Below are 67,905 nucleotides of genomic sequence, written 5' to 3'. Positions count from 1 at the left end.
CCATTGTAGTAGACACATTTTTATGTTCAAGTTTTGATATAGCTTTTACATACAGGTCCCGCCTCATTTTAGATATTTAAATTAAGATAAAATTTTCTCATAAGGGATTCCTGTGGATAAATAATATCATCCCAGAAATAATGCACTATGGCTTAACGTTTTAAAAAGACGCCATAAATATTTCCCATTCAATTTTCGGTATGTTAAAGTTCTTACCCCCGTTTTCAACCTGAGTGTTATCGGTAGTTGACATATTGAGGTATTTTTATTTTTATAGTCACATGTTCAACACGAATGGGTAACATCATGAGACTTATTGTTATAATAAAATATAGCAGATTACATCAATATTTGCATTATATTAATGACATACACACATCTAAAAATTAATTTAAAAATATCTACATAATCTAAACACCATGATGAATCAAATGATATCATAATCACACAAGTCCGTGTAGCGGTTTGTAAATCACAGCGACAACAAAACAAGATATTGAGGAAAAATATTTGTATTTGGTCCGAAAAAATAATGTCATCATATTTATTTTTTTAATTTTATACAAGAAATTTCAGAAAAAAATGTTTGGGTTATTCTGCTATTATACCCGAATTTCGCCGATAAATTGACATATATAATAATAATCACTTTTTGTGTACAAGTATACGCCTTGCGGATTATATCAAGACCCTTCCGATAAATCTTAGTATTCTATAAATAGGAATAAATCTTAAAATAAAATAATATTATGAAATATACATTTTAAATTGCGTGTAAATCGCGTAATTCTCGAAAATCATTTGATGCGCATGCGGTTTCCAGGAAGTACTGAAGTTTATCTTCCAATCCATATATATATTTTGCGAAATTTCATTTGACGGCTATGAGTGCCACACGTTACATTGAAGTACCCAAAAAATCGTAAAACGCGAATAATTTCCGAAAACTCCATATGCCATTAACGCGCATCCGATTTCGGTGTGCACCCTAAAAAAATACATAGATCTATACCGATTTTAATGTGGTCCATTAAGAACCATGGATGTGCCAGCTCACACTATTTTTGAGATAAATTGCGTACATCTCTCTTTCGGCTGAAGTTTTTAAAGTTCTCTTTTCGAAAAAGATCAAAATCCGTATGAGGTCATTTATTGAAGCGGAAATGATACACAGAAAACGCAAGTAAATCCGCGATATTTTCAAAAACATTTTTTGCCAAATTTCGTGTTTTTGGAAGGCCAGTTCCCGCCGTTCTAGTAGATGGATTTTCACGAAGAAGATTTTATATCATCCGAAACGTAAAAAACCTTATTGATCGCGGGTACCCATATCATTCAGTTGAAAAATTTAAAAATTTAGCCAGAAAAATAGGTTTTTTAGAAATTTGATCGCACAAAATTCTCAACTTCGGATGAGTATTACTCTGAAGCTGTGCATACTACATACACAAAATACATATCAAATTACGCAGATTCGCGACTACAATAATCTTATAATCGATTTTTATAAATTCCTGTTTGCGTATTAAAGCTAGAAGTAAAAATAACAAAAACACTCAAATTCGAGCTTCAAAATGTCAGCATCATTTAAAGGTAGATGCAGTTCAAATGTTGAAAAATGATACATAAGGGGCGTAGTACCCATTTTGTTGGCTTCTAGTTTTATTTTGACACGAAGACCGTGCAATGAGTGGATTAGTCAGAAATCGATAGAGAACATAAAAAACTGGTTCGCCTCAACCTGTTTTTACACATTTTTTTACATTAAAATAGACACAGCTTCCACCAAAATAAAGTTTGGAGGTCAATATCATGAACAGTTTGCAACGACAGATCAATTAACCCAAAACTATTCACTTTTTTTTCATATACTTAAGTAGTTCCCGAGTTATAAAGGGGTGAACCTCCGCTTCAGCTATGTTAAAAAATTGGCAATATTGCCCATATACATGTGGGAGTTATATGGAAATCTGAATCGATTTTTCCGAAACTTACCACACATCATTCTAGACTTAATTCAATACGCTAAATTTTGTGCAAATCGAAAGTTATATAGGGACTTTGGTGCACCATTTACATTTCTTAACAATCTTAACACTCATCGTTCTAGACTTAATTCAATACAGAACAGAACAGATTTTTACGAAACTTAAAACACATCACTCTAGACTGAATTTAGTACGATATGCCAAATTTCGTGTAATTCGAAAGATATATAGGTACTTTGGTGGACCATTTACCTTAAATCGGACGAAATTATATATGGGAGCTATATCTAAATCTAAACCTATTTTCTGAACCTATTCCAATTTCCATAGGGTTCGTCCTTGAGCCAAATAAGTGAATTATGCCAAATTTCATCCAAATCGGATCATAAATGCGACCTGTACTTTGTTCACAAAAATACATGGACGGACAGACGGGCATCCATAAATCGGCTCAGAAAGTGATTCTTTGCATATTCTCAAAAGGAACTATGGGTCTATCTCGATTCCTTTTGCCTGTTACAAACATATGCACAAAGTCATAATGCGGTACCACAGTGTGGTGAAGGGTACGTTGAGATTGTGACGAATCACAACATCTATCGCACATTTGTGCTTAAATACTCATTGTATTTGTATGCTCCAGGAAAAAACGCATTTTAAGGTTTGCGTCACAACTGCTTAAATCTTAAGAGTCGTAGAACACATATAAAAGCATAATGAGAATACATAATATTATACCATCACCATACACCCAATTAGATTAAACCGGACGGAAAATTGCAGAACAATTTGCATGAAATCGGTCGAAAATATATATGGGAGCTATATTCAAATATGAAACGATTTCAACAGAACTTTACGTTATTTGAGACAAATTTTTTACCCCTTTCCGACCCAGCTTAATCAATTGAGAAGGTAGTGTATGTGCCTGTTAATTAATTTTCATTGGTTAGTATAGCTTTGTTATCCCTTTCGTTCTTGGGCCAAATAAATGTCCTGTGCCCAGACGGAATGCAACGGAGCGGGTCTTAACCGTATGACTATCTTCCAAATCAAGTTTGTGGAGAGCGTAAAATGTTACTTTCATTCCCAAGTCTGGGAAAAATAGATACATGTTATATGTATATAGACCTCGGATTTTTGCATATTTTTTATGCCTTATCCGATTGGACTCAAATTTTGTATTTAAGCGTTTCATGCTCCATATTTGGAGTCATGTTAAAAATATGCAAAAAAATATGAAAAATATATGCAAAAAATATGCAAATTATATGTAAAAAATATGCAAAATATGCAAAAAATATGCAAAAAAATGCACGGTATGCTAGGTCGATTTGCGATAAAGTATACTAGCAACAACAACAAAGTCGTTGTGTGTATTTGTCGCGATGTGACAACACACAACAGTGGGAAAGGTGTGGTATTGTTTGTAAATGCCTTGTTAACCTCGAAGTGAGGCTCCAGCGTAATTCTCATACAGTTTATGTCGTTGGTCAGCTAAGTACTTCGCTTTGTTACAAGAGACATTTGGGTATGAAAGGTTTTTTGTAAAGAAGCAATAGCTTCTGGGGAGAATATCCCAACAAAAAACTAAGGGAACTGATGAGGATCAGTGGCGTGATCCGAAACTATAGTCTTTCGTGCCTTACCCCTCGGCAAACAATGCCATACATTCCCTACTAATAAATAGTTGTTTTTTATAAAAACAACAAACTGGGATTCAGCCTGACTATTTTGCAAAAACAAAATACAAATTGTATCCCAAATAAACCGCTAACACTACTGAATTTTTTGCATATTTTGCATATTTTTTGCATATTTTGCATATGTTTTGCATATCTCGTGCATATGCATTATATGCAAAAAAATTAAAAAATATGAACCCTCCAAATAATTCTAAATCCTTTGAAACGAATTTGTGTCCAATCAGAATTTCGATATCTTCATTATTAAAAAATATGCAAAATCCGAGGTCTAGTTGTATATAGTACACAATGTAATGGAATTGCTCCGTCGTTAAATCGCTAAACCGGAGTTCTACTACATATTTTTTTACATATTCAAATTCCCTGCAGCCGCTACTTTTCAAATGAAACACACTTTTCAATTAATATTTTCATTTTGAATTTATTTTCTAATAATTTCTTTTTCATTATTTTCGAATTTGTTTATTATTAATTTTTTAATTTTCTTTATTTTATTCTCTTTTTTTTTTCATCATTTCAGTGTATGTTGTTGTTGATGTTTTGTTGTTATTTTGGTGAGAGATTATTATTAATTATCCCAACATATTTTTGTTTTTTAATATTTATAATAATTATGTTGTTGTTGTTGCATCTGTTAAGATTCTCCTTTTTGTTTTGTTTGTTTGTTTTATACCGATAAATTGTTTATGTGGTAGGTAAGTGTAATTATTTTCTTTTCTTTTTGTTGGTTTATTTAATAATTTATATAATATAAATAATATTATTTTTATTTCAATTATGTATATTCATTGATTCATTTTATTATAATGCTCTTGTTGATGTGTTGTGAATACAAAAAAAAATAAAACGGAATTATTAAAAAAAAAAAAAAAAAAAAAAAAAAACACTATGGTGGAAACGTACCACCCCACTACTGCTGGCTATGTGTGCAACGTGAAACATGAATTGAAAGGCTTCGGTTGTACTACATATTGATTAAATGTTAAATCTAAAGCATACTTTTAAAAAATTAACAAAAAATACTTGGTTTTGAAATTTGGATTAAATTTATTTTTGAAACAACTTCTCTATTGGTTGTTAAACTAAAATTTTAATTTAAACTTGAACAAACAAAAGTTTTGAAACGGCCCAAAACCGAAGTTATGCCTCAAACACCATATGTATATTAATTTTACATTCAGGCAATTGCAATAAGTTTGTCAATTTCACGTCCGGGGACGACCAGAGTTCCATATCATCCAAGGACTTTTCATTGCAATCATGTGAGATTTATACAATACAACCAAATAGTTTATCTTACTTGACATATTTTCACATAATTCTATGAAATGTTTTAATTCTAATATATCCCACAATTTTAATTTCAATCAAATAATAGCTTCCCAACTAAATTCACCAAGTTTAAAAAATTCAATGGAATATAGAATAGGTTAAGGAATCCGTTTTAAGAATAAATAAGTCTGAATTGGGATGTGCTTTCAGAAAATCGAATTTAAGTTCTACTAGAAACAAATAAATAAAAACATATTTCATTTGAAAACAACCCGATGTGTTTTAAAATAGAAATAATTATTATTATCTTTTTTTTTTTTTGTAAAAATTAACAAAAAATGTTTTATTGAAAATTGTTTATTTATTTTATGTTTAATAGAAGTCATAAATCCTAAATCATCAGTTTTAGCTGATTCTGCTACTTAGGTAGTAGGTAAAAAAGAATTATTAATTATAATAAAAAATAATGATTATAACCTAAAAAATTACAGTTCTTAAAAAACAAATGAAATCAATTATTATTATTATCTTCCTTATGTTTAGTTTAGAGTTATAAGAAGGGGGAAGGATATTTATTATTAAATATAATTACAAAAAACACAGTTTTATTTAAATTTGTTATTACTTCTTGTTGTTGTGTTTTAAATAGTTTTATGTTTTGAATTGTTTTTTTTTTTTTTTATTTTAAATATGTATATATAAAAAATCGAAGGAAACAATTTTTTTATTTTGTTTTGTTTAGAAAATAATGAATTTGTTTTAATATTAGAAATAATAAAATTATATTAAGCTAATATTTTTATTTTTTATTTTAATATATAGATATTTTTGAAATATTTTTGTTGTTTTTGTAATTATTTTTTTCATTAATTAATTATTTATAAACTAAATAACTATTCAGAATTTTTACACATTGTTCTTATATCTTTGACAGATTTTTATATTTATTGTTTGTTTATTTTTTTTTTTTTTAATTTTTTCTTGTTTGTTTTGTTTTTAAGCTTAGAACTTAAGGCAAAATTACAAACTAAATTTCTTGTTGTTATTTATTATTTTCATTAGATTTTAGTTTTTACTGTTACTCAAATAAGTAAAGTTTAAACGAACTTAAAAAAAAACATGATTTTGTAATGCAAAGATCATCTTTTGTATTGTTGTGTTTGTTAAAGTGTTTTAATATTAAATATCTATAGATTTCTTTTTGTATAAGGGTATTTTGTAATTAAATTATGTATAGATATATTTATAGTTTTATTATTATTATTTTTTATATATATACTTGTTTCATTAAATCTTATCATATTGACTTAAAATGAAAGAAAACATTTTATTTATTTATTTTGTTTTTCAATTTGTATATGCAGCATAAAATTTTGTTTGTTGTTGTTTTTACTGAATTTTACAGTGTGTAGTATTTTTTCGTATATATGTATATTTGTTGTTTTACAAATTTATATTTCTTTTACATATATAATGTTAAGAATATTATTTATATATATATTTGTTTTACTTTTATAATTATGAAAAACTATATAATTATTATGTATAGTATATATTTATTGTATGTTTTGTTTTTGTTATTATAATATTGTACATTATTTAAGAGTGTCGGTTTTTGTTTTCATTACTTGCATTATTTTTGTTTTCATGTTCCTTTAAAGGGGGGTAATGCATTAGTCTTAGCAGTTTTGTTATTTTTCATTTGTTTTTCTTTCATGTATGTTATATATGCTTTAATATTTATATTGATTTCCCATATATAAGTGTGTAATTTATTTTCATTGTAATTAGGTAGTGTTTGTTAAAATGTTGCTTTCATTTTTTAATGAATTGATGGCATCATTTCGCTATCATTTTTCTATACAGAAAAAAGTTTCTTGGTCAACCATCCAAACGATTTTTAGAGTGAAATAATGATTTTTTTTTGTTATTTGACATAAAACATTACATCCATCCACATACATTCTAATTTATAAATATTTTTTTTTTTCAAACAGCCAACATTTTTAAAACATTTAATTTCATTTTTTTCCTTTCCATTAATGGCATAAATTTAATACAAAACAAAAATAACTCTGTGTGTAGGTTATCTTCAAAACGAGAGAAAGTGAGTATAATAAATAAAACTGAAAAAATCCACACAAATAAAATTGTTATGAACAAAAATTATATAATTTATTTTCCCAAATCCTATGGCATATTTAAGTTAACACTATGTGTTAAATTTTTTAACAAGAAAATTTTTATTCACTTTAATATGGAAATATAAAATTTAAAATAGAATTCCAATAGTAGAAAGCATGTAGTTCTGAAGAATTGTTCAAAATAATCACCACTTTGGAAGCCATATAAAATAATTCAGACAAATAACATAAAAAAAAAATAATTTTAGGAAATAATTCATTAAGAACAAAGTCTTTCGACTGAAAAAAGAACATCGAATAATTCACAAATAATGAAGGAACGAATAAAAACCTTTTCTTTCCTGAAGATGTATGGCCATATGACCATTAGGTAACAAAAAATAATATTGAAATCTATATGTTCATATACAATTAAACCATAACAAAAATATTTAAATTTCGTTACTTTTATTATTATTTTTAATTGTATTTGAAAAACCAAAACGTATGCAATTCAATTTTAAGAATTTTTGTTTTTTGCCCTTGAATTATCATTCAGACCATTAAAGGCTTTTATGACACGAACACAAAACGACAGGTGACTATGTGGTTTCTTATACCGTCGATTACGACGACAAATTCACACAATTGCCAAATGAATTACCGTCTGATACATTGTGTATATAGAAATTTTATTTTGAGTTTTCTTTTAATAAATATTTATATTTAAATATAATTTAAAATCATAGATTTTTTTCCTCTCCTTACTGTTACTTTCATAACTGTTTCAATTATATATAAGAACTGATTTGTGGTTTCTATGTTTAAACGAAAATTAAAAATCAATGAAAAGTTATTATAATAATAAGAAATATACATTTGGGCATTTTTGTTTGGGAATAAGCGTTTTCTTTAGAATCTTGTCAGTAAATAGTATTGAGTCAATCATCGTAGATCATTGTTGTTGTTGTTTCTTCAAAAGTAAAAAAAAAAACTAAATATTTTCCAATTTCTTATTCGAATCATAAATAAGAATTTCAAATTGTGCTTACCGCGCTTGGATTTTCTTGTTTTGCTTTAAGAATTTATATATAGATTTTGTTGTTTTTTTTAAATATAAATACAGTAAATGGATAGTAGTTTCCAACACATTTTTCCAATTTATCATGTTTTGTGGTTGTTGTTTTTTATTTTTCTTAAAAATAACGATTGTTGTTATTGTTTGCATTGAGGTTGTTGTTATTTTTAAGGTTACCATTAAATGAGAGTTGTTGTTGTTGTGGTTGCAGTGGCGGCAATGATTGTTGCATATTGTGAGAATAATGTTGCTGTTGTTGTTGTTGGTGTTGAATTTGGGATGGATGCTGTTCAATTGTTAGATCGTGAGTTTTATACACAGTACGTTGTTGCTGCTGATAGTATTGTTGTTGTGGATTCGATGTGGTCTGTGGATGTAAATGTTGTGTTGCCGGTTGATAATGTTGTGGTTGCTGTTGCATCTGAGGCTGCTTGTGACTACGTATACGATTGTGTTGTTGTTGCTGTTGCTGTTCATCATTACTACTAAATCTACTATTGTTAGATGCTGCTCCACCCACAGTAACCGTATGATGATAGTGCTGATGTTGTTGCTGTTGTTGTTTAGAATGATGCGTCTGCTGATTTGGATGATGATATCTTACATTGGCGACAGCAGACGCCTGAAGTCACAACTAATCTTCATCGCTCAGCGCTTCGTACTGAGCCACGAGCAAAGGTTTTGGTTCATTGGGTGCACCGCCTTGTCCACCACTGCCTCCGCCACCACCAGCACCACCGCCGCCAGACGTTGTGCTTACCACCGAATTGGGACTAGCATCATGCACACCACCGCCACTACCGTGTATAATGTGCGTTGGTTGCTTGTGGGCCGATGCTGCCGAGCTGCTTTGCATTTGATGAGCCGCGCTCAAGCTCATCTGGGGCGGAGGTGGCAAACCACCGGCAGAACTTGGTACATTCAATGCACTATAGGGATAAGCGTAGGTTGTTGCTGCGAATGTTGTCACAGGCGTTGGCTGATATGAAACACCGCCCCCACCACCACCTACACCGCCACCCATACTTGAGGGATGTGTCGAATCACTGCTGGCCGAACGTCTGCCACCATCTCTGTCATCATATTGATTTGGCGTTTTACGTGGTTCATGACTATCCTTAAGTCGGTGATCGTTCTGATGATGGTGATCGTGGTCATTGGCAACTGGTCCACCACCACTGCCGGCGGCCCGATGATCATCTTCGGTTCGCATTACCTCGACTATTCGATTCTGAACATATTTCATTGTATCGAATGTGTGATTTTGTACAACTTGAGGTGGTGGCGCCGACGACGACGAACTGCCCGATGAACTACCAGGGCCTGAATCATATGGTGACTGTCGCATCAGTGACGAACCATGAGTGGCACCTGGTGGTGGTGCGCCATGTTGCTGCTGTTGATAATGATAATCGTGTGCTTGCATCATAAACTCCGGCATATATTTACGGGGGCTAACGGCCTGAGGCATTCGTATGATGTTGCGATCATCGCCAGGAGTAGTGGAACGGCCTCCGCTATTTGTTGGTGTACCGGGACCAGAACTAGAATTCACACTTGATTGTGAATTTGGAGGACCACCTCCCGCCTTTGATGCAGCCGCAGCAGCTTCCGCATCCTTCTGCACCCGTCTATTCATTTTCCATCTATCTGGTGTCACTATGCCCTGAGCATCTTGCATATAGGGCATATAGTTTGTTGGATGCGGGGCTGCCCTCAAATGCATGGGATTTGGGCCATAGTCATTCGTAATAATAGTTTCGGCCAATTCACCGAAAGTGATATTTTTCGTTCGCATTTGCGACGACTGTGACGGAGGTGGAGCTTGTGACGTGGGTGGTGGTGGCCCACTATTGCGGGCATTGCGACTTTGTCCGGATTCATGTTGAGGATTGCCACCCGGGGCACCGCTAGATGAAGACGATCCCACACTGGCTCGGTCGTTGTCCAAATCAATGTTTATAACATTTGGTGAAGAGGATTTGCCATTGTTTTCAGACGCCTGCAATGATGATATTACATTGGAAGCATGTCGGGGTGGAGGGGCTCCAATGTCACGGGAATTGTACTGGAAATGAGAAAACAAATTGACATTAGTATCACCGCACTGCACCGTTTCGGGCTAAATAGGAAGCTAGACAATACAATAACACTTCATTTGAGACTTACAAATCCACTTCTGGGCAAATCACGATTGACACTCAGACTGCCAGGTTCGGTACTGCTTTGGCTTATTTGATGTTTAATTATCGCATCTATTAGGTTCTGGGCGGAAAAAGTTCCATCAGTTGGGGGCTGGCCCGGATGTCTTAGGTCTCTGTGGTATCTAAAAATTCGAAGAGATATGAAATAATTACGATTTCAAAATTTTGCCCCGCCCTATTTCTAATACTTACGGATCTCTTTCACGATCTGGTATCGATCTTGGTGGCCCTGAATCGGGTGGTCCTCGAATGTAATGGAGTCCAGCGCCACCTGTAGCCGCCGCAACAGCCGCTGCGGTTGCTGCATTACCAGCATAGATGCGTTCCATCCGCCTGCCATCGCGTTCTCGCTCTTCGGCAGCTCGTTCCTGTTCTCTTCGCTCACGATCTCTTTCTCGATCGCGCTCCCTTTCTCTTTCACGATCTCGTTGCTCACGTTCACGATCTAGTCGTTCGGCATGCATTCGTTCTATGCGATCGCGTTCTTGCCTCTTCTGTTGCATGTCACGATCTCGTTCCCGTTTCGCTTGTTCCATGCGCCGTTGCATATCGGCCTGTTGCTGACGGTACTGGTGTTGGGCGGCAGCCTGTTGCTGTTGGGCCGCAGCTGCAGCCATGGCGGCCTGCTGGTGATGCAACACGGCCATGTGTTCACGATTCATTTGATAGCGAATTGCATCGTGATGCGTAGGCGGCGGCTGCTGTGACTGGGCTGACGATTGAGGAGGTGGCGGCGGGCCCGAAGACACCGCCGATGACGATGAAGGGGACTTGTCGTCCTTCTGTGAGGGCACTGGCAATTGTGGCTGCTGTACGGCCAGATCAACGAATGACGAGAATGCATCGTGACCGGCTAAAGAAATAAAAGGATCCAAATGAACTTTCCGGCCACCTGATTCTCTTTCTATTTGTTCAGCGGTCTTACCTGGCGGGTAATTGTGCGACATCACAACAGGCATCCGACCTTGGGGTGGTGCTGCAGGTGATGGTGGTTTGGAACCGCCAGTGTTGTGGCGTTGGATAACACCTTGTCTAGCCGGTGGTGGAGTACGGTGTGGACTGGGAGTACTTGAAATAAAAAAATACAAATATAATAATTACAAAATATTCAGCTGAGCGGTTCTCTTGGCTTACCTGTTGCTGTGTTCTGCGGGCGAAGCTCTGCTCGAGTACTCTGTACGGCCTCTATCCTTATCGTAATACACTAAGCCACTTCCGCTGTTTCGTGGCGATGGTGATTCCTTTCCTGAACCGGGGGCTCCTGTTGAATTAGCACTGCCACTTCTGGGCACACTGCGTTGCTGCAGTCCTTGCATCTGTTGCGACGTTTTGTAGTCGTGCATTACGATTTGCCTGGTGCTCAGTACCGGAGATTGCTCCACGGTGTAGGGTGCTCTCGAGTAACTGCCAACGGCGTAGGCATTTTGTGGTGGGGCCTGTGGCGATGATTGCTGTTGCGACTGTGGCGGCGGTGGTGGGTGATGTTGCTGAGCTGGACTTTGGCGCTGTGACGGTTTGTAAGCATATTCGTAGGCTCTCTTATTGTCCAAATGGGCTGGCAAATGAATGGGAGTTCCCTGGGTAATGGAACCAAGTTTGTTGTTCTCAGTCGGCCCACCAGCCCCAGATGGAGGTGTTTGCCGTAGCAGGTTGTCGAACTTGGGGCTTAAAGTAGCACCGGCGGTAGCCGAGTGAACAATAATCTGCTGGGCCGCATTACTGACGGGTGTGCCATGGGTAATGGAACCCTTTGGACCGACAAGCAATTGCTGTTGTTGCAGTTGCGACGGTGAAGGTGCCTGCCCATGGGAACTGGGCGGGTGTATCAGTTGTGGACTCAATTTGGGTGGCATTTTGTTCACCCCTCCTACGCCTCCTTTACTGTGTTGGCTCGACAACTGCATGTGTGTTGGAGGAGGCTGTGAAGGCGGCACTTGAGATGGACCACCTCGTCCCGAACCACTACTAACTGGTACGCCAGGTGCCGGTTGGGTTATAGGCATGGGGACAGGTACTTGTGACACATAAAGAGATCCCGGCGGTGGAACTTTACCCACACCGACACTCGCTGGGTGAGGATGATAAAGGTACGCGTGATTGGGCGGAGCTCCGATTAAGGGTGTGGGATCGGAACCACGATACATGCTGGGAGCATTGCCAACATGTTTGACTGCCAAACTAGGCGGAGGCTGCTGATGCCGTGAGACGCCACTCTCACTGCCACCGCCCACGCCTGAAGAGGATGTTGACGACGACGAATTATGGGGCGAGGGACCATCACGAGATGGTTTCTTTATGGACAAATCTAATGTTTGTGGTTCGGGTTCGTTGTTGCGCGATGTGGCGTAAATTATGGTATCCGGAGGTGGACCAGGTACCACGTGTGGCGGCGTCGATGTTTTCCCTGACTTTAGTACTGGTGTAATTGTAGCCTTAATGTCGTGCTGTTGGTGGTGAATTAAACCTCCGGGGCCGCCTGGAGGCATCAAATGTTGACCCTGTATATAGGAGTTGACCACTGACAATGTGGCCAAATTCTCTGGATGCCCGGGTGCACTTGAACCAGCCTGTGGCGGCTGAGGAGCACCTTGCTGTTGTGATTGTCGCACATTCAAATTTTGTACGGAATTCACAGCACTACCGCCGCTTGCCACAATGGGTTGTCCATGGGCCTGAGGTTGATGTTTGATGGACCCATCATTCCGGTATTCTCTAACTAGCATTACATCATTGTTGGAATTGGAATTGTTGTTGACATTGCTGTTTCCAATGCTACTGTTGTTACTAGAATTGTTGTTGCTATTAGCCGAGCTTCCACCCATGATGTCGTTGCGAATTCTATTGTTGGGCGACGAATCGACAGACAAGCGCATAGGCGGTTGTTGCTGCTGCTGCTGTTGTTGCTGCTGAGCTTTAGCCATTGCAGAATTGGGAAGCTGATTTGATGTAGCCTGATTGGATGGTTTAGATGGAGGTGGGCCCTTCTGCTTGAGCGACCGCTCAATAACCGTGTACAGAAAGTCTTGTAAGTCGGCGGCAGTAGCCGATGACTGCATGGGTCCATTTACGGCTGCACTTGGTGGTGGACCCAGGCCTGTGGCCGTGGATACTACAACGGAATTACTGCTGCTACTACTACTATTCGTGTTATTCAATATCACTTTGGGACTTTGACGATTGGCTGGAGAATTTTCATTCTCTTCATCGGCGGTTTCTGTGGCCGAGGAGTCATATTCCTCGGAAGTCTTTTGTTTCTTGGGTGCATGGCCCAATGGTGGCAGCAAACGTTCATCGGACTTGACGATACTTACAGATTGGGAGCCAACTACATTACCACTAACTGTACCACTACCACCACCACTACTCGAAGGCGTGGTGGTATCGGGAGTGCTAGAACTGTTTGCGCCACCACCACCACCGACAGCAGAGTTTGCTATGCCGCCCACAACTGTGGTAACTTGTTGTTGCATATTGGCGACCATTTGTGCGGACGATGGCTTCTGCACTAGATCCTTGGCAATCGAATTATGACGCTGAGGATTTTCTGGACTCTCTACAGAGGCAGTATCACTGCCGCCGGGTTCGCGTTCATCACACGACGATGTACTAACATCCGATTCATCGCCATCTGTACGCCGTTCTTCATCCGTTAGATTAATGTGCGGATCCAATTTGCGCCGAATACGCATCAGACAAGCCGAACAGCAACGCGTTGCTTGGGCAGGTATTTGGAATTCTTGCATAATGGGATCGCGTACATCCAGTGCCAGTTCATAGAGGCGGGCTGGTATATTATGCAAACGTTTGGCACGATCTTTGGGATTGGGACAGGTCGGCAGAGGACAATTAGGATAACGGGTGCGTACCGATTTGCATTGACATGTATTACAGACACGTGCTCCAACTGGTATAGTATCATCGGATATGCCATACTGTTGACCACGACCTTTCTTGAGCGGACGAGTGCGGGGACAATTTTCAGCTTTACAAACAAAGCAGGTGGCAAGTTTATCTGAAAAGATAGAAAGAAGAAGAAAGGATGCAATTAGTTAAATGCAAAAAATTGAAAAATGCATACAGTATATAAATGACGGGGAATTTAGAACAACTACTATAGTTTCGAATCAATTTTTGATGTTTATGAGAAGAAGAATGAAATACTGCGAACTGGAGAGTCTGTCGACAAGCGGAATAGTGTTAAAAGCAATAAATAGAAACAAACATATACATTATGTTCGGAATTAACTCACTGACTTCAACAATTCGATTCGATTGCGATTACAAAAGCAAATGATGCCCTTTGGAGTCGATTCAATTCTTTGATTAAATAATAATATCTTGAAATTATTTGTTGAGGGAGGGAGGGGAGAACGAAAGCAAATGGGACAGAGCAGCAAACATAAAATAAATCACGTTAATTAAAATATAAAATCAAAATACATTTTCAAAGTATATTTGTATTGGAATGTCTATAACATTTCCTTTTTAAATACAACGCCACCGCCTCTTCTCTGCCATTTGTCCATTTATTGTTGTCCTTTGTTACTTGTCCAATGAATGTTTAACGGTTAAAACAGTAAGTGGTGTTTTGAGAATGGTCACACAACCATCCCATCATCATCCTTAGCATTATCTTTATCATCAACGTCATAACCACACACCACCGCCACCAATCCATTCGAAATGAAAATTGCAAATAATTGTAAGTGGTTTATTAAAAATTAAACAATTTTACATTTCTCTGTTATTTCGTTCAATTTGTTTTTTGTTTTTGTTTTCGTTTTTTTTTTTTTTTTTTTTGGGTGCTGGTTTTTCTGAACGAAACCAAGCCGACTCAGACGAGAGAATACTATTTTGATATATGAACGAGTATGTGTGCACATCAACATCATGGACGAGATTTACCGGAGATGAAGTAATGCCACCTTTTTGTATTTTAAATATTGGACCTGAATGAATAATCAAATGACCAAAGCAATTGGCAAAAAAAAAAAAAAAAAAAAACAATAACAATAAATGAAATCAGAAGGGCAAGGGGTCGGCGGTTGTGAGGGATGAAATTTGAATTGAAATTTTTGAAGTAAAATTTGTTTAAATAAAAGGAAAAGGGATTTACAATACCGAATTAAATGTGTCGGTACATAAGAAGTAAAATGAAATTTGTCATTCAATTTGCAACACATTGAAATAATTGTTCGTCTGTTGAAATCAAGATAGAGGATCACAATATTTAACTAAGAGATCTGACATTTTTAAATAAATAATGTTAGTACTTCGAGGAATATCAGTCTACGTCAAGTTCTTTGCTCAAGAAATTCTAATTTTAGAATAAATTTCAATTCTAAGTTTAGCTTTTATGACAATAACTAGAAATGAGCTAAATATAATCTATTAATTTTTATTATTTTACTAAGACCTTCTGCCGGCTAAAAGTTTTCGCATTACGAAAAAGAAAAACATTTCACGAAAAAGCTAATTTAAATACCCTTTTGTTAAGTGTATTTACATTTTTCTGCCATGCATTTATCTTAATTGCGTTACTTGTTTCCCTTTCCCAGCCCACATCGTCATCATGCGGCAGAGATAACTCCCTTTGCTCTCTTAATGTTGTTTTACATGTGCGGAGCAGCAGCAGCAACATTATTACTCCTCATTCATCCTCGTTGCTTATTAGTAATTCATCATTATTTTTAATTTCTTACCATTATCACTTAACTTGTATTTGTTTTACGTTTTTTTTTATTCTTTTTTATCTGTTCACCTCCCCCTGATGTTCAGCAAACAAAGTTTGGTCTGTGTGTCCATTTACATTTTTTCCGTTCTGCTCGGCTCTGTGTTGTGTATTTATTTGAATATCATTAAAATTTTAATAAAAGCCCAAATAAATACACAAACTGGAGATTTCAATACAAATTAAAAATAAAAATGAACGAAATATAAAAAAGTAACCACCAAATCTGTCATTACCGTAAATCGTATAATTATGGAAAAGGGAGGTTGGAGAGATGATGATGATTGTGAGGGGTATCTTTGGATTTTGATATATTTTTAATAAATTGTTAAAGGTTGTTCATGTGCAAATTTCTCAAGTGGCAAGAAGAAACATTGGAATTGCATTTAAAAATATTTATTCCCAAAAAACAGAAAACCCGCATTGTCGTCGATATTTTAATTAACTTTTAATAACACATTTAATTCAATAATTATTATATACTCAACTCATATAGGTAATTCAATTTGTGAAATATACACGAACCAAATTCTAGAAGTGCCAACCAAGCTAGCAGTAAGTTATTAATAACCGATTACTTTGCGATGATAAGAAATTCAATTGTAATATTAACACCCCTAATCAAGGCTTTGAAATGTTATAGGGTTATGGTGTGACCACTGATCCAACAATCTGATGACCAGGTTTTTTGATGGATGATAAAAATCTCTGTTTGACAAATGGGTAAATAAACAAATTGAATTGACATTAACATGACACAAATAAACAAATAATCGACATGTTTATAAATATCGGGGGTCATATGGTGGGGTAATGTTTAAACATTTGCTTGCATGTCAGTATGTTCTCTCTCGCTCTGTGTGTGTGTGGGTGACACAATATTACATTTTGTTATAAAGTTTTATTTACACCTGAAATGTTTACTATGTATGTATATTGTGTATAAAAACCTTTCTCTTTACTTCACTTTGATAAAACGCCATAGATTTTTTTCAACTTCTCTTCAAAATGTTCTCCCCCTTTTGCCCCAACCATTCATCCCACCCACCACATATTATATATTTACACACAACTGTCAAAAGTAGTGATGATGATGTTGTGATGGTTGTTGATGACGACGACGAGAAGGCAGAGAGACAGAGAACAATATGAAAATTGATTAACTCAAAAAGAATAAAAAATCAAACAAAACAAACAAAAAAAAACGCGACAGGTAAATCACAAAGTGAGGTCGTTGAGCAGCAGCAGATTGGCAACGACCAATGGCCAATCAGACAAACTGCCGGCCGGGGGGAGTAATTGTAATTAATTACTATTTATGTATGTATGATGATAAAATGTATTCTTACTTAAACTGAAAAAACCCACGAAACAACATCAAAATATATATTTTTTAATTATTTTCATTACTCTGCTGCTTTGCCGAAGAGAAAATGGCTCAGTGGAGTTTTGCTTTCTTTTTTTGTTGTTTTTGTGCTGCGGTTGTCACTTTAAATATCATTTAATTAACACGATTTTCCATTAATTCAAGTTATTTACACATGAACGATTTTTCTCTGCACGATTGTGTGTGTCATTATTTTTTTCCTCTCTGCTCTCCCCCGCGCTCATCTATATCTGTGACATAAAACAATTCTACCAGTGACATTTATATGGCTCAGCAGCTTCAATACTTGATGGACTTCTTTGTTGTGGTGAGTAGTAGTGCGTAGCAATGTGTGTGTGTGTGTGTGTATCATCACTACTACAGACAAAATACTGTTGCTCCTGTCGATGATGATGATGTTGAATGATATTGACGATGATTGTAATGCGCCATTGGTCTGTCTGTGGGTTGGATGCAGCTAGCAATACAATCAATATAACTGAATATTGACAATATCAGCAATTTATGTCATCAAACATGAAAGCAGAGAGAGAAGACAGAGGAGAGAATGATAGATAGGCATTATAGCTAAGGTATTGGTCGACTTTTGTGTTCTCTTAAAAGAGATTTTATTTCATTAATGAGAAATATAAACACTTGGATTCAGTTTAACAATTTTTTGTGTAGGATTTTGTTAAAAATTAAAAAAAAAAAACAAATGAATTCTGAATAGACTTCCTTACTGATCATCGAGTGGACGGAGCATTAACGTCAATACACCCGAAAAAGTCGAAAAATCACACTTTTATGGTATTATACGATCAAAGAAGTGAGGCGTGGGTTCTCCATTGTGTATTAAAAATCCAAACAAGGTATTTTTGCCTTGCAAAGTTTCTAGAATTTTCAAATTTTAGTTGTCAAATTTCAAAATGTTCAATCTTACCAATTATAGAGTACATTTATCCAAATCAAAGTGTTGACACTAAAAACCAACAATGGACAAAGCACAAACTGCATGAGGCCATAAGTTTAAATAAAAAGGATTTATCGATAGAGCAAACGACAGCTGGATGGGCTCCTGTACGCACGCACAACAAACACCCAACAGCAGAGCAGTTCAATCAAAACAATAAAAATTGTCAATTCAATGGATGGATGGGAAGGATGAATGTCTGGTTTCAATTTTTTTGTTTCTGTTTTTCGTTTGCAAATGCATTTGTTGTTTGTCTAAGTGACACAAAAGTTTGCTTTTAATATTTTTATACAAATCCATTAGTATTTGAATGGGTAAAAAATGTAGTTATTGTTTTTCCAAAATTCTTTATAAAAAATATTAGAAATTCATCAGCGCAACAATGTGGGACGGACAAAAAAAAAACAACATTATTGCATTTGTAAAGATAGATATTTGTGCATTGTAAACAAAACTACTAAAAATGGAAATTTTATTTTCATAAAAATATCCTTTGAATTTGTTGTTTTTTATGCGTATTGACTTATATAATCAAAGTAAGAGAAAGAGAAAAAATAAAAGCGATGGGATTATCCATTTATGATCCCATGAATGTGGTAATTAATTAAATTTTATTACCAAACAATGCTACAGACAAACAAACATATTAATGGCCATAAACTGAAATTGACCTACAACAACATACCGCAACTGTTTGGTTATAGTTGCTTCATTTTTGTTTTGTTTTTGGTACGAATGTACATTTTTTCATTCGTTGTCATTTCACAATTCAGTACGTCCATCCATCGATACAGCCCAGCACCGAGTTTTCTGAATGTGTAATATTTATGTCAACATCATCAACGTCATTGCTGGCTGGCTGTTCTGTTCAGTTCTGTTGTGATCTGCTGACTCCGTGTATTGTAACCGGAAAATGAAATGGGAAGCATGAAGGAGATTTACTGGTCGTTCCATAAACATACACACACACATACATACATTCAGTCGAAAAGGTAATTCATTCGATAAACATCATCTCATAACGTTTAATTCAATTTCATATCTCAATCTGCTGATTACATTGTATTGTTATTTGTTTTATTGATGAATTACATTTTAATGTGATATTAAGCCTCAGCACACAGGGTGAGGAGTAATTCATGCAGCAACGCGCCAGCCACCATATTTTTTCCATCGATTTCAATTTTCATTAGAAATGGTAAAGGTGAGGGGGCAAAAAAATGAAAAATAAATGTACATTAGGTTCACACATGCACTATTCCAAATGGTCGAATAAAATCATTGTTAATAGACCTTGTAAAGCCCTATTAATTTTTTTTACATACATTGCTACTAATCTTAGGATGTTTGGATTTATCGTATCCGTCCTCGTTTTGATATAGCCCCCATGCGAACCAAATTGGCTGTAATTTGATATGTTGGATTCGCATTTGATATGTTTAATTCGCATCTTTTTATGAAAGTTATTCTATTTTTTAGAGTAGCCCCTTATAGGTCTAAATTCCAAATTTTGGAAAATTTTTGAACCAAATTAGGTGTGAGTCCATTTTGATCTTAAATTTTATTTGGTTTGAAAGACATTTTTTTTTCAAAATATATTTCAATACACTTTTTTATACTCCTATATTTGTGCCTTCTCCACCTAATGTTCCTACATCCAGTTCAGTTTGAATTTTAATTGCAATTAAAATAGATAATTATAAAAATTGCCAAGGTAGGCAATAATAACTCCACAAATTGTTTACATTTGTATTTATAGATTATTTCCAATTTAATAATCAAAATGATTTTATAATTTAATTAGATTTTTAGTAAATGTATGAAAAAGTATTTAATCCCAGAGTTACACACATTGTTCGTTGTAAAATATAATGTAAATATGTAATAGATAAAGTAAATGTTTGACCTTCGTTTCTTGTTATTTATTTAAAATTAATTGTAAATGTAAAAAATGTCATATTAATAATACTAATAATAAACATAATTATTTAAATTGAATTCTTACAACTTCAAAGTACGAAATTTGACCAACCTTGACAACATTTTTTTATATTTGAAATGGCTTTTTTAGATTTCAAACATTTAAATGATTTTTTTCCTTATCGCCATAACGTTTGTTGCTCTTGTCAATGCGAAAATATCAATTTCCTTTTATTAATAATTCAATCAAGAAAATTTGTTTGATTTCAGTTTCTTTCGATGGCAAAAAAAAGATGAAAAAAATTCAGCGGCGAACCACAACCAAAGACAAATTTGGGAATATTTTTTTCTTTATTTAACTTTGAGGTTTTTTTTTTTTTTGTTTTTGGAGGTTTTTTGTGAGTACTTTAAGGACATTGGTACAACCTATAACAAAATTTGAAGCTCAAAACTAAAGTGACTGAGAAGTTATATTTTTTTTCTCTCTCTCTCTCAGGGAGGCACATCAATAGCTAATAAAAATATCCCTAAGAAAAATAAAATGTTTTGGGCGACCACCTAAAATCGAAATGTTCTTCAGAGGACTGGAACAGACACAGCTGCTGTTATTCGCTATTATGTTTGAAGGAAACAATATTAAATAATTCCATTAGCTATAAATTTCTTTTGCAAGAACAAAGAGAGCAAATAAAAGTCGGGGAAAAACAACATTGAAAAATATATTTTTCTAATAATATTGAAAGCCCAAACAACCAATTGAGCAAAATCTGTAGTAAAACTACTTAACCTAAGATGAGTTTCTATGGAGATATATTTTTGAAAGTATAAGAGAGTGTACACATACTCATATATATATGGAGGTATATTAAAGAATTAAATTTTAAATATTGTTTTCCATCAATTTCTGTTGCAATAATATTTTGAGATTTAACTCTCACCCATCCCTGTCAGAAGAAGAGAAGAGATCAAATATCATCACATTGATATTGTTTAAGAGTGTGTGAGACGATGGAGAGCAAGAAAGAATGTCAAAGTATCTATATATGCTGTTGGTTAGTTACCATTCCTTTTGTACATTGTTATGAAGGAAAAAAGCGAAACCCGTCAAAGAACCCCGTTCGAGCTAGGGCTGTTCTTCTACGCCTTACTATGGGTTTGTGAAAAGTAATAGAAATACCAAACACACACCCACCCACCCACATTTTTGATGGAGGTCCAACCACAAGTCACAGACGTAATAAACCTCCCAATAGAACCACACGAAGTAAGTGCTTGGAGATTTTTATTTAATTTACAAAATGGTGTTGATTTTTCATCAAATGTTTTTTAACAGCGTTGCTTGATTAAAATATAAGAAACATCATCATCAGCAGCTACTGGCATCTTCAGGCGTGGGGGGTACCACTGCGAGCTAGCTGGCTAATTCAACAAATTTATAACCTTCCCTGCAATCACAATTTCAAATTGTTTGAAGAGAGCAAGGGAGAAATGCTGGGAGACCCAGGGATTTAACAAGAAATCATATTTCATTAGCCATGTGAAAAACTAAACACACACACACACATTCGAGCGCAAAAAAGCTAATAGTTATTATCATAATTGCCTTCATCATCTTCTTGCTGCTTTTACTCTAAAACACACATTGTTACTGTTTGGATGCGATGCTTGCTTGCTTGGCTCCCACAATTTGTCTTGTTTTGCGGAATTTCAATGCATGGATGAATGAGAATGGAGGATGAAAGCTGTTTGTTGTGCTTGTTCTTGTTGCTTTTGCGATAATCAAAAGAGTGTGCAATTTTAATTGGTAACAATTTAATTACAAATGTAAGCAAAACTTTGCAGCAGCAGCATCACCTACACTCTCACTGTCCTTCCTCCTCTCTAGCTCCTCCTCTCTAGTGTGTAAAACGACTATTACAAGTTGTTTTTCTAACATAGACAGCATTTTAGCTGGCAAACAGCAGACAGTCAAAACTTGCAGTACATGCTCTTCCCCCCACTCCCACTCCCACACACTCCACACCAATAAAAGCTACAATAGGACAAACGGTATTATCACAGCATTTAGCAATGAAAAGTCAACAACAGAGAGATAGATAGAGAGAGAGAGAGTGAAAGACCTAAATGAAACATCATAACATGATTATAACCCTTTTTATGAAAGAGAGTGTGTGTGATACTTAATGTTACTAATACCATCTGTCAGTTGTATGGGTTTGGCGAGGGAGAGTGAGAGAGAATGTGGAGCCATAAAATAGATTTTGTAAATGTCCAATAGAATAGACGACATGATTAGAGCAATGTAGGGATTGCAGTTTTTGAATTGAATGGGAGAAATTTAGAAAATTCCGATTGGAATTTTTCTGTTTTCATTATGAGGAGAGAAATGTAGAACATATTTAATAGGCATAGAATCCTGGTGAAGAGTGTTTATAATTAATGGGATAATGTTTTTAAACCCAATTATTTATAAAGAAAATTTGAACCAAATATTTTTAATCTTATTTTGGAATAATTATCGAATTCATAAAAATATATTCGTTTTTATATCTTGAAATAATCGTTTTTTTCTCTCCAAATGACATCTCTACATAATTGCTTTTTCAAAATTAGTGATAATTGCTAACAAGAGTAACAAAAGTTACAAAGCTAAGCATTATTATTATTATTGTTTACCCATTATGATGATGCCCCACCATGCAACAGTACTCCTCATGACAGACTAAAAAATATATATTATTTAGGAATGGGTGAAATACTACTTTCTGTGGGTTACAAAAACCAATTTTATAATTAGTTAAATGTTTTGCCACTCATAAGTATGTTTGTTATTTTATCACCTCCTACCCACCCGTCATGATCATCGTTAACCATGAGGAAGAAGACAGCTTTACAAATTCTACGGAAGCAAACAATCATTAACTAAGTTTTACAAGAAATTCTTGTGTAGTAATTTTGTAAATAATATTTAGAGAAAGATTATAAAGTAATTCATGAAAATGTGTGTGTTTGGGAAGTATGTAGAATTTATTTCTTTAAATAAATAAAATGTTATTAAAAAATATCTTGAGATTTGAGGATAATCTAAAGAATTACTGCAAATTATATTGAGCGTAACTAATTTGGAAACTTTATTCTGAGAAACAATATTACTCTTCCTCGAACTCTCTACTTCTATATATTTGAGGTATTTTTGCAAAGGCATGTCATTATTTTGTTGGCTTTTTAGACATTCTGGAATATTTTCGCCTTAACCCGTTCAGTGTCAAAAAAATTGTCAAAAATAAAAATCTAAAATTTTGTATTTAAAATCGTATAAAGGCACAGAGTTTGAAAAAAATAGCCATTTTTCATTTTAACCCTCGGCCAGTGTTGTCTGTCTTTCAGCAAAAACAAAAACATCAATAGTAACGGTACATAGGATAACCGAAAAATCGCAAAGAAAGAGAGTACTTTTAAATGTCGAATATATTCGACAAAAACACTGAAAGCGTTAAGAAATATTTGCTCCACATTGTTGAATTTACAAAATTTGAATTTTCCCTTCAACTCCATATCTTTTTTTCAATGATGACTTCATTTTATTCATCAATCGTTTTTAATTACTTCATCAATTTGCTATTTACAATTTGGGGATTTGGTAGTGCTGTTGCTGCTGACCAACCATCAAACAGCTCCAATCCCCTGAACATTCAAATAAATTCTTATCACAAAACGTCAGCTAATCGAACAATATTGAAAATAATATAATTGAAAGATTGTGGTCCAACAAAATGGCTATTGGCCATTGGCAGCAAATGAGAAATGCCATTTTAATTTTCATAATAAAACTAATTGAATTCAAAACCCAACAACAAAACAAAAAAACACATCAGTACTACAATATGAATAGAGGAGTAATTTCCACAGAGACATATTTTAGTTTCACCCAAACCAAAAAAAAAAAAAGAATGGCAAATTTGTATTGGCAGTGGTGGGAGGAGGAGAAGCTCGGTCGAACATTCATTCGGTTAGCCACTATATGATTGTATTTTTCCATTAAAAGGATTTTTTAAACAAAATTGTGTTACCCACGCAATACCAGCCAGCCTTGCATGCTGTGGGTACCGAGGAGATGAGGTTGCTTCGTCGCCATTCATCATCCATTACGTTGGAATTTGCCACCATCATCAAGAGGGGCTCTATGCATCCACGCATTTATACTCCATCCATCTCCACCCTCAGCCGAAATTAGCAGCATACAGGTATCGCATCTCCACTACTAAAACAATTCATACTGAGAAAGTACAATGAAGCTGCTGGGGCACACACACAGACGGCAGTTGTTTTGGTGGCAACAATTAGCGTAATTTGAATTGTGTTAAAAATTTTATGAAATTACCCAACCAACAGAAATGGATGGTAAATGTTTACTGCAATGCGTTATTTGGGCACAGTGGGAAGACATTACAAATGCACACTTTTCGAAGTAACTGAGAATACCACATAGAGCGTTATTACTAAACAAAGCAGTCGGTCGATCAGTGCTGAATTAAGCTGCACCAGAGAGTTTCGGTGAGTAGGTCATAAGTCCTTACTACGACATAGTGATCCAGGTCCCATTGCTAGGAACATCAATAAAAAAAAAACTTTGAAATGCACTAAGTGATATACGTACTATTCCATATACGTACTATTCTAAGGAGCTTCTGCCAAAGAGAGATTTCTATATAACTCCTCTCAATTCCCAGATTTATTTGAATTTCTCTGAGCCGACTTTAATTTTTTACCTTGGAGTCTAACGGTCAAAACGGCACGTATTCTCTCCCTTTGATCAACCGTGTCACTGTTGGAACAAAACATTTTGTACTACAGCCACCGCTGCCAACGTTTGTGGCGGATTTTCGCGAATACTTTGCAACAAACATTTAAGAGGGCACATTCAAAATTGGCTGGATGGACGGACATACAAAAAGGGGATATGCACTGTTCTATGTTGGCTTGTATGATTGTTTTTGGTATTGTTACACTAATTCCATTGATATTTCAATCACTTAACACACAACACAAGTTAGCAGCAGCAATATTCCAGGATTTTTGTTGGTGTCAGCAGTTCTACAACACCCATATCTCCCTCCTTCTCTCCCCTACCGCATCCACCTTTTGAGAAGTGATGACAATAAAAACAACAACAACAAAAGCCACGCTTTTAACGTATTTACCAACGATTCTAGGGATTTTGTTGTTGTAGCGGTGGTCTTTGTTGTTGTTGCTGCCGCTGCTGTTTCATTACTTTTGGCGTTGATTGTTTGTAATTTTGTCTAATTGCTTCGGTAAGAAAAATTCATTGCCAAAAAAAAAGAGTAGCACCCATCTGCTTGGTTGGCTGTATGTGGACAATATTTTTTTTGGAGGGGGAGGAAGGGGAGCGGTTGCATGGAGTTGTGGCCAATTGAGGAGATTCTACTACGACAATTACAGAGCCATTGCCACTCACAGATCAAAAGGAATTGTTAAATATACAATAACAATTTCATTTTAATTGATATTTTGTTACAAAAAAAAACCTGAAACATCAGTGGCTACTAGAAACGAAAATCAAAGCTTTATTGGATATTTGGTCAAGCTGTAATTTCTTTGAAGTTTTTTTGTCATGATCAACAATTTGGATAGTAACGTGTGATACTTGCTAATGGATATTTTTTTACAATCAATAAATTAAGAATAATAAAAAAAAGAAATTTCCACATATTTTTTTCATTTTTTGGTAAGTTAAATTACATACCAATATATAATTATTAATTAATGTACCTCAACAACTATAAACTGACCACACGCGCACGCACACATTCACAAAATCCACATATGCATACACGTACGTTTTAATCCTTTCTTCATACACAATTCAGGATTACAACAAGTGAATACTTGTGTCGCTTATTTAAGTGGTCAGCGAGAAGGATTTATGAAATGAAACAACAACAACAGCTTTGAACAATGCATAAAGAAGGATTCCCTCCATTCCAGGATAATGCATACTTTTCACTCTTTGTAAAAAAGTATTATTGTTGGACTGTTTATATTTTTAATTAAGAGATTGTTAAGAATACAAAGTCAAGGTATTATTAAAATGATGTGAACTCTACAACAGCTGACAAATCTGAATTCTAAAAATTAAAAAAATTTCTTCATCTATTTCCAAAATATCTCCACAATTTATTCTAATTTCAAATAACCTCATTTTAATTGGTTTTAATTCCCCTATAGGTAGAAAATCCTTTTGATAGATTTTATTAAATTTAATCGTCTGCCCCATGATTGCAACATCTCTCCCAATAACGGCATTTATTTATTGTGACACACAATTAACAAATCAAAGTTACAATACCGACAAATTCCCCCAAGGAGAGCACATCTTTATTTTATTTTCTTTTGTTGTTAACACACGCGACAAACAATCAAAGCCATAGTACCCAAACACACACACCCAAACTCGCACACAGATAGATACATAAACAAACAAAAAATCAAAAAGGGAAAATTTAATGTTTTAATAATAATGTCTTTTTTATAATCATTTCAATAAAAAGAAGAAAAAAAAAGAGTCAAGTATCTTGTGACAGCCACAAATAGAGTCCGCAAAAAAACTCCATCATGCTCTCTACCACCCACGCACAAGAGAATGTAAACAAAAAATGCACACACACAAACGACCGCCACAACAATAACTCATAAATTGGGGCTATTTGTTGAGCAACGAATGACAATGTTATTGAGACGAACAGGCAGTGGTGAGGCTAATTTGCAATCAAACGAGAGAGAGAGAGAGAGAGTGGAATATAAAGAGTGCCTTGTATGGGGGGTTTTATTATGATGGGTGGTTTGAATGTAAAAGACGTGCACGTGCTTTCTCATATGTAAACAATGATACTGTACAGTGAGCAATTTTAAAAGAGAGAAGAGCGTAAGTTATTGGATAATAATCGTTTTAATACGGAAAAAATTAAAGGTAGAAATAAACTGATTACACTGAATATAAAAATTAATTATTTTAATGAAATTAATTTAAAAAATAGCGATTTTGAAATAGCGGTTAATGAAATTAATTTTAAAAAATAGCGGTTTTGAATCAAAACAATTGGTTAAAATGTTTAACTTCTTATAATAACAGCGCTATCCTAAGCTATTTTGAAGGCGCGTTAGCAGACCTTGTTTAATAAACTTAAATACCAATTACGTATAGAAAGAGTTGTTTTTACTATATACTTATTCATATTTTTTAAAGTAATTATTTTCATAAAGCTATGTAGTGTGACACGAGCAGTAAAATAACCTTTAACATCATTTGATAAGGAAATATTTCCAACCCTAACTGCACAATATTCTCTTTTGAACACAACACTATGGAAGAAGAGATTAAAAACCGCATTGAATAAAGAGAAAATATGAAGAGAGTAAATGGGCTCCCTTTCATAAAGCCAATTGTCGTCCTTTTTTACAATTAGCTATGCACATTACAACCGCCAAAACCAAAGGAACCGCATACACACACAAACACGCATACAAACCCACACAAGTAAAATACGCAAAACAAGTGAAATGAATTGAACTGCAAGAAAGTCCTGTGACATGTGTATAAATAGGCAGGTTAAATGATGGACGGTTAACAGTTTTAAACGAATTATCAACGCGAAAGGACATAAATGTAACCAATCAGAAAAAAAGACACGAAAAATAAATTAAATTATTTCAATCAATGGAATAGATAATGCACATATCACAACAACAAAAAGATATAAATGAATTTAAAAAATAATTAAAATAAGAAAAAAATAAATAAAAAAATCATGTTTACAAATTGGTTAACTGGCACAACGGGTAATTCCTCCTCCGTACCAACAAACACATCCTCCTCCGGTCCAATAGCAAATCGCTTACATGAATCCGCGGTACAAATACCCAATGGATTGTCGTCATTGGCCAGTGGTTTAAGTGCTACCCTGAATCCAAATATGTTATCAACTCCACCGGATGTTATTTTAGAAGTAGGACCCAGTCCTACAACAATGCGTTTTATGGCCCACAGCATAATGTTGGGCATGCACAGCGGTTATTTACGTTCGGCAATACGATTAGACGAACGTGGCGGCAGTGGCTCGCAACATAGTGGAGATTTTATAGTGTATTTAACCAATGTTACCCCTGAACAATTTGCACCGCTGTTGACCTACATGTATACGGGATATTTGGATTTAAATGTGGAAAATATATTCGGTGTCTTATTGGCAACACATGTTTTGCATATGCCAAGGGCTTTGGAGATTTGTAGGTGGGTTAAGAAACCATGACCAAATTATGTGTTATAAATTGATCAAAAACGCTGATGTTTTTTATAATGACGTGTTTTTATAAAAAAATGAAATATATATATATAAAATATACAAATAATTTTATGATAATTTCAGATCGTATTTAGCTCGGGCCCAAGCTGATGGTTATTTCGGTAACAGCAGTAGCTCGTCCGCACTTTCAAATCCCCTTAATAACAACAACAGCACTGCCAATAATCTCCTTCAGCAACCAGCCCCCAAAATTATACGACCAATTGCCAGTAAACCACAATTGGCAAATTTTGGATTTTTACCCATAGGACATCCTATGGCCGTAACTCCATCGTCCTCCTTAAACTGTCGAACTTCAACGATAACATCGGCGGCGACATGCAGTGCAAATAGTGCCACCACAGTAACACCTATGGGAAAAATCCATGAAATGGAAACGAATAAAGATGATGAAGATGACATTGAAGTTGATGAATTAGATCGGCACTCGATGACATCTCATGAACGTAACTACGGTCCAATGACAAACAATGCAAATCCTAATGCCGCCGCCGTTGTTGATGATGACGACGAAGATGTTGAAGTTTTTATTGATACAACATCAGAGGATGCCGAGGTGATTGTCGAAACATGTGAAACACCACAAAAAATATCCTCTAAAAATCAAAAAACGACCAAAGAGTCCTTGGCTTCTCATCATCCCACAACACATGGCAGTAATAGAAAACATGATAAGTCACACAGAAAAACCCACAAATCTGATAAACGACGAAAATCTGGCAACAACAACCACTCGACGTCATCGACGGGCCTACAAGTGGCCAAGGCACCCATACCAGCCTCTCAATTGGATACTTCCGAGGCCAATAAGGTTATTATAGATGTGGCCAGTTGTGATGGACCGGTGCGTTTTAAACGTATACTCAATACAGCCTATGGTCACAAACCCGAAACATGTCCAGCAAGCGCCGGTGGCCACCATCATATGAATGCAACACCTGGCCAAGAACGTTCTCTGCAAAGTGTTTCGTTGTCTTTTCATCAACAAATGGCAAAAACCATTAGCCAACAGCAACATCTGAACAATGCCGAAGAATCAGAAAATAGTGAAACTTCAAATGGTAGTATTGGTACAGGGGGTGGCGTTGGAGGTGGGGGTAATGGCCCTAAACATGGACGTAAAATACAAAATGAAATTTTCGTATGTGTCTATTGTAAACACACATTCAAATCTCAATATTGTTATCAGAAACATGCTAAGCGTCATTTGAATCCATTAACTCTGCAAGCTACTTGTGTTCCACCGCATGAGAAAAGGACAATCGCCGGCAGCACAGATGATCAGTGTAACTCAACAGCGACGACAACGACGAATCTATCATCGATTATGACGACAGCAGGCGAACAACAATCATCGAGTTTACAAAAAATACGGCCATTTGTTTTAAGAAATTCCAACTTGAGTGGCCATCAAACAAGCAGTAGTGGTAGTACCGCCGAATTTCTAAGACGTGAGGTGCGTCCTTTAGACATGAATGTTCAATATTATCCTTGCAAGACGTGTGGCTGTAAATTTCCAAGTTATTATTTTGTACATAAACATCGTAAAATGTGTCATGCCGAAGAAGAAGCTGCCGCTGCAGCGGGCCAACAAAATACCAACAATACCGGTGGTGGTACAACAATAGAAGAATCGCTGAAGACACCTCCCACTGATGACTTGGATGAAGAAGAAAAGGAGAAAAATTAATGATAGTAAAGATTGAAGACTCTTCCGAAAGTCTCTAAAAATATTTTTGTTTCAACATTTTCACAATCATATTAATAAAATAATACTTAAACACACATATCGAGCTTTAGCATTTAATGTTGAAAAAAAGAAAACCATATCTAAGCTATTTCTATGAAACGCACGAATTTAGTTGAAAAATCTATAATGAAAATAGAAAACAAATTAATTTCAATAAAAAATTAAACAAAATAAAAAAACATATTTTGTAAAAAAAATGTGCTATAATAAAATCCAAAAAAAGTAATCAAATTCAATGTTGAAAATTAATTAATTAGCTTTTATTAAAGTTGTGAAGATTTTAGGTTATTTTACTGAATGGGGCAAATTTGAGGTTATATGTAAATATTGTGCTCAGAAAAATGTTAAAAAAGAAAACTAAATCAGATGGAGTAATTTGGTGGTCTTGTATGATAAGGACAATATAACTCATGGTCGATATTAATATGTTATATTCTGAGGAGTGGAAAAGTATAATCATGATTCTGTAAGACGTCGAACTATACTCTATATTGAGGACTAAAATTTGTTATTTCTACATGTGAATTTCTCGCGAAACGTCCCCTCCTCGTTATCCTAATTTTTCAAGGAAATTACAGTTTAAGATAAGTCGATGTGGATTTACATATATCTGTGCAAAAATATAACCGCTTTAAATAAAACACACAAAATTACAATTTTACACCACCACAATAATTAAATATATGAATTTATATACAAATATACATATGTGTGAATATCTGTACTGTATTGGCAATTGTAATTATGTGATATAATTTTAATTATAATATAAAAATGCTGTGTAATATTCTGCTGGTAGTATACACGAGCATCAGGAAAAAATCTATGTAATTTAATTAATCAAAAAATAATAACAATGATTTAATCGAATATGCATATTATATTAATTAAATTCCCCTTGAAAATAACAAAAAAAAAATGAAGGTGTAGGCGGACGGGAGGTGTGTGGAGTATGAAAAAGTTGACACACTAGGACAAACAATGTCCAACAGCAGCAGCAGCGGCATAATAAACAATCATCAGCATTAATGTGATAAGTAAATTTAATAAATGTTACTTTTAACAATTCACGCAATCGCCCCCACCTTAGGCAACCAATCGCCCTCGAGCCCAAAACTGTATTCTATTGGTCATTATTGTTTGTCTCGCTTCATTCTTCCCTTACTCCCCCTTCCATGTTAATATAATGTTAAGTGTTTATTTTTCATAAATTAAAATATTAAAAAAAATCAAAACAACATTACCACCAGCAGCAGCAGTTCCATGCATGATAACCAAACAACGGACCAACCGACCGTCCGTCCAACCACCTTTTCCTCAATTCCACTGGGATCATATAAAAAAGGGTACACATACAAAAAAAGTGTAAAAAATAACATCAACTAAATGACAGCCATCTACCGGAGGTAAGCGCGCACACACACGTACATACACCAACAAACAGGAGTTTATCACAAAAAATATTTAATTTAATTGAGTTTAATTAACTCACTGGGGAGACAAATGAACGGACAGTTGAAAAATGTGCAACAAAAAAAAAAAAAACGGAACATAACATTTCAAATCAGAACAACAAAACTCAAATCAACGCAATGCAGCAGCATTTGATGTTGCTGTTGTTGTTGGGTTCGAGCCATCAGAAACCAAAATCCCCTTTTTCACACTACCAATAATTTAACCATAAACGAAAACATTTTAAATTACAATAACAAGAAGACAAAAGAAACGCAGCACCCTCAACAAAAACACCAAAAGTATAAAAATAAAAACAAACAATTGCTACAGCAAACCAACCAGGAGGAAAGCATAGCGTCAAGGGGTAGATAGAAGGGCTGGTGGTAGTGGCATCACAGGCAAGGCGGGAAAGCATATTTTTGTGATGATTGTTTTTCATAGCCATCAATTATTCATTGAGACATTCAAAAGATGACAGCATGGCACAAGCAAAAAAGAGGCGGTTGGTCACAGGCTGGCTGGCGGGCAACCAACCAACGACCAACATCTCTCATCACAACATGGGGGAACTTTTGATTTCGTGTTTTTTTTTTTCATTCTTTTTGTTATAAATATATTTTTTGGTAAATGTATAAATTACATTAAATATAAATTGTTGGTTGCATTCTTTTACTAGCTGAGTATGTATGCTCTCCTTACCCACCCTCCTTGCATTGGAGCTCCCAAAAATATGCACTGATATTTAATTTTTAAAGTGAAACATGAGGTCCGTTGCCACTGCTGTTTGCTTCTTGTTGGCCCTCTATATCCCCCTCACTCACTTATCTCTCTGAGTTGGTTGGCTTGGTTTGCCATCCATGGATATCAATAGCCAGCCCCAAAAAGCAAAAGCATTGCCCCACCAAGGGCCACCAAATGTAAGCAAAAGAGATCTCTTGCATAATTTAAGGCATTTTAACGTGCATTTTGTTGTACTCCTTTTTTTAATGAAATTTTCATTTATTAAGATAATTGCCTGGCTTGGCGTTTTTGGCCTCACCATGGTCCCCCCACCACCACACGCTCGCTCACTCACTCACTCGGTCTGTTCTACAAACAGTTTTTATTGGGGTTTAAGTGTTTCCGCATGATGAATTTGTCAAGAGGGCATTTAAAAACAAAAAACAGGTTTCTCAGCGAATTAGTGATTTAAACAAAAATATTAAAAACAAAACAAATGCGGCGACGACAACAGTTTCCATGGATAAAAATACGGAAAATCGATTATGGAATGGACAATTTTAAATGTAAATAAAAAAGTCAGATTTTTGTGCGATTGTAGGGCGCAATGGACTTTCCATTGGATTTATGGTATATCAAGACAAAGCTGTGCACCGCATTCCCTATATCCCAGGAGTTGATATGAACAAGAGGAACTAGATGAAAGAAGGAATACAGGCCTATATGTAGTCCCCAGATTTCATCAGGGTTAGCAACATTTAAAATCTGGGCATCGCAACAAGATTACGTCTTACTTTCAAGCACACCATACCTACATCGACGAAGGAACTCGACTCTTAATACTGGGAGCCTTTTTTCAAACTCCAGTTGTAACTTGTGGAATTTTTTTTTTTTTTTTTTTTTTTTTTTTTTGATGGAAAGGGAATTGAAATCGCCATGGGCTAAAAAGGTTAATTGGGAAACTTTAAAAACAGGCCACCACAGTCCGTTTCCACGACTGAGGGGTCGATCATCGGAAATGACCCGAGTCTTACTCGACCAACGTCTGTTATATCATACATATATTTACTATATGTAGGATGTATATACGCCACTTCCCAGAATAAGTCGCTATTCCAATAGTCATCTGATAAAAAACTATATTTTTTTCTTACTCCATATTATCTATATTTATGAGCTATCGATTGGAAAATCTAATTTTACCAATATGAGTAAAACGATTTCGTCTTAATAAAACCTCCTATGTTGTAAGTCATATTGGGTCGTCTTAAATGATCTCTAAAAATATGAACAATTCTCAACATAATATATATCTAGATCATATATAAAAACAGAACTTACCTTTGCCATCGATAACATTTACATCGCCGCCCACCAATGATATTGTGGTCGATACACCAGCAGCATTTGATATCGATGATAATGTTGTGGCTGTGTTTGCGGTGGTGGAATTTGATGTTACGACGGAATGTGTCAACGATGTACCGCCATGAATTGGCGTCGTGACATTCGATTTGGTTGATGATGCCGCAGCAGCAGCTGCCGCCGCCGCTGATCCTAGAAGATTTACGGCTCCAGAACTCAAGGTGATATCGTTTGCATTGTTATTTTTATTATTGGCATTGCTATTGTTGTTGTTGGCAGGATTGCTACTTGTTGTTGCTGAATTATTATTAGAATTAGACAGAGGTTGCTGTTGTTGTTGATTAATGATGATGGAGGTGGTGGTTGTGGTAGCATTGTTTTGTGTTTTCGATAAACTTGTTGTAGAAGAACCGTCCAAGTCAAGACGTTTCTTTTTGGGATCACTGCAAAGGAAAAACAACAAAACAACATTAGAAAAATATAATGACGAAAATAAAGATCCCCCCGCCAACTTACCTAACATCTGAGTTGCAGTCATTATTTGTTGCTGTGGCACTAGCAGCACCAGTACCCATAAGACTTTCGACCTGTGCTACTTTTAGCTTTTGGCCCAAGAAATTGCCAGCCGTTGTTGAGGTAGTCGGTGTAGTAACATTATTGGATGTACTTGTTGTTTTATTGCTGGCTACAGCAGCAGCAGCATCCAATGGCGTTCCAGTTGCAGCAGTATTTTTAACACCACTGCCGCCTGCCGTCTTGTCATTACCAATTGTGGACGACGATGTCGTCGACATATCTTCGTTGTCAATACCTGTGGACGCTGCTCCAGCTGCTGTTGCATTCGTGGAAGATGGCATTGTTGGTGTGCTTGGGCTAGCGCTAGCAATTTGAGCTGCCATAGCAGCCACATATGAAGCTTTAATGCCATTGGGCGTTGATAAGGGCGGATGATTTGAATTTGTATTTGTTGTAACAGCAGTCGATGATGTTGTCGATTGTGATGTGCTGGCAGCAGCTGGTGCTACTGCATTATCATCAGTTTTCGCATTGTTGCTATTCTTTGTCGCAGCAGCAACCTGCTGATCACTACCAGACGTCGTTACGGTCGACGACGATGCCGTCGTATCATTAGATTTCTTATCCTCTTTGGAGGCCTCGGCTGCTTTTGTTCCTTCCACATTGCTATCAGCATTCGCATCAGCAGTTGTTGCTTTCGATTTAGCTGCAGTTCCAGAAGATGCGGTATCCGTTGTCACGGTTTCGTTTGCTGATTTGTCAGCTGAAGCCGCCGCCGCTTTATTTCCACTCGACGACGATCCTGAATTGGATCCTTTGTTCTTCGTCCTTTCCGATGTGGAGGTGCTGCTGGTGTTGTCGGATGTACTGGAGGAGACTGTTTCTACATTAGATGCTGCATCATTTTTGGCTGCTGCAGCAGCAGCCGCTGCTTTGGCTGCCGCTTTGGCCGCTTCTGCTGCAGCCTTTTCAGCCGCCTTTTCCCGTTCAGCTCTCTCGCGCTCTCTTTCGGCTGCAGCCGATCGACCACCGGTCTTCTGCTGTTGCTCCCTTTGCAATCTCGTTGTTACACCCGTCGTCAGCGAATCTATGATGCACTGAGTCTGTTGCTGTTGCGATTTCTGCAGCGTCTTGGAGGCTCTTGTTCTCTGTCGCGATTTTCGCAACAACTGCTTATAGTTCTCGGTCTTCTTGCTGAGGTAGTAGTAACGCACACAGTCCTGGGCCGATTTTCGGTCTAGGCTGGCTGCTATCGCTCCAAAGTTTTTGGGGTGTTGCAGGAATTTCTCCTTGAAAATCTCCTTCTCGCCGGTTGTCCAGACGTTCAAGGCGCCTCGTTCCTTGTGCACAGCCACCATATCTTCGACGAGACCATTCTCATTGTGATAGACACATTTGCGCTGGTGAGCGTCGTACATGATCGGTGGTATAATGGCGTACGACCTCATTTTCCTCACTTCCATGGCCTGCTCTTGCAGGCCGTCCATAATTTCCTCGTAGTCGGCTTCGGACTTAATGCGTGAACCCACACGATTGAATCGTTCCTTGTCCTCGCGCTGCTTGCGCAACTCCGTAAAGACCTTCTCGAAAAATTCCCGGTTTTTAGCTTCTCGAGCTTTGCGCTTGGCGCTCGCTTCCGATTTGTCAACACGCTTCTGCCACTCGGCAGACATTTGGGCGTATGTATCCACCAACTTGGTGCGGTGCAGATAGCGATCGTGTTTTATTTTGCGTATGTGCTCCAACAGTGGTGCCTTAATCGTCGTCTGGTGGCGTTGTAGCAGAGTCGTCAGATGTTCTACATCCATGGGCTGGTTGTACAACGGCAACAGATAACGTTCGCCACAGTTGTCGAGTATGGAATGTTGAGCGGCGGCCGTTTTACGGTTCGCCATGTAGATTTTTTGGGCCAATGTTTGGGAGCGCCACGAATTGGCAGCATCGTCTTCGGCATCGGCCAGAGCTTTTCTTCTCGCCGCTTCGGCTTTCTCTTTTTGTTGTTTGGCAGCGGCAACTACGTCCAGCAAACTCTTCTCCTTCTTCCGCAACGATTCCAGGGAGCTATCAGCTCCGGTAATCTCCGTGTCCACCTTTTGGATTTGCATTAATAGATCTTCTTTGGCAGTGCGTCCTCGTTCCTCGGCATTGTCGGCTGGCAGCGTCGGTGATATCGCTTCCACTTGGGGATGGTAGGCTTCTGTTGAGGATGATGTTATCGGAGCATTATTTGTCGTTGCGTTCACACTCCCCGCAGCTGGCAAGGATGGCGAGGCGCTGACATTGGGGCCGACAGCTGCAACAGAAGAATTTGACGAGGATGATTTGCTTCCAAGGGGAGTTGTGGAATTTGTTATGACATTCAGAGCTGTATTTATCGCCAGGGAAGTTGGGGTTCCCCGGTTCATTGGAGGCGTGGGTACTGTCGCAGGTGGAGGCAGTTGTTGGGTCTCCACTTTCAACTGTTGCATGGCCAGTGACGAGGGCTGTGGTACAGGCGCTTGCGGTTGAAGTGATGTTTGCTGCTGCTGAGACGGAACCTGCTGTGAAGGTTGCGGGGGTAGGTGAGTCGGTGGCAACACCGATAAATGCGTATGTGGAGGCAGCGATGGATGACCAACGTGGTCAGTAGAAGAGGATCGCATTGCATTCGCAGCAACTGCAGCAGCCTGAGCTGCTGAAAGACCCACAGCCGGTGAGGGTTGACGTTGTTGTGGCGGCGGTGGCGCTTGTTGCTGTGCATGCTGATGTTGTTGCTGCTGCGATTGTTGTTGTTGACTAGGCGGAGGTGGTTGTTGTTGTGGTTGGACATTCTGTACTTGATGTGTTGTAGGTGGCAGGTGATTTGAAGAATTAGTGATGCTATTTGCGGCATCACTCAGTCTCAGCTTCTTGTAGGGCTGTTGTCCGCCCGGATCTGGTGGAGGTGCCTGAGGCTGTCCACCATGCCCTCTATTGGCCGTCATGGCATTTGCATTGGCTGCAGCCACCGCAACGGCCACAGCAGCTGCCGATGACATCGACACAGCACTGCCCAAAAGATAATCAGCATTGGAATATTGTGGTTGCTGGCGATGAGGAGTGGGCAACATCATGCGTTTGCCACCGCTAGTGATTATGTTGCCGCCACTACCACTGACCGGTGGTGGTTGTTGTGGCTGTCCCGCCGCTGACACATTATTGGCATTGTGTGGTGAACTACTGGGACCGGGCAGTCCGCTGTTCGCTCCTGTCGCCGAGCTGGGCGGTGCACTGCTAAGCAATTGCGTTGACCCAGTCGAGACACTTTGATGAGTCGCAGGTGGATGGGCAAAATGCAATGTATCCAGGCCATGAGATGCACTAATGCTGACAGTAGGTGGTGGAGGACCTTGAACCACTCCAGCCAAGGCAGCTGCCATGCGATAGTCCTGATGCACAGCTTGCATTGTTGGTATTCTGGTGTAGGGACTATCGCGATACTGAGCTCCCGGCCCGAGGCCATAGGGACTCTGTAGAATGAAGCGGTTGGGGGCTTCGCGAACAGCATTGACATCAGTGTATTTGGCATAGGCATTAGCAGCAGCTTGTGAACCGGGTCCAGGCCGTGGTGGCGACAATGGACTAGCTGCCGATCGTGAGGATTGCTGTTGTTGCTGCTGCTGTTGTTGTTGCTGCTGTTGGTGATGATGTTGTTGTTGCTGTTGTTGATGCTGTTGTTGTTGCTGCTGCTGATGTTGTTGCTGCTGCTGTTGTTGATGCTGCTGCTGTTGTTGATGCTGTTGTTGCTGCTGCTGTTGTTGTTGATGTTGTTGCTGCTGCTGCTGTTGGTGATGCAACTGTTGCTGAATATGTTGATGCAACTGCTGTTGATGATGATGTTGTTGCATTTTCTGTGCATGTAACTGTTGCTGCTGTTGTTGTATACTTTGGTGATGTGGTGGCCCCAGGCCTCCACTAATCCCCTTGGTATACGATGATGTTGAGGTATCGGCAATTGGCCTGTAAAATCAAAAGAGGAGGAATAATAGCCGATTATTAGATTTATTTGTATTGGAAGTGATTGCAAGCCGTATATGAATGTTTGTATAAAGGATTATAAAAAAATTGGTTTGAAATAAATATTTTTTCGGTAATAAAATTCTCCTATTAAGAAGATTTTATTTTTTGAAATTTCGATATTATTTAAAGTGTTTTCTGTAGTAGGCCTGGCCTCGTCATGCAAAGTACAAAGTTGACATGATTTTATTTAAACTTTCGAAATAATCTGTGATCTATATAGTCATATTAATTGTATTTTTATTCATATTTTGCAGTTAATAGGCAAAGTACAATGTCTAAGGAATAAACTTTTTGAAAGCGTATTAATATTTCTTATTTATGTATTTGTATTATCTATTTCTTTAGAACATAAACATACCTCCAATTAAGTGACATGTTTATAATAGAATTTTTTGAACGTGACAAAAAAATTTAAAGGTTTATACTTCTTTATATAAAAGTTTATACTTCTTCTGTCCTCCTCAGTATCCATTGTCTCCATTTATTATTTAAATAATAAATAAACAAAAATATTTTTATTTAAACCAAAATATTTGTGCACATTACTATCACTACGTTTTCCTGAAAGATATTTTGGTTTTAATGCTATTCTGGTTGGTATTTCGCGATTTGAATGTTGGCAGCAAGCGAAGACTAAGACACAGATTTGCCACCCGGTAGACTTTATTAAATAGGCCATGGTACAATCCATGAAAATCTTTCAATCGAATTGACTTCAGGTTTTTATAGATGAGTCAATTATAAACAATGTACTTAATGTCCATATCCAAAAAATATATTCATAAAAACAATATTTTTTCAGATTAAATATACATATAAATTTTATTTTATAAAAAGAACATATTTTTAGAATACATTAAGAACTAGTATTATAACATTAAAAAGAATCTTAATAAGCCAAATGAAAATAAAAATGATATTTTCAAAGCTATTAAGGCATAAACATTAAATTTTTATTCTAGGCATAGACTTCTATAAAATGTGGATGAAAATGTAGTTCCATCATTTACAAAAAATAAACATAATATAATTTATAGACATTTTCAATTTAAACAATGTAAAGATTTCAAATGAAAAATCATCCATGGAATACAAATTATTGTGGCACTTGTAGTCGTGGACGTTTAGCGGCCACTGGTGTTACTCCAGGTTGTTGATTTAAATTTTTGGCTTGAGCTTCGGCCAGCATTGCAACGGTCCGTCTCAGATCATTGATTTCCTCTTGCATTTTATCATAGGTAGGCCTTTACAGAAAAATTAAAATTTTAATATAATTTTTTGCATTTCAAAAAAATGGTACTATGCGTGAATGTGTGCAGAATGTATTTAGATTCAAACAATATATATTCATCATAATTAGGAAATAATTAAATCAATAAATGACTATCGTTTACAGATATGCAAATTCTTTGGGCTTGTAAACGAAACATTTTTATAACGAAAACTTTTTTGTTATGTTAGAAAGTACAATAGCTAAAATTTGACTGCATATAAGCGCGAAGTACTGAAACGTATTATTCCCTTATTCAGAGAGAAGTTTGAACAATACTAATTGTCCTAGCCACAAAAAAAAATGAAGTACTAAATTATTTCAATCCGTTTTATGTATATATAAAATTTCTAATAATAGTACATTTGACGTGTCGGATTTAAAAACTCTACCCTAAATAATGCCCTCTAGATAAAACAAAATATAAATTTATTTGACTGTTATTTTTCTAAAGACGTGTAGTTATACAAATATATGATACTCCATCTGCAAATAATCGAGTATTGCGCGTTTGTATATTACAATATATATTTTTGTCTGACTGATTTTGCAGATAGGACCCCTTACAAAATTGTTGCCCGGACATGCTGTTATTGGATAAAACCATTATTCTATAATCTCAGTATTGTTCTATAACATTTCTCGAATATTTATCATAATAAATAATATCCAAAATAGTCCACAGTTGGACAAATCTATCTAAATCTAAAGTGTGTTGGTCATATACACTTGGCACCATACACCAAATCTAATACGAATTCAACTTTTTTTACTATTTATCAGACCTACTTACTGGTCTTTCATGCAACAACCAGAATTAAGCTCTAAAACGATTCGTCTTTTATCCTTCAACTATGCCAACTTCTTTTTCTTATGCAGAAACATATCAATGACATTCCTGCACACACTCACATACATATGCACGCAAAGTAAATGATTAGAGCATACTTGTCTGGGACGTTCATAGCAGGGCTAGGGACAGTTTTTGCTTGCAATTTTAATGTGGCGGGTGGTGGTTTAGTTAATTGTTGTGGAACGGCACCGGTGGCTACCGAGGTGGCAGCCGCTACTGCCGAGGGAGTTTGTAGATTTGCCAATGGCACAGGTTGTATAAAGGGAGGTGAGGGATGAGCGGCAATAGTATTTGTGCTTCCCACACTATCTGCACTTGCTACCGCGGTAATTTTCAAATTTGGATGCATACGAACTGGTAAATTAATTGAAGCATTTGGCAACATTTTACCAGCTTGATTAGGAACTGTTGTTGAGGCTGGTGTTGCTGCTGCTGTCGCCATTGAAATGGACAAACTGGAGGGAGGCTTGACAATGGGTGAAAAAGAATTGGGATTATTATCCACCATTGACCTGTTTTGTGGTGGATTTATTGTTGACACCACTGTAGTGGAGGCAGCTGTTGCCGTTGTTCCTTGACCATTCATAATTTTCCTTAGCATTTGATCGGCACTATCTTTTTGTGTGGTCAATAGTTTTTGCATTGTTGCAGGATCATTATTGGTGATCTTTTTCAAATAGGCTTCATCGGTATCTACGACAACATAATTGACAACATGGACATGTGAATTGGGTACAACACGATATATTGATTTGACATTTGGATCTCCATTGGGATTTTTAATATCCATCAATTTGGCCGATTGCCCCTCAACTTGAAAGACGGCAGTGAAACCATTAACCAACATCGGTTTCTCCATAACCTTTGGTTCCGATATGAATTGGGTGGTTTTACGTTTTGGTACCATGGAAATTAATTTATTGACATTGCAATCGGGATTCTCACAACGTCTTTCCGATGTTTGTGTTTGAGATGCGGATCCAGATGCAGATGCCGATGAAGGGGGATTGATTGTGGCGGCGCTGCCAGTTACTCCAGTAACACTTGCAATTCCAAGATTTGGTGTTGTTGATGTGTGGGCTTCGGGTGAGGACATCATTGTTGTTGTTTCTAAACTGAAAAATGGGAATTCGTAAACAAAATGTACTTTTTCTGAATTTTGCGGGTTATGATAACAAACCAATTGATTTCAAACTGTAATTGTTTATATATTTCCTGCTGCTTCTTCTTCTTCTACTTTATATACGGTATGGTGTATTTCTTTTGTGTACAACACTGTGTGTGGTGAATAATAGTTTGAAAATCACTGTATTTTCATACACAGCAATTGAGGGCAGTTCAGGCACGAAGAACAAGAGCAATTGCCCACAATTTATGTTTTCAGTTTGTCCCAATATCAGCAGACTTCCCCATACACAATTGTTTTCAAATTGTCTCCTCCATATTGATGATGAACAGCATTAGCAGGGGAACAGACCACACAATGGCAGGGAGTTGACACAAATTCCTTTTCTCCTGCTTCTCTGTTTTTTTTTTAAACCCAGTCACAATATAGAACATATAAATAATCACGTTTCTCTCTGCCGCTTCATCTACTCTCCAATCTCCTTTTGTTTTCGTTTCTTATTTATTGCCAAAAACAATTAAAAATATTTATTTTTTTGCCGTTTATCAGTTTTTGCAACTGATTGCGTCTTGTTTTTCCTTACGAATGCCGCACCAAAGTATAAATGTCAAAAAATGTGGTGAGTTCGCCGAAAACAAATGAGCGGGACAACTCTATGGGAATTGTCAATACGAACAAAATACAACTTTGCTTAACCGTTTCATTAAAAATCCATGATGGCCGACCCAACCGACACAACACATTCGTACAAACCGCTTAAAAGGAAATAGCACAGCTATACAAGTCACGTATAGTCATCCTACTCGATTTCGTGTATGGAAATTTATAATGGCCGTCTATTGAAACGGTTCAAACTTGTGCATGCAACTACGACATGTTGTGTGTTTTGTTTTCATAGTGGTGAGTTGCTGTTGCTACTGTTGAGTTGCAATCAGGCCGGGTTTTTTTTCTCTCATGTTTGCGACAATCATGTTGCAGTTGAAAACACTGCTGTGTTGGTTTGTGATTTGTTTCATGTTGTTTTGTTGCGGATGCCATAAAATATGTTTGTGTTTGCTCTGTTCTTGGCATGTTTGATGTTTGACCATATTAAAGCAGCAAGTTTTTTTCGTTTTCTTGCTGTGTTGGTGGTAGGCAATTTGCAGAATTTTTTAGTTTTCTTAAATTTTCTATTGCTTGATTATTTCAATTAAAAAAAAAAAAACAACACTTTTCTTAACTCAAACATTATAACAATTTCCACTTCATCATATTTATTTATTATTCAACTGTTTCAATATACATATGTATATTTTTTATATTATAAAATAATGTGGGAAGGAAAATTGTATTCTGGTAATGAGCCAGTAAAAATCATGTTTCTAAGAAGAATAAAAAGGTTTGTTAAGGGCAAGATTTGTTCATAAGGTTAACAGAGAGATGAATTCGTAGTCTTCATTGACTGTCAGATTTATTGTTTGAAGAAGAAATAAACAAAAAATATTTTTATTCGAACCAAAATATTTGTGCACATTACTATCATTACGTTTTCCTGAAAGATGTTTTGAGATTTTATCCTGTTCTGGTTGGTATTTCGCGATTAAAATGTTGACAGGATGAGAAGACTAAGGCATGAATTCGCCTGCCTGTTAAACTTATGAATAAAGGGTTTCAGAGTTCACAGGGTGCAATATTAGGAACATCAGGGCAGTTATGGCTTCTTCGCCATGACTCTCATGGAGCCAATCGTAGCAGAAAATCAGCAAATACTTTGCATCAGTATTACCTGCTCATTTTTCTCTATTCGGGATTCTAGAATCATGAATGAAAAACAATTTAATAGAGATAGTGGTCAAAAAAATTAAAAATCCCCTATTAAGAATTTTTGTGGGCACAATGGTTTTACACTACATAAGTTTTGTTACTAAGCCCCCCTGGTAAGATAAGGAATATGAATATGGCCATATCTGTTCCAGCCACTTTACTGTTTGGCTCAATATGTAAAATTATAAATTATGAAATAATTTTGTACCACACTTTCGTAGATCCCATGACAATTTTCATATTTGAATATATGAATTTTCAAAATTAGGTTGATTCGAGTCGGAAACCATGTTGCCTGAATAAGATAGCCATTTATAATTGTTTACATTTTATTTTCCAAAATTTTATTTCTTGTTATGTTCGTGAGTGTTCTTAAATAGTTTCTGGCAAATAATCTGCAGTAGATGAGGGAATTATAATCTATCAGAAGATTAGTGTGGATTTCGAATATTATTTCTCAGACTGAATACAATTGAAAAACCAACGCCAAATCCGACAGGTCCATAGACATAAAATCTTATCTATGTAGGTGCGGTTCTTATTATTTCTCAAAAGCATTGCTTAACCGAGTATTAATTTTATACCCAAGAGGAAAAAACTTAGGCAACTAGAATTACAAACTATTTAAAAGGCCTGTAACTTTTTTAAAAATAAATTTATAAACTTTATAAACACAGCACTGCTACGAGGCATTGAATCTATAAAACACTCAATTTTATCATTGGATATACCTACATGCTAGGATTAAAACTAAAATTATTAAAAAAGTTAGTTTTCCTGATCCATTGGACCCAAGAAGACTCAAAAGTATATACATAATCCAAGAGTTAGTAAGTTAGCTACTAAGTATCGCCAATACTTTATAATTTCCAACATCTTTAAATTTTCCCTAACATTTTTCCTCAATTTAATTTTTATCTCTTTAAATTTTCAGATACACATAAAATCAAAACAACAACAACAAAGCTCTATGGGAAAAAAAACGCCCAAAAATTTACGACCCTGGACGGCAGCACAGGCATTTATAAAAAAGTTTCTTCAGAACAAAAACAACTACGATAAAACGCATACTCCAATAATCTCTAAGGCAACAACACCAACAACAAAAAAAGAAAGAAGAAAACTTATAGCTGCTAAAGTCCCCGAGAAAAAGAAATGAGAACATTAAAAACCTAACAACAAATACGACGAAGAAGAAGAAGCAAATTGCGACATTAGGCAAAAAAGAAAGACAAAAATTAAACAAAAAAACTTTCATGGCAATAACAACACCAAACAGGACACACCAAATCCTCGGAGAAGCACATAAAAGTAATATGAGAATAGAAGAGTAGAGTAGAGGAGTATGGACCAAACATCCAACCACCCACCCATAAGTAGAAAATTGAGACATAGTGTAACAAAAGGAAAGAGGGAAGGGTGGGAGTGATGAAATTTTTTGTAGAATAAGGGAAAACCATCAGTAAAAATTAGAACAAAAAAATGAAATGAAAATAATACGACTACGTGATAGAGAGGAGATGGCTGCCTCTAATAGTTCTGAAGAAGTTCTGTGTTGCAGCAGCAGCAAATAACTAAAATGGGTTAAGACAAGCAATCCATTTAAGGACAACAAAAAAAATATTTTTTCAATACACTTTTTGCCATACTGACACATCCGCCAAATAAATAGTAACACTCCACACCATCATGCATTACAATTGATGGGGTGGTGGGTGAATGGTTGGCGTAAACAAATCGAGAACAACAACAACATCAGAACATCAGAAAAAAGATATCCAGCCATGAAGCCGAACACAAAATATGACGAAAAACAAACAGAAATCCATTAAAATCACAAATGGAAACTTTTTAAATTATTAAGGAATGAACATTGAAATAGACTTTCCAGTCGTTCTTCTTGTATGCAGAAGAAGAACAACAACAACAATAAAAAAGGAAACCAAACAACAAGAACAAAGAAGAAAAACAAAGTTCTACACAATCTTGAAAAGTATAGCCGAGAAGTAGATACAAAAAAGAAAAGCGACCTCCATTAAACTGAGAAAAAAAATATTTTTTTTTTCTATTTTGTAGAAGAAATGCGTGCGTAATGGCAGTGGTGATGGCGCTGATGGTGGTTTGGGTAAATGTTTAAGTTTGATGATGAAAGGAAACTCATTAAAATAAAAGAAAAATAACACACAGCAAGAGAAAAAACCCAGCAACAACAAGAAATCCATGTACTTTCAAAACAATTCCAAACACTCACTCATACATCTAACACACATACAACATTCACACAAGTGAAAATATCGATTTTTCTGTTTGCAAGTCCATCTTGGTTGTTGTTGTTGTTTTTGTCGAGGTTCTTGTTTCCTTTGAAGGAAGAAAAAACATTTTTTTCAAGGAGGCCACAGAAACAAAAAGAACAACAGCCTCTAGAAGCAGCCAGCCAGCCAGCAATATGGGACAGAGTTGCCAATGATATTGACAAGGATGTACCCAAAATAGCATAATGAGGGACTTTGTGATTAAAAGAATTCTTACGAAAGTGGTTCAAGTAGAACCCTGCCCATATAGGGAGAGTGTTGCCCAATTACAATTGCAATTCACCTGCTGATTAGTTTCGAAAATCCAGAACCAGGGTTATTACAGTAATAGAGCTGCTAGACAAGTGCCGACTTTGGCGGCTCCTGCTCTCTGGGGTGTAAAGCTCAATCACGCCCAGTGGCCATGAAGAGGATGGGGTCCTCAGATGACCAGAATAGCTAGTTATGAAAAGGACAACGATGTCAGCTGCCCTTACAAACACTGCTTCCTCAGATCATTTTTACATAAATCGCAAATTCCATGGACAGTTGTATCTGCGACTCGATGGCAAACCATTTCTATTTGTCTAAGAATGATTTGCTGCGTAAAATCATTCTCTCTTAGGAGGTGATATTTGGCAATTAGACTTTGTAAAGGAGTATCATGAATTTATTGACAGGAGCCAAGGATGGTTCTCGAAGAATTTCGATCTAATAAAAATAACCATTTATTGCAATGGTTCGGTCATAGAGAGATCCTGCGTTCCATCATTCTGTAAAATAGATAGGTTTCATAAAGAGATTTCCGGATCTTTGAAATGATTCCTAAATCGGTGTTAATTTGAAAGATTTACACCTTTACCGAATTTATGCAATTTCACTTCCCTAGAAAAGGTAAAGGAGAATGTGGATAAAGTTGTAGCGGATACAAAAATGTGGTTGATATGTTCAGGAGTCCTGGGTGGAAAACGATTACGGTGAAGCAAAAACTAGACTATTAAGATGTTGGTTCCGTAAATCGATATCGAATCGATATCGCGATTCATACAGAAATTCATAAGTCCGATTTTTGTTATTTTTTGCGATGTTAATAATCCTAGTTCTCCCAGAGCCAGACATGTACTTTTTTAGAATACCGTTGGAATTCTTGGTTTCAGATGTTCCTGGGATCGGAAATCATGCCATCGAAATGAAGGACTTTAATTACAAAAACAGCAATCCTTTGATATTTGGGAGAGGCTGAACAGATATTCCGTGGATATAGCTGAATTTTTTAAATTAACTGCCAGAATGCCGCGCTGAGGACTGCAAAAGGGTGTCTCCTCATGACTCAACACAACAAGATATTGTCGATGCAATATCTGCTTGGGTGTTACTGAAGCAGCTATCTAAACCATCACCATCTAGGTATATCAGAAAGAATCCTCATGATCTGTAGAGAGAGGTCAAAAGGTACAAAACAGGTCTATCAAGCAGGATTGATTTGTATTACCGCAGATGAGTGATCTCCACAGTCCTCGCAGATCACCCACCTCTTCAATTACTAGCAAGTTTTCTACAATTCCCAGGAACCCGAACTGTTCTTTTCGAAACATTTGAAAGTTGTGGTTGTTTTTTAAGGGATTCAAAATAAGAAATATGAATTTGGTGTGGAGTTGGTATTTGGTTACCAAATTATATTGAACGTAACAATAAATCGGACAGAAGTTCGTAAGGGAAGAGGAGGATTGCTTTGTTTTAAGACCTATTAACCTATGCCAAGGTATGAAATCATGTAGCTTTCTTCTGAAATTGAATTTAAGTTCCCTTAAAAATTTTAATTTAAAAAACTTTATAGTTAACCGCTTTCAAGAAGCTTGTTTTTCTATGTCAACAAAAGTTCGATATAGAGCCCATATTACGGTTCATGATGTTATTTCCAATATCAATAGTGTATTAGAATTAATTTTACATTATTCCAACATTCATGTATTGACCCTTTCTAGTCGAAGAAGGCTTCCACACATCTTTTTTCCCGTTATTTTAAAGTCATAAAGTTTACCTAATTCTGCTATTTCATGCATATATATATTGGCGGCAATCCTTAATTTAGTATTTTTTTTTGCAAAGCAATTCAAACAAAAAACAACTCACAACACAACAACAAAATAGAAATAAAATCGAAAGAAAAGACTTTTTTGTTTTGTTTTATTTTATTTTTTTTTTTTTTTGCCAATAGTTTTTCATGTAATTTATATGCGAAACAGAAAAACTTTTACGCCGCACGTACTATAAAGTACAACAACACCGACCGAACGACCAAACATCCATCCATTTGACATACAAACAGCAACAACAACACAACAAATCGTAATGTATGTACACGAATGAATGTGGATGGATATATAGCGGCAACAACAACAACACTTATTTACACAATACAACACCCACATTAAGCAAAAAAAAAACGAAAGAAAAAAATACAACAGAAACAGAACCCATAGAGAGAGCTAAAAAAAACACAAACAAATAAACTGCGACGACGACGACGTCAACGTTGTCTTCTTTTGCTTTGCGACCATCAACATAAAACCAAAAAAACAGAACAGCAGCAACAGAGCATTGACAGCAGCAGTCTCTGACAGAAGACGAAAGAAAAAAAAAACACACCAGCAACAAAAACAAATGTTAAATTCATGTGGAAATGTGGCAACAGCGCTCGTATAATGAATGACTTCAAGTTTTTTTGTTGCCGTTTCGTCGAGAGTGACGATCTATGTGAGTGTGTGCGTTTTAGTATTGTTATTGTTGCTAAAGTCGTCCCGTGCCGTACACCGCACAGCAGAGAAAAATAAACATACATTCACACACACATTTCAAGCATATTGAGAACACCATACATTTGGCGTAACAGCCAGCATGTTTACGTGGGTGGTTTGATAATTGTTTGAAAATTTATTACAAGTTATTAATTTATTTCAAAACAATTTTTAATTGTGTGAAAAATTGGCCAACAAATGCAGGAACAATGAAAGAGTAATTTAAAGTAGAAATAAACTGAATTTATGAAATTTGTAACGGAAATTAAGGTATTAAAAATAGGCAAATATTGAAATTAGCATTTTCGAATATTCTTGAAATTTTCTAGCATGATTTTCGATAACCGATTGAAACAAAAAAACGAAATATAAATCAAATGACAATCAGATCATTAAGACCCAGTAAAATAATTGTCACAAAACAGTTTCAATTCCGCTTATATAAATAGTACACGTAAAAAACACGTAAAAAATATAATTGATTTGCTTAAAAAAAAATAAAAACTTTTTTTAGCAATGATTGTCCATTGATTTTTTAAAAATAAATAAATATTTCATTTCCTTTACACGTGGCTATAACTAATTTTTGTTTAATATTGTATTTTTATTGGCATTTATTATTTTGAGCGATTCAGAAATAATGTTTAGAAAATATCAGAAATTCGGAGGACCTCTCGACTGAGAATCTTACGAACAAAATTAAATAGTGACAAACATAGTTGAAATAACTAAAATCGAACTGTATCCGCATATAAAGTGTATACTAAAACGTATGCGGCACAGAAAACGTGGTCAATATGTTTGTTTTCTGTGTCCGAAAACGGAATTTTATGTTATTTTAGAACCTCCAAGAATCCAAAGATACAAGAAGATTATTGTTGACACTAAGGGACTTTGAGACCTAGAAAGATAATAGAGCCTTCATTGTAACGAGATAATTACGGCGGTATATATGGTTAAGGATTTTTTCTCAAAGTTGTACGACCCATGCTACTCGGACTTTTAGCCAAAATTACCCTGTATGATTGTAATTTCATGAACCTGAAAAAATTTCCGAAAGAATGTAATCAGCTTCGCAGACCGGAAGTATCAGCACATTACTCGTTAATAATGGGCCCACGTGGTTATTTTTGAACATAACACAATACCTTTAGGTTGATCTTTGGAACCTGAAATACCATTCACATTTCAGGTCCGGGGACATGATTTTTTTTTATCACTAAGTTAACAAGGTTTTAAACGTCACCTTTAAAAAATCCGTTCGAAGCTAATGAGACTGACAAAAGGTATACACTTTTCAGAAGCCTATTATAATTGTCCCAAATGACAATAATAAAAAGAGGAAATAGGCCTAATCGGTTCAGCGGCAAGGACAAGATATTTGTGTGTTATATGTACATATATATTCAGGGGTCTCGAAAATCGGTATCTTTACATTATTTCAGCTTTTAGAAAGCGAAATTTTCATAATTTTACTGCACAGAGTGTCTCCCTAAGATTATTCTTGGGCATAACAAAACAGATATATGTGAACTTCTACAATATGCGATTCAGTGGACAGACACCCAATTCCACGATTTCCTAATAAAAATCGAAAAAGCCTATGAACGCAAATGAGATTAACTTTTAAGAGGTGGTTTTCAGGGCCGTAAATTTTTTTGGTCATTATCATGGTTATGATAAGTGACGGATCCCAAACATTCCCTCTTCCAGCTAATAGATCGAAACAATCGCTTTGGAATTATACGCAGTTTTTTCAAGGTCCTATCCAATTCAATGTGAAATGTCTTTAAATATAACATTTGCGTCATGTCGTTACAATAGTGTAGATTCGGGATTATAATATATTGCAATTCCGTCAGGCCACATCACATTTAAAAAAATGTTCACCACGTATTATTTCAATGGCGAATGTTAGGTTATAAAGAGTATTTTCTGGTTCAAATAACTCTGATAGCACTTTGCACCCAAAAGCCACCAAAAATAACAACTGAGATTGAGACACCTTCTGTAGGACAACGCCTTCCAACCCAAAGATGAGGAAATTTTATATGCAAATGATTCCTTTTGCCAGTAGTAAAGAAAGAATTCGAACATTTTATATATTTTTAGTCAGTATCATAAAATTTTTGTTAAAAAATTCCTTTAATATTATAATATAATCATATATTGGCGTTGGGATCTTTAAAAATATCACTCACAATCATACAAATTCTCAACCAATGTATGGTAAAGAAAAAAACATGTATGGTGTTGTGTGGTATGATTGACAACGAAAATCCATTTGAACCTCGAACAACATGTTTTAAGCAGAAGTCCTACCCATTTTAACCTTTTTCAGATATTTCTTGGAATTTTTGCAAAAGAAAAAAATCACCATATTTTATTAATACATATTACTTGACATAGTGATTGACATTTTTAATCAAATTCCAAAGAAACTAAAGGGAAAAGATTAAATAAAAAAAAAATCAGATGAAAAAACGTTCAAACAACCCAACAAGTCAACTGTCAAATTGGTATGCTGAGGTCGTTGTGTCGTAAAGAGGGGAGGAGTTACCCTTTTTTTGGAATAGCAAAAACGCAAAAAAATGTAAACTTACATGACAGCATTCGTCGTAAAATTTATTAAATTTGTAAGCACAGCAACTCAGCAAATTTATGATCATTTGTCATATTTTCACAGACGAGGGGGGAAAACAACATCAATCACTTGAGAGATGGATTTTTAAAAATTCTTATTTTTTCTTTCTTTCTTCTTTAAGATGGTTTTAATTATCAATTTTTTAAATCTTTAATATTTTAGGCATTTGTACTGTTATCCTTCAGTAAAATGGGAGTAAACAAAATGAACACATTTAATAAATTTTTGAAATAAAAAAAATAATTTAAATCACAACACTTGAATTTCATTTTCAAATGATTTTCATTTTATTTGCACATTTTTTAATTTTTATATAACAGAATTAAGTATATTGATAAATTATTTTTTTTTCAGATCGAAATTTCTTTGTTTTATTTTATTCACATCACAAAACACATTTTGAAGAGACGCTTTCGAATGCAAAATTTTAAAGGATTTTTCTTCGAAAGATGGCTATTGAATTTTCATTTATTTCACTTTTATTTGTAATATTTAATAATGCATTTAATTATTCAAATTATTTCATCTCTTTAATTGTAGGTATTTTGAAATAAATACGTCGTGCAATACTAAAATAACGTAATGAAATTTTATTACAAATTAAGAATTTATTTCCACTTCGATTATTTCACATACACACACAATTGTTTAACATCTCAGTTGAAATTATTTTTTTATTATTACTTAATTTTTTCTAGAACTGTAGATGAAAACAAATATTAATCCATTCACCCCTTTTTATGTTATTTAATTTCTTCGTAAAATATTTGTATTCCATTTCATTTCAATTTTTCTAATTTAATATATTTCTGCTTCTGGAACAATACTAATTTCATAAAACATTTTTCTTTCTAGAATCATTTTAGATGAGGAAAATTTAACTTTATTTAATCTGCCTTTTATTTTGATTCACACATGACGTTGGCAGTATACACATTTTTTAAATATATTTTTAAAGGCATTTATTACACTTTAATATAATTTTATTAATTTTTTATTCTGTAAAACATAAATAATTTAATATTTTGTTGCAAATTCAATCATAAATCTCCTTTTCTTGTTTTTTTTTTCACAAAATCACATCATTTTTTGACAGCTCCTCAGAGAAACACGGGGAAACGCCACTCAATTATACTCCTCCATTAATTAGACCACAAGAAGAAGAAGAACAAGCACTGAGAACAACAACACATTAAATAGCCTTATTTTTATTATTTTATTTTAATCATCATTTGAATAATTGCACACACTCATTTATTGCCGATTCTATAGATTCTTTTCTTCTGTTTTTTACGTAAAAATCAAAAGGAATATTGAAAAAAAAATATATTAACAAAAATACTACGAACATTTCAACAGCACGGAGAGAGAGAGTGGCTGTTCGGGGTTCAGACAGCGACGTACTGCTTACAAAGCATCGAAAAAAACAACACGAATGTGTGTTTGCCGCTGTCAGCTGTGCATAGAGTTGCCAAGGTGTGTTTGTATTTTTAATACAATGGGTAACATTTATTAACTGGTATTTTTAACATTTGGCTTTTAAAGAGTGTAATGGCAAACGATATTAAAATACGATTTTAAGGATGTCCATGTATAATGGGAATGTGTGAGAACAGGCATGTGGATGTTCAAGGGCGAAAATGATGTATTAAAAATATATTAAATAGTGAAGGGAATTAAAAGCATTTTCCAACAAGAGGTTTTATTTGATTTATAGAGAATTAATCACTGCATTTGACTTAAAGTCATTACGTAGATTTTTATAACGTTCAAGCTAAGACGTAGAGTTTTAAGAATTATTTTATAATGTCAAACCCAAAGCGTAGATTTTTTTAAAGTAATTTTTGAATGCTTTACCCAATGTGTAGATTTTTAAAAAAATTATAATGTCTAACACGTGGCGTAGATTTTTTACAAATATTTTTTATGTCCCACTCAAGGCGTAGATTTTTTAAAAAAAAAATTTTTAATAGTGTAGGCGGTTTATTTTGGATACCATTTGTTTTTGCAAAATAGTCAGGCTGAATCCCATTTTGATGTTTTTTATAAAAAACAACTATTTATTAGTGGGGAATGTATCGCATTGTTTGCCGAGGGGTAAGGCAGGGAAAAGTATAGTTTTGGATCTCGCCACCGATCCTCATCAGTTTCCTTAGTTTTTTGTTGAGATATTCTCCCCAGAAGCTATTGCTTCTATACAAAAAACCTTTCATACCCAATGTCTCTTGTAACAAAGCGAAGTACTTAGCTGACCAACGAAATAAACTGTATGAGAATTTCGCTGGTGTCTCACTTCGAGGTTAACAAGGCATTTACAAACAACAATAAAATAGTTGTTTTTTATAAAAACAACAAACTGGGATTCAGCCTGACTATTTTGCAGTCCAACCCAAGGCGCAGATTTTTTTTAATATTTTTATGGCTTAACACAAGACGTAGGTTTTTAATTTTTTTTAATATCCACCCAAAGGCGTCGATAATTCTTTAATGTCCGCCACAAGGCGTAGATTTATTATTATTATTTTTTTTTAATATCCAACACAAGGCGTATAATGTTTTTAAATGTCCAGCCCAAGGGGTAGATTGTTTAAAAAAATATTAATTTTATCCAACACAAGGCGTAGAATATTTAAAAATATTCCTTCCTTCCTCTTTCTTAAAAAATAAATATCCGGTCATTTATCCCATGACATGGACATAAAGGAAAAATTTAATTCAACTGTAAATCACTAAGTTCATGTGTTAGAAAAAAATTAACTTGTTCTCCTACCTCTCTATTTTTTCTCCCTAACCGAATTACTATTATTTCATCTATTATATTTTTTTCTGGTTAAGCAGTTTTTTTTTTTTTTTTTTGAAAATACCGTAGAAATCAATCCCCTACCCTAACATCAACTACATAATCAATGGCAACTCTATGCCCTGATCACATTAACAACAGTAAAACAACAACTAACAAAAAAATTCCAAAATTAGTGCCGAGAGAAAGGTGGCTGACATTCAGTCGAGTTACTAACGACATTTTGACGTGGTTGGTGATTTCAACGGCGAAACATGTATGAAAATTGGCGCGCAATTAAAAATTGTTATTACAGCAACAACAACACAACGCTATGATGATAATAGAAACTTTTTTTTATAATAAATAAAAGGGAGCAGTGAAATGAATGCGAAAAAAAAAATAAAAGAATACCAGACAAATATACACACCCCAATCATGCAACAACAACTACAAAAACAGAAAAAAAAAACAAAATTTATGTCGATAACACAAAAACAGAATTTGACATGACTACGATGATGATGAAGAAGAAGAAGCGGCAGCAAATGAAAAGCTTCAGTCCAACATATAGCAACAACAACAACAATACCAATTTAAACTAATCAGACACTGGGGAGCAGCAGCACTGTTTATTCTGCTGCTGCCGCATAATCGATTTGATGCATTGGTGCGCGGTGCTATAGAGCCGAGAGGAGTCATTTTTCTGTTTACCATTAAAAATAGCAACAGCAAAAAAGAAACAACAACAACGACAAAAATCGTATATAAGCAAAAAATAACAGAACTACTAAAACGACGATGACCGAACGAACAAACGACCGACCGACCGTCCAACCGACAGTGTGTTGTATTTCTGTGTATATCTGTATACGTGTGTGTGTGCCGATGAATAACAGCAACGGGTATTTATTATTGCATTATGGCATGACAAAGAAGTTGGTTTGTTTTGCGGCATGCTTGGGATGGATGGATATTGAATAAAACAAGAAGAAGTAGCAGCAACAATACAAAATGTTTGTGTGTATGTGTGCGACCGTCGTATACATGTTGAGTATGGTTTTTTGTTGTCATCGTCGGCAATACTCTGTGGGATTTGTTGTTGCTGTAGAGCTGCTATTTTGTGTTATCATTTTTTCTGAGGTCGTTTATTAATTTTATCACTTTTTCGCCAGACAGACAAACGAGCGAACGAACAAACGAAACGACAGAGAGTTCAACCGTCACAACTACTGACTGTCGTTGTTGTTGTCGTAGCCATCTCATGACTCACTCACTCTTCTGTGCACTAGAGACAGACATTGCTCTCATTACTGTTTTTATTATTACCATCGCCATCACTCCGACTACGACGATGAACACCATTCACATTCATTATGAAAAGAAACTTGTTTTTTGTTTCTGTAGAGAGTTTTGAACTAAAAGAGAGCTGAGCAGAGGGAAATGGAAATCATGCATTCGAATGAAATGGATGGTTGATTGGTTGGATGGAGGAAGGGAATTGTGTGTAACTACTGTTTTTTACATATAAAAATATTAATTTTGTTTTTGCAAAATATTTTTTATCGATAAATATGGTCGAATTTCAAATAACATGAAGGATCTAAATATGATAGGATATATCTAGGTTCAACCGATATTGGTCTGATTGGTCTAGGGATACGTAGTCGAAAGTCGACTTTGAGATTTTCTAAAAAATCAAAAGTCGACTTCGACCTTTAGACTTTGCAATACAAAAAGTGCTACCAATTCTGGAAAGTATGAAATTTAACATTTTAGGAAAACAAAGGTACATCATTAAAAAAATCAGTGGGGAACTATGAATTGATTTCTCTAAATTTCTGCAAGTACTCCATAGAATTAAATTAGCAGTTTCAGAACTCACGCGAAAATCTGGTTGCATAGAACTACGTTCGGTAATTGCTAAACTAAGAACTCAGAGGAAGGGTATGCAAGCACAGTAAAATCTCGAAAATCTCCAGCCCGATAATCCGAATTATCCGGTAATCTCGACTGCATTTCACTTCTCATTGCCTATTCTATAATTAAAGTTAATATTTAAATTATCACAAAATTTAAAACAATTTGAAAATGTCGATAATCCGGAAAATTTGGCAATATGGATTTGGATCTGCAATCAATTATAAAGTCCAATTAATAGGGTAGGTTTTAGTAAATTAGATCTTGCAGTCACAGTTCGCAAAACAGAACCCGTTTTTATTATCGTGAAGCACTTTGGAGTACCACAAATAAGTCGGTGGAGAAAATCAAAGTATTAGGGCCATTTAATTATGAAAAGAATAAAAACCGTAAACGTACGTAGTTCAAGAAAACCGGAATAAGTTTCTCCGCCCAGGTGTTCTGGTATTTTTCAATACCAAATATTATATTGAAAAAAAATACCAAAATAACATCAAAAGCTAGAATCATCAGAACAAATCATGAATTTCAAACTCTTCACATACAGTATAAACTTGATAATCCGAACCTCGACAATCCGGATTATTCGGTAATCCGGACTGCATTTCACAACCCATTGCGTAATAATCCGGAATTGAATTTGACAAAAATCCGGATTGTAAAGATCTTTTTAAATAAAAAAAATCGCAAATTTAATTGAAAATGGTACCTATTATATTCAAAGTTCATATTTTTGAAATGAATAATTTTCATTTTTAATAAAAGCATAAAAATAATTAAATTATCACCAAATTAATATAAATTTAAACCAATTAATAAAACTCGATAATCCGGAAATCTCGAATTTCAAACTCTTTATCCGGATTAGCGAGTTTTTACTGTATTTGAAAAAAATATCGGCACGATTAGACATCTATCTGGACTGTATCCGACACGCTCTACATGCCAACTCATACACTATTAAGTGAATATGGGATTTAAATTATTTCCTGTTCGCACTTTTTGAATGAGTTTTTTGCGGAACATCTGATTTTTTTATTATTTTACTACCTATAACCGTTGTCATTGCTTGCGATCACAATACATTGCCAGAAGTAATCTTCATTTTTTATTTTTTTATAAATCAAAAATATTTTTTGCATGTAATAACGGTCCACCCTAATTTAAATATACATAGTGTTTCAATTAAATGTATACATTTATTTCGCATTTACATACATACACATACATAGCTATCCACTATCCTCATATATGTATGTATACCTCCCAACACACAACACATGTTATTTTGCAGCAATTTTCGTCGTCGTCATCGTCGTCCTTTTTCGCCTTTGTTATTATTTTGTTTCGAAAATACATTTTCCCGGTCTTTGTTATTGTTGCAAATACCTAACAATAACATTGATGTTGCTGCTACATGCAGTATTGTTGTTATTGCTGCTGCTACGGCTGTTGCTATTGTTATTACTTGACTGTCCCGCAACACTTAACAATGACAACAATACCAAAAAAAATCTGTTTAGAAGCCAAAATGAAATTTGACAACAGTGCATGTGGGTCGGCAATACTTTTTCCTGTGTGTACGGGTGAAAAACGTTCGTCTGTCGGGATGTCAGTCGTTTGGCCTGACAAACAGTTGTGCGTAGAACTTGTCGTCTGTCCTTTTATAAAATGTTGCAGTGCAGCAGCAGCACCATAGCACCCAAAAAAAGAAAACAAAGAATTCATATTAATGAAAATATAAACAAGAATGCATGCACATACACGCACACACACAGCTACATAAACACATCCTTACACACAATAAATGCAGGCAAACAACACGACGGACACATGACGTTTTACGTTTACTTTTCATCTTCCATTATTATTGTTGTTGATGTTGTGTTTTTTGCTCTTGTACGTTATGTGAATGTAAAATGTGTGTTGTTCTTCTTCATTTCTTTCCTTCGTTTGTTCGTTGGTCGGTCGGTCTATCGTTTTTTGTTTTTGCTCAATGTTTGTTTATGAAAGATCTCTTCTTCTTCTTTAATTGCTGTGGGAATCTCTGAGCGACGTTGTCACATTTCAGGAGCTCAATTATTTGTGAGTTAATGGTGTGCTCATGGTAATGTCGGTGATGTGTGGTGCTGGTGGTGGGGGGTTTGTTTTATTATTATTCTTGATATGAGAGAATGCGTCGTTCGTTTGTCTGTCCGTCTGTTGTCTTTTGTCGTGATGTTTGCACTTGTTATTCTGTTTGGTTATTGTAACCGTTGTTGTTGTTGCTGTGTTATATGTTCAGGACAATGACAACAACAACAATCATGCATAAAAACAGAACAAGACAAGTTCATTTAGTCTATAAAGTTTGTTTTTATTATTGTTGTTATTATTGTGTTTCTGTTTCTATTGTGTTTTATAAAGAACATGTTATTATTTAAGTAGCTTTAAAAAGACAACGACAACAGCAGTAGTCATAAAAAATAAAAACATATCTAAGAATGGAATCGCCAGATTTAAAAGGGGGGCCACCACGAAAGACAAATGACAAATGGAAAGATACCTCCAAAATACATGACAGAATACAGTGGTCACTTCTTGGAAATAAAAATTGATTTAATGAATGGCTGGTTGGTCAGGAACTATACGGAGGAAAGTTAGATAGGTTGTGGTTGGTGGCTTTCCGAAAGAAAAGAGAATTAACTTGGTCTGACATTATTTGAAAAAAAAAAATGTGGAAAATTTTGCAAAAATTAGGCCATATCGTAAACTTTTCTTATGAACGGATGTAAATGAGAACTAAATAAACAAGTATAAGAGTGAGGTTAAGAGAGTTAATCGTAGGGCTAGAATATTCCCTTTAATGAATCAATAGATATCTCGTCCGATATATCGACGCTTCGATGACGAGGATAAAGAAGATATGGAAACAATCTAATTTCTACTCTGTAGATATTTAATGCTTCACATAGATATGAGATTGAAAATCTGACCTTTCCTTCAAAATAGATCCAATGTTAATTTTGACATGGTTGAGTTACGAGACCTAGCCGCTCTACTTACTCTAGACATTCACTCTGCAATCTTATTTTTTTTTTCATTTTTTTGTACTTTTGGTACCACTGGTCTCAGATTAAAGCGACTAACCTAAGTCATTAATAAATATATTTTATTACTTTAAGTACTATATAAAAATTAAAACAAAAATAAAATAAATTTATTTTTGTGTATTTTTTTTTACTTAGCTATTATAAAGGTAATCCACGTTTTTTTTCACACATGCATAAATCCACAGTGTTTGTGTGTGTGATGATATCCGGCATAACCTGGTGTAAATGTCTTACCTGAAAGCAAAGAAGAAAAACAAAAAACAAACATTAATATCATATAAAACAAATAGCGATATTTGATAATTATATATGAACCTATCTAATAATGTACATTTGTATCTAGATATATGTATATAAATATATAAACCAATTAAATGTGTAAATTTATAAAAAAAATTTAAACAAGAAAAAAAAACTTGGTAATAATAATAGCGCCACCACAACCATTGATTGACCACCACTGGAAATAATCATTAACCCCAACAACAAGCAGTCAAGTCAATCGGTCAGTCAATCAAACCAACCAACCAACAAACCGATGAATGTCGCCATCGTCGGACCTTGTCAACCTATAAATGCCAAAGCCCAAGCAACCAACCAGCTGATAATAATCTCTTGTATAAGTGTGTGAATGTATTAGAGGAGGCCTGAGTATTATACAATTTTGTGTTTAAAAATAAAAAATCAACAACAAATGGTAACAACAATAAAAAAATAAAACACAAAACTAGAACATTCATTTTTTATTTTTTTTTATTTTTCAAGCCATGATGCGGATGATGACAAATGTCATATAAAATATATGACGTTATCGTTGAATAAATAATGAAATAAAAAAAGTTAAAAAAACACATACATACACGCACACAAACAAGCCTAAATGATATATGAACAAAAATATAGACACAGTGGTCTGAAGATCATTTAAAATTAGAAATGGGGCATTTTAATGAGGAGAGATACCATTTTTTCATTTGAAAATAAAAAAAAACGTTTAAAAAAATATAAATATTATTAAAAATATAACAACATCTTTAAAATATTATTGTAAGTACAAAAATTAAAAATTAGTGCCTTGATGCAATTTTACTCTGCATCGTTTAAAATTGGTACAAAAATCTTGAAAAAAAATTAAATCTAATATTTCATAATATGTAATAAGAAAATTTGATTTATATCGTTTTTCCCTAAACGTATTTTATTTATAATATACTTTTAGGCTATATCAGGGATGGAAAATAAAAAATGTGAAAATGTACCAAAGGAGTACTTTTTCCCAATAAAAGAGTACTTGTTTCAGTTTCATAAGGATCGATTTTGAAGATATTGTCACCTAATCGCCTAATGGTAAGCAAATTCTTCCGATTAATTTTAATCCATAATATTTTTCGTAGGGATATTTGAGTAAAAATGTACTATTTCTTTTATTGTCTAATTTTAATCAATTCCATAATATATTCCAATCAGAAAAAAAATTATATGGATTAATGAGTGATTGAAGTGGTCGCGGGAATTCTAGGGATTTTTTTTGGGTAAAAAGGTAGAGTAACTTCGGTAATGTGGACTATGCGTCTAAAGTGGGCCACACACCTCAAACATGTGCGTTCGATCGGTGTGAAGCTCCTAGCCCACACACGTCAAACGGATCCATTAAACTTCATTTCATATTTATTTTTGAAGCGTGAAGATGGACCGCGATAGTGATGACGGAAAAAAGACGTAATATTTTTATTTAATATAAATGTATTAAATACTTTTATTTTATTCCGGGAAAAACATTTTTATTTGCCACACAGTAGAATATGTGTAAAAACATCAAAAAATCTTCCAAATACATATGTATTGCATTTATCCGCTGATCCGCACTCCACGAAATTTCTCAACAAATGAGAAAATATCCACACACCAGGCCACAGACGTCAAACATGTGCGCGTCGCACAACGAAAAATTAAAAATTTTTATTTCTTTCGATCGGTGTGCGCACCGGCAAATCGGTGTGAACACCGTACCACACACGTCAAACATTGCTTCGATTCACACCGATCGAACGCACATGTTTGACGTGTGTGGGCCACTTAATGTGGACCACCGCCCATATTTAAGAAAATGCTTGAAATATGTCAATGCCGCCTTGATAAATGTTTTCCTAATTAGTGAAAACAAACATCATACTTGGTTTTTAATAAACAATTGCAATTTTGTAAATGTAGTAGTAAAAATATAGCTCTAATTGTAAAATTTTGTAGCACAATAGTCGAACACTTTGTTTTTCTCGAATATAAAGAAGTTACGTGGTTTTTTTGTTTTCTTTAACAAAAATATACGCTTAGCTTTAACTACAATCGGCGATTTTTAATTTTTATTCATTTTTGAAGCCGATAATTATTTTTAAATAAAAATATTCAATGTCGGGTAATGTGGACCACTATAAAAATTTGGACTTTTCATGAGGACATGGGCGCATTTAATATGCGAGGAGGTATTCTATCCTCTGAAAACTCGATATGCGAAATTTCAGGCGCTTCGGTAGGATAATGAAGCAAGGACCTTCAAAATACCGGCGGTATCCTTAAATGGGGGCTATTCCAAAACATGAACCCATATATTTTGGCATTCATTGTTACTCAAGAGTGCAATAGCTTGAAATTTAACACAATCAATCCACAACCTACTTTTAACTTATTGATTCTCATTACCCACACATACTGGTCCACATTACCCGCCAAGTTATTTTTATACGCAGTTTATATTTTTTTTTGAAATATAACGCAATAAGATTTTTATAGACAAATATATATAATGTTTGACCGGAAATATATTTAGACAACAAATCTACTATGTTGTGAAAACAATTTGCTTTTATTTTTTACCGATGTTACGCCCACAATATCAAAAAAAAAAAAAAAAAAAGAAAATGGTGGTCCACATTACCCGAAGTTACCTTACTTTATAAAGTACTAATGTACCGAATTTTTCATCCCTGGACTATATAAGTGCTGTATCGTAGATAATTGAAATTTCAAACCCATTTAAACAGAGTTTTTCTTCACCTGTACTTTTATACCAAACTGAATTCTCCAGGTGTAAACATTTCGCACAATTTAATTCATACCAGGAAATTATTAAAAAAAAGAAGAAGGGAGAACAATTCAAACAAATCAATCATCAAAATGACATGACTCGCCATTGTTTTTGTTTATAGTTTAAAATTTTTTATCATTTGTAGACTGGGCCAAAAAACAAACTGATTAGATAGCGGTGCTGTTGGTGTAGTATTAGAGTAACTTTCCCTAATTCCGATTGAAGCAAAAAAAAAATCTGATAGTGCATTTTTTTTAATTCTAGGAACTCAACATTTTCGGGAAATCATTTTATTTGGGGTTTTATTATCAGCGTAGATAATGTTAATCATTTTTGAGCAGTCTTTTTTAGAGTGGCCTGGCCACGTACAAGTTTTAATTACGGGGCCCCTTAAGGGCCGATAATAAGAGGTGAATGAATTAATATTAGAAAAAGGGTAATTTGCTCTGTTCTGATAGAACTATCAAAGGAATATCCTGAACAACAAAGATTTCATGGAAAACTCTTAAGAAGTGCTTCATTATATGTTATCAGAATTCCAGAAAAAAATACCTCAAGCGGAGGATTTTCTAATTTTTTTCGAAAATATTGTGACGCAGAATAATTTCAGTGTCCATTCTGCTCTGCCAAGATCCAGCTAGATTATCATATATGGTTACGAATCATGAGTTTATGGGGAGTAAATCTTGCTCGAAGGATAAAATCTATGCTTTTATTAATAACTTCAGGTCGAAGGACCAAAGATTTCTTTGGGATTTTAATTCCGACATATACTTATCAGTTCGTCAATTCTACATCGATGCCTAAAGACCAAATATAAATGGAGATCTATTGTTAAATTCTCAATTGTTCGAAAAACAAAAACTAAACTGATTCAGCTCGAAGGACCAACCCAGTGCTCTTGAATGTCACGCTCTTTGAATAGTATTTACAGGATGTTCAGATCATTCTGTTCGATGGACTAAATATATATATTGTGTTGGAATATATTAAAAGCTAATATAAGGGGGTAAATCTTGCTCGAAGGACCAAATCTATGCTAAAAAGCGACCGTTGAGATCCGTGTCAAAGTTGCTTCAAACAACCTGTGTTCCAAGGACTGCTATTCAAAACTAAACTGTAATCTAGCCATAGTCCTCCTTCAATTATCAATCGATTCCAAATAACAACCAATATGATATTTGATTGTGGGATCAGTATATCAATCGAACTCGAAGGACCAAATATATAGGTCCTCCGTTTTACAATTCAGGAACACGAAATCTACAGATCGACACTCGTAGATACCATCATCATCGATAGTCTAGCAAAATTTATCTTTGAGATATTGTTCTGTCCGGAGATATTCCACACGCATAAATATATTGCAGTATCAGCACTTTTTGCAAAGGGCAATATTGACTTCTTCAGTAAACTAAATTGTCCGTGCCCTGAAATGCCTAATTAAGACAAGTAACTACTCCACTCTTTTAATCTATAACCTTTCTTAATATTTTTTTTTTTTGTTAAAATAAAATGTTGGGGTTAAAAAAATTAAATTTACTTTACTGAAAGTACCCCGACAATTCCAGTACAAATCCCTTATTATGGATTTCGCTCTCTGTTAAAAAAAAAGCCGGCAAGCATTCAAAGCGGTATTTCATATATATAATTTTTTTTAAACAAAATTAATTGCCATTTTACGTGTCGTTGGAAATAATGGGGAACAATTTAAACACCTATTGGGCGAACGAATACAACGACGTCCGGCAATGGGTGGTTTGCATGCACCATGCATAAGAGATGGGTATGGAAACAAGGATGGGAAGAGCAAGCTCTCGAGCATGGCTTATATTTTCCGCATTTTAAATATGCCAGACAACCAAGCAACATTATAACAGTATTTTATAGTTAAAGATTATAGGAAAACCCCATACCAAAGTTCCATGATACCAAAAGTTCCATGTAAGAGGCAGCTAAGTAGAATTTATTATGGGAAGATTACCGAGGAAATAAGAGAAGAATTGAAAAGGGAAAGAAGAAGTGGAATGGCTTTGAACTGCATTGCAGTTCCAATGCTAATAGCGGTAAAGTGCAAATAAATGGCAAGAATGACAGAGATCCCATTTAGCTATAGGTACGTAGGTAGGTTGGTTGGTAGCTAGACAAACGGAAACCGACAAAACAGACAAGTGCAAGACCATTTCGATAATGAAATGTGCGGCGGATGGATGGTAAATCAAAGTGGCAGGCAGGCACCAAACATCTAAGGCTACACCTATTTCGTTTGTAATAGCCGCCATCCTTTTTCAATAGCTGGATAGGTATAAATTTATTTTATCAGGGTTGGGAAAAATCAGTTTTTTTTTTGCAAAATCATTTTGAAAAATTGGACAATATGAGGAATCGAAAAAATTTAACATTTTATAACTGTTTTTATTAGAATTGTTTTGAAGGACAAAAAATAAATTTATGTATTCCATACAGGTTTGTAATCCATATCGAAGGACCAAATTTTCGATTCAGCTTTGGAGTCGTTTTTTTAAGGACTCAATATAACTTGATGTAAACCAACAATACTCAAATATACTAATCGGTAAATTGTGAAATTATGATTCATATCCATACTCCTCATATCATTCGCTAAAACGCTAAAAATTCAGTGATCAAATCCGGCTCGAAAATGAAAAAAAAAAATTAGCTAAAAAAATGAGCCTTCAATAATAAAATTAAAATTGCGGAGTTTCTTCAATTTTCTTTATAACATCAGCCACACCGTTTTTTTATATTTAATTCTGACATATACTTATTAGAAAAAAATGGAGATTTATTGTTGAATTATCTATTGCTCCATGGACAAAATCTAAACTGATTCAGCTCGAAGGACCTAATAAAAAATGGCGAAATTTTATATTTTTATAAGAGAAGGGCAAAAATCCAAAGGAAGAAGTGGGTTATATTCTTAATATAGAATATAGAAATTTTATTTTATTTCGTTTAATTCTCAAATCTGGCTCGAAGGACCAAATCTATACTAAGATGCGAAACCGGTACTTTTGAAAATTCTAATCGAAAAACTATATGCGATCGGAAGTTCAATTTGAACCCATTAAAATTTTTGATTCTCGATACAATTAATGAGTCAAATTCGTAGTATAATTTCGGAAAACTGCGACACATATCCTGCATGTCTTAATTGCTGCAAGTTCCGTTTCAAAGAACCAAAAACGGTACTAATATGCCATAGTTCAAAGAACAAGAATCAATATTAAGAGTGCTATTCACATAAAAGTTAACCTTTATTAACACCTAATCTAAGTAAAACCCAGATCGAAGTACAAAATCAAAATCTCTTAACTCATATATTTAGTATCCTAGCTTCGTTTCAATGTGAACAATTCGAGCTATTTTAAAAAAGTAAAAATCTCACAATTGTTGTCAGTTAGTCTAAACTGCTAGTTGATCTCTCCCCAGCGCTAGCTAGCAAATTGCAAGCAAATTGCAGACATCTTTGGTCGAAGGACCAAATACATAGTAAGGAAGCTATTAAATTGTCTACGAGGCAACATTCTTCAGATTGTCAGAATAACTCAAATGCATCATGAAGGACCATTGAGAAGTTTTCGAAGCAAAGCTCAAACGAGGTCGAAGGACCAAATCAAAAACTCTTTAAGGCTATGTATGTAACCTTATTGTGGAAATTATAAGTACTAGTATTATTCAACCTTAATAGGCCATATTGAGCCTTTATTCTACAAACTTCGTTTAAAAATCTTTGCGAAAAAACGCAACGAAAATTGTGAGGTTCTTTCCAAACGAAGGACCAAATAAATACTTAGGAACTTCTTAAATTGTCTTCGGGTGAATGTTCTTCAAATGCAGGTCGAAGGACCATTTAAAATTTATTTATTCAAATTTTCCTTTCAATTCTCACGAGAATTATTTGTCCTCCCATTCCTCCCAGGGAATAAATTAACAATAAATTTCCCATCCCTGAAGCAAGAAAATTTCATTTCCGTTTTTCTGAACTTTCTTTGTATTTCTCTATTTTCTTGGAGAAAAGTTGAAATTTTATTTATGTATGTATGTTTTTCTTTCGGTTCGAGAACTATAATCTCCAAGGGGGTTTTCTTGTTATTTCCTAGCATTTCCTTGAAAAATAAAATCTAAATGCTTTCTTTTTCTTGGTCTTGGGACGACATAACATCCATAGTTCAAAATGTGTGGAAAGGGGGGCAAGGAGTAAAGGCTGCTATGAACATGAAATATGTTAGGGATCTGGAATTTTTGTGCGTTGTGTGTGTGTGTGTGTGTTTGTAGATGGCATAGCGGGAAGTAAGAAAATTGTGCAATTTTTTTGTTATATGAAGAAAATGGGAAAAATAGAAAGAAAGAAAATAACTTAAATACAGACAAGATGAAAGTGTTTTGCTTGTACTCGTCGTCTTCTTTGCTTTAGAAGTTGTTCTGCTTCTACTTCTATACCGACAGACAGACAGACAGACAGACATTGGCACAGAAGCGTACACGGAAAGCCAGCAGTAGAGTAGATTGCTGGCTTGAATGCCAAAAACATGCAAAGGGAAATATACACAGCCAAGGAAATTCTTGCCAAAAAAAAAACTCAAACGGGGAGCGTTTGTAGAAAAGGGTATTCAAGGGGATGGTGGTGAACATTTTCAGAAATTTGGCAACGAAGCCTTTTATGCATTTTTTTGCCATGAAAGCATTTCATGTTATTTTTCCATGCTGCAGTTTTTTTCTTTTTTGGCTCAACATAAAATTTAGCACATTTTTCTTTGCCATCGTTTTTTTTTTCCTTTTTGAGTTCAGTTCAGCTATTCTGTTCGATGAAATTCTATATAAAAATTGTTTTCATCCTATTTATTTCAGTTGAAAAAAGAAGAAGAAGAAAAAAACATGGAATTTGAAATGTGCTTTTTCAATAAAGAGCATTGGTTCTGACACAACATTTTATTGGGTACGTAGCATTTCATTTAGGTGCAACTTTTTGGGTATTATTTATGTTGAGGAGTTCAGCACTTAGAATTGCAAACGTATAGAATTCTCAATTTACAAATATAGAACCAATATAATTTATTTAAATTTTATTGGAATTTAAACTTTTAATATTTAATTTTGAATGAGGTACACATTTTTCAATCCGTCTTTAAAATAGTAATGATCTCAGAAATGTTTTCTTTGAGAGTAAACTTCCAGTTGCTCTCTCCGCGACGTCAGTCTGCTCGAAGGACCAACTATATTCTAAGGAAGCTACTAAATTATTTTCGAATCAATATTCTTCAGATAGTCAGTTAATAATCCAATATAATTATCTCAAATGCGCCACGTAGAACCATTAAGAGATTTTCAAATGAAAGTTAAAACCAGGAAAAGTTTTTAAGGAAGTTATTCGTATGGAATCAATTACCAAAGGGCTATATGGAATAAATAAAATAATACAGGATAAAAACTTCCCTGAGTAGAGAAATAAATATCTTATAACATTGTCAGATCAATACTCGAAGGACCAAAAGTATATTGCATACCCATATAACATCATAATACAATTGAAATTATAATACCAGATTATGACATTCATTAATACATATGTTATCTGGATCGAAGGACAAAAAAAAAAAAACTATAATAAAAATAGCACGAGTATTCTTATATTTAATT

General features: G+C 35.1%; 2 protein-coding genes across 2 annotated transcripts; both read right to left on the bottom strand.

Annotated features, from left to right (window-relative positions):
- Positions 1–8,801: 8,801 nt before the first annotated feature.
- Positions 8,802–38,961, bottom strand: LOC133329592 (uncharacterized). The gene is made up of 9 exons (XM_061538063.1): positions 38,945–38,961; positions 34,549–38,526; positions 34,009–34,475; positions 13,864–14,383; positions 11,506–13,761; positions 11,297–11,439; positions 10,564–11,224; positions 10,337–10,493; positions 8,802–10,289 (listed from the first exon to the last, which is right to left on the bottom strand). The coding sequence occupies exons 1-9, from the start codon at positions 38,959–38,961 to the stop codon at positions 8,802–8,804; spliced, it is 9,687 nt and encodes a 3,228-aa protein (XP_061394047.1).
- Positions 38,962–39,682: 721 nt separating this feature from the next.
- On the bottom strand, positions 39,683–54,852 carry LOC133329590 (uncharacterized). The gene is made up of 3 exons (XM_061538062.1): positions 54,743–54,852; positions 40,805–41,824; positions 39,683–39,830 (listed from the first exon to the last, which is right to left on the bottom strand). Exons 1-3 carry the CDS (start codon positions 54,850–54,852, stop codon positions 39,683–39,685), a joined length of 1,278 nt encoding a protein of 425 aa, XP_061394046.1.
- Between the last annotated feature and the right edge of the window lie 13,053 nt (positions 54,853–67,905).

Source organism: Musca vetustissima, unplaced genomic scaffold, assembly GCF_032173495.1.
Source record: "Musca vetustissima isolate MV318-11 ecotype Yass unplaced genomic scaffold, APGP_CSIRO_Mvet_v1 utg3953, whole genome shotgun sequence".
Taxonomy (NCBI): domain Eukaryota; kingdom Metazoa; phylum Arthropoda; class Insecta; order Diptera; family Muscidae; genus Musca; species Musca vetustissima.
This window is presented reverse-complemented; position numbering and strand designations above follow the sequence as displayed.

Coding starts and splice junctions, on each gene's coding strand:
- LOC133329592 (XM_061538063.1), bottom strand. Junction 14,384..34,008: donor AAATGTTATCGATGGCAAAG/GTAAGTTCTGTT, acceptor CTATCTTTTCAG/ATAAACTTGCCACCTGCTTT. Junction 10,494..10,563: donor CCAGATCGTGAAAGAGATCC/GTAAGTATTAGA, acceptor TCGAATTTTTAG/ATACCACAGAGACCTAAGAC.
- LOC133329590 (XM_061538062.1), bottom strand. CDS start 54,852: ATGACTCCTCTCGGCTCTATAGCACCGCGCACCAATGCATCAAATCGA. Junction 41,825..54,742: donor TGTCTGATTAGTTTAAATTG/GTATTGTTGTTG, acceptor CCCATTTTTCAG/TTTAGAAACAACAACAATGA. Junction 39,831..40,804: donor GCTATGAACGTCCCAGACAA/GTATGCTCTAAT, acceptor TTTTCTGTAAAG/GCCTACCTATGATAAAATGC.